Raw genomic sequence first — 72,089 nt, 5'->3', positions numbered from 1 at the left:
AACTGGCCCTGCGCGTGGAACTGGAAGCATCTCAGAGAATGCTACCATGGAGGTCCTGGACTTCAATCTCTTACCTAGCAGCCTAAATTTGGCCTCCAGGACCTCTCTCCTATCTTTCCCTATGTCATTGGTACCTACATGTACCATGACCACTGGCTCCTCCCCAGCACTACACATAAGTCTATCTAGATGTCTTGAGAGATCCGCAACCTTCGCACCAAGAAGGCAAGTCACCATGCGGTTCTCCCAGTCATTGCAAACCCAGCTATCTATGTTTCTAATGATCGAATCACCCATTACTAATACCTGTCTCTTTCTAATACCTGGAGTTCCCTCCCCCGGAGAGGTATCCTCAGTGCGAGAGGATACCACAACATCATCTGGAAGGAGGGTCCCAACAATGGGATCATTTCCTTCTGCTCCAGTTGGATGTTCTCCTTCCCTGGGACTTTCATCCTCCTCAACAGCACAGAGGCTGTCAGAAGAGGGGTGGGACCGTTCTACTGTGTTCCAGAAAGTCTCATCTATGTACCTCTCTGTCTCCCTCAGCTCCTTCAGTTCAGCCACTCTGGTCTGCAAAGCCCGTACATGGTCTCTGAGGGCCAGGAGCTCCTTGGACAGAATGCACACATACGCCACCTGCCCATTGGGTGCCATAAACTGGGTTGCCCCCACTCTGTTGCTGGACTTCTGCCTGCATTCTCTTTTTACTCCTGAAGCTGGTTCCTTTGTCGTTGTTGTTGTTTATATCAAGGGGGTGGTTTTTGGCTTATACATTGAAAGAATGTCGAGTTCTAGCCCCTGCTCACACTCCCCCTGTAAACTCCCTCGCAAAACTCCCCTGCTAGCCGCTCCTGTTCACTAATAAGAGAGGGGCAGGGAGCGTCGAATCGTGGAAGTCAACGAATGGCTACGCAGGTGGTGTCGGAGAGAAGGCTTTGGATTCTTCGACCACGGGATGGTGTTCCATGAAGGAGCAGTGCTGGGCAGAGACGGGCTCCATCTTACGAAGAGAGGGAAGAGCATCTTCGCGAGCAGGCTGGCTAACCTAGTGAGGAGGGCTTTAAACTAGGTTCACCGGGGGAAGGAGACCAGAGCCCTGAGGTAAGTGGGGAAGCGGGATACCGGGAGGAGGCACGGGCAGGCGCGTGTGAGAGGGGAGGGCTCCTGCCTCATAGTGAGAACAAGGGGCGATCAGCGGGTTATCTCAAGTGCCTATATACAAATGCACAAAGCCTGGGAAACAAGCAGGGAGAACGGGAGGTCCTCGCGAAGTCAGGGAATTATGATGTGATTGGAATAACGGAGACTTGGTGGGATAACTCGCATGACTGGAGTACTGTCATGGATGGGTATAAACTGTTCAGGAAGGAGAGGGAGGCCAGAAAAGGTGGGGGAGTTGCACTATATGTAAGGGAGCAGTATGTCTGCTCAGAGCTCAAGTATGAAACTGCAGAAAAACCTGAGAGTCTCTGGATTAAGTTTAGAAGCCTGAGCAACAAGGGCGATGTCGTGGTGGGAGTCTGCTATAGACCACCGGACCGGGGGGATGAGGTGGACGAGGCTTTCTTCCGGCAAGTCGCAGAAGCTACTAGATTGCATGCCCTGGTTCTCATGGGCAACTTCAATCATCCTGATATCTGCTGGGAGAGCAATACAGCGGTGCACAGACAATCCAGGAAGTTTTTGGAAACTGTAGGGGACAATTTCCTGGTGCAAGTGCTGGAGGAACCAACTAGGGGTGGAGCTCTTCTTGACCTGCTGCTCACAAACCGGGAAGAATTAGTAGGGGAAGCGAAAGTGGATGGGAACCTGGGAGGTAGTGACCATGAGATGGTCGAGTTCAGGATCCTGACAGAAGGAAGGAAGAAAAGCAGCAGAATACGGACCCTGGACTTCAGAAAAGCAGACTTTGACTCCCTCAGGGAACTGATGGGCAAGATCCCCTGGGAGAATAACATGAGGGGGAAAGGAGTCCAGGAGAGCTGGCTATACTTTAAAGAATCCTGATTGAGATTACAGGGACAAACCATCCCGATGTGCAGAAAGAACAGTAAATATGGCAGGCGACCAGCTTGGCTTAACAGTGAAATCCTAAACACAAAAAAGAGGCTTACAAGAAGTGGAAGATTGGACAAGTGACCAGGGATGAGTATATAAATATTGCTCGGGCATGTAGGAATGGAATCAAGAAGGCTAAATCACACCTGGAGTTGCAGCTAACGAGGGATGTTAACAGTAACAAGAAGGGTTTCTTCAAGTATGTTGGCAATAAGAAGAAAGCCAAGGAAAGTGTGGGCCCCTTACTAAATGGGGGAGGCAACCTAGTGACAGAGAATGTGGAAAAAGCTAACGTACTCAATGCTTTTTTTGCCTCTGTCTTCACGAACAAGGTCAGCTCCCAGACTACTGCACTGGGCAGCACAGCATGGGGAGGAGGTGGCCAGCCCTCTGTGAAGGAAGAAGTGGTTCGGGACTATTTAGAAAAACTGGACATGCACAAGTCCATGGGGCCGGATGCGTTGCATCCGAGAGTGCTAAAGGAATTGGCGGATGTGATTGCAGAGCCATTGGCCATTATCTCTAAAACTCATGTCGATCGTGTGAAGTTCCGGAAGATTGGAAAAAGGCTAATGTAGTGCCCATCTTTAAAAAAGGGAAGAAGGAGGATCCTGGGAACTACAGGCCGGTCAGCCTCACCTCAGTCCCCAGAAAAATCATGGAGCATGTCCTCAAGGAATCAATTCTGAAGCACTTAGACTAGAGAAAAGTGATCAGGAACAGTCAGCATGGATTCACCAAGGGAATGTCATGCCTGACTAATCTAATTGCCTTCTATGATGAGATAACTGGTTCTGTGGATGAAGGGAAAGCAGTGGACGTGTTATTCCTTGACTTTAGCAAAGCTTTTGACATGGTCTCTCACAGTATTCTTGTCAGCAAGTTAAAGAAGTATGGGCTGGATGGATGCACTACAAGGTGGGTAGAAAGTTGGCTTGATTGTCGGGCTCAATGGGTAGTGATCAATGGCTCCATGTCTAGTTAGCAGCCGGTATCTAGCAGAGTGCCCCAAGTTTCGGTCCTGGGGCCGGTTTTGTTCAATATCTTCATTAATGATCTGGAAGATGGCGTGGATTGCACCCTCAGCAAGTTTGCGGATGACACTAAAGTGGGAGGACAGGTAGATACGCTGGAGGGTAGGGATAGGATACAGAGCGACCTAGACAAATTGGAGGATTGGGCCAAAAGAAATCCTGAGGTTCAGAGGTTCAAAGATGAGGTTCAACAAGGACAGTGCAGAGTTCTGCACTTAGGACGGAAGACTCCAATGCACCACTACAGAGTAGGGACTGAATGGCTAGTCAGCAGTTCTGCAGAGAAGGACCTAGGGGTGACAGTGGACGAGAAGCTGGATATGAGTCAACAGTGTGCCCTTGTTGCCAAGAAGGCTAACAGCATTTTTGGCTGTATAAGTAGGGGCATTGCCAGCAGATCGAGGGACGTGATCGTTCCCCTCTATTCGACATTGGTGAGGCCTCATCTGGAGTACTGTGTCCAGTTTTGGGCCCCACACTACAAGAAGGATGTGGAGAAATTGGAGAGAGTCCAGCGAAGGGCAACAAAAATGATTAGGGGACTGGAACACATGAGTTATGAGGAGAGGGTGAGGGAACTGGGGATGTTTAGTCTTCAGAAGAGAAGGGGATTTGATAGCTCCTTTTAACTACCTGAAAGGTAGATCCAAAGAAGATGGATCTAGACTATTCTCAGTGATAGCAGATGACAGGACAAGGAGTAATGGTCTCAAGTTGCAGTGGGGGAGGTTTAGGTTGGATATTAGGAAAAAAATTTTCACTAGCAGGGTGGTGAAACACTGGAATGCATTACCTAGGGAGGAGGTGGAATCCCCTTCCTTAGAAGTTTTTAAGGTCAGGCTTTACAACGCCCTGGCTGGGATGATTTAGTTGGGATTGGTCCTGCTCTGGGCGGGGGTTGGACTAGATGGCCTCCAGAGGTCCCTTCCAACTCTGTTATTCTATGATTCTTTGATTACAATTCAGTGCAGTTATCAGACATAGAAAGTCATGTCTTCTTATCTTGGAGGGGGCACAGGAATAAATACAGGCATGGACATGGGTCACTGCAGAGAAGTAGTGGAGGTGGGAAGAGATCCTAGATCTATCCCAAGTATAGCAATAGCTTTAGGTAAGGTGGCATGTAGCTCCATTAAATCTGCCAACCTTTCCTTCCCACTTCTTTGGAAATCCTTAATGCAGGTGATCACAGGAGCGGCTCACTTGTACAGGGCAAAGGGTTTAGGGTAGTTTGCTGAGTTTCGTACCTTCTCAGCCCAGTCGTGAAAGCTATCACATGATGCACCCAGTAGCAACCTGGATGGAACCCGGTGGGAACACGCTGGCTCTTTGGAGAGAGCACTTTGATACTGGTCTGTGTGCAGAGGTATGGGGATGTTAATGGGCAGTAACTACAGTCTGCAAATAATTGATTTAACAAAAAGCCAGTTTAGTTTAATGAGAATGGAGTCCTCTTGGGTTATTATGACCCAGCATCCAGCACATGAAATGCACTCGATTCAGCTACTTCTGGGATAGGAGGCCTTGCAAACCCCAAGAAATGTAGCAATAATGAATTTAAAAGAGGAAACAAAAAATACAAGGAAAAGAAAAGCAAGGTAAGGAAATAACAGAGAGACAGAGAAAGAAAGGGACAGGGAAAACCAATGGGAAAAAATGTTGTGAAGGTAGCAGCTGTGCTGGGGCACAGCGCAAGGAGACCCTGAATTGGGGTTGGGATGTGAACAGAGTTTGCAAGATTGAGGCCTAGCATGGAGAGGCATTACTAACCCATCAAAAAAGGGTCTCTCGCAGTGAAGGTTTGGGAACCATTGTCTTCGTTAAAATTCAGTAAAAGTCTGTTTATATTCACTAATGGTATTGCACAAAAATTGGATTTAACCAACGGGTCTATTCAAAAACCATCCTAGATCAAACCATCCACAGTCCTGACCCTGAAACTTCAGGGAAAGATGAAACCAGCTCCGTAATGTATTTAGTTGGTTGAGCAATGCTCAGTCTGGTGGAAAGGGGACATAAATCCTTTCCTTCCTAACCCTGCAGGAGACCAGCTGCTTCAGCTGCTCAGCTTTTTACTGTATACTTCGCTCTGGGGTACTGAAAGTTCTTTTACCTCATTAATTATTTTTAAAACCAGGTATTCATTTAAAGAAAATTTTATCACATTCCTAGACAGTTTTAAACCTTTAACAAGTAATTTTAAGGGGGAGCCTTCAAGCCATTGCTATTACAAAATGCTGTGCACTGTACTGTCTATGTCTAAGAGCAACAGTGAAATTATATCCCACAAAGTCAGTAAGGTTCAGCCCATGCAATACAGGAAGCTCAGCTGCTCCGTATGGGCCTGATCCTGCTGCTTTAAAGTAGAAAAACTCTGATTTACCTCACTGGGAGTTTTGTCGATGCACAGACTGCAATTCATGCCCTACATACTTTACTGTATAGGAGAAAAAACACTCACAGCAATAGATATCGATAATTAGCCCGTTTTTCCTATTCACAAAGGCGAATAGTGCTCTGGAAAGCTGCAGTGCTGGACTATGGGAGTTTAGAATCTTTTTGTGACAGGACCAGTGCTTAATTTATACCAGGGCTTACCAGGGCTGAGTCCCGGCACCTCTAGGCTTGGCAGTTCATAGCCACAGCACCTCTGGGCTTGCCGCATCAGTTATGAAAGTAAAAAAATTGCTTGAGCCCCAGCACCTCTTTCACTACAAAGAAAGCACTGGACAGGACCACTTTTTTTGTGAAATCTGTGCTAGTTTTAGCTCTCCCCACTCCCGCAATTTGTGTCATCCTGCAAGTGCTTCCTCTGAGCTGTTGTAGTGAGTTTTAAATGCGAAGTAGCTGTTCAAAGACAGGTTTAGCACAGCTACTGCTTACTGACTTTGCCAGAGAGGCTTCCTTTCACCAGGTAGAGCTGCTGACGATAGACCACAAATGTCCCACCTCTTGTCTCCAATAAGTTAAAGTACAAGACAAATACATAAGACTCAGTTCTGCAAACTTTACATTGATCAGCTGATACTCGTGTAGCTCGTCCCATTGAGACTGTTTCCATGAGCTGGTGCTACTCGATGCTAGCAAAGATTGCAGAATCAGCCCACAGTGAGTCCAGTCAATGGAGAAGTGACCCCACTAATACTCCAAGCCTGCTCTAATGTCTGGCCAGCAGCTGACCTACCCAGCAATACCAGTGCTGGAAATGCTGACTCAGAGGTGGTATCTCTGCACATGACAGTTCAGGACAAGCAAATCAGCATTGCTAGTGCTGAAAATTCATTGTTGGAACTGAGAACATAAGACATTTTATAAACAAGAAATGTTCTTCCTAACCCACTATGTCTGGCCCCTTGGTTTTTATCTCAAAATTCCCTGATTTTTCTCCATAACCTACAATTCTCCCCTTCTCTAGACACAAATCTAGATGGCTCTGGAACTCATTTGACCTATTTGCTTCATTAGCCTTTCCTAGTAACTTACTCCATATGTTTACTACTCTCCGCATGAAATAGTTCTGCCTGAGTTTCCTAATTTCTGTGTTATGTCCCCTAACTTCCCCTTGCCATTACAAAAAATATTTCTCTACCAGCATTATTAGTCCTTTTCGTACTTGTGAAACCCTCCCCTTAAGAACTTCAAAGTATCATCATTGCCAAAGAGAATAAGGCCAGCTCTCTTAACCTTTGTTCAGAATTTAAATTCTTCTGCCCTGGTATGTCTTATACTATACGGCTCCAAGGGAATCATATCCTTCCTGTGGCATAAACCCCACTATTTTTCACAGTGTTCTGGACAGGGTCTAAGAAGTGCCATAGATCCAGTCACAGAATCACTGCTTTTTACTTTTTTCCCTAACACAACCTACCATCCTGTTTGTGGCGCTTAGCGGCTGCTGGGCACAAGGTGGGTTGTTTCTATGATAATTTCATGCGAATCCCAACAATAACCCAAGTGCTGTTTGGTGGGCTAGAGAATTGTTCCACTTAGCAGAAATACTCCCCGCATTTTCAAACTCATTCTTATATATTTGCCTCCATTGACCTACGGCTGTCATTTTCTTGCACAGCCATCTAAACAAAGTGGTTTGTGGAAAATTCATCAGTACAGTAAGGGACATCATGTCACCCTCCAGATGTCTGTATTTGGTTGAGTAGTGGAATTCTATTTCTGGGCTAATATTTCAGGCTGGGATGTATACCAGCTTCTGCCACAGACCCATGGCATTACAAGGGGGAGTTCTGTGGTGAAAAGTGGAGGCAAATGGCGGTCATAGCGGCAGTGGGATATGGTGATTAAGCAATCTGATAGGGTGGGGCTCCCTCTGAATTCTTATACTTCACCCATTACTGTGCTATTTGAGCATCTAAAAAAATGAACTACATCCAGCATGGGGTGCAAATCCACTACCTTGAGACTCAGTTTTATGGTCTCCTGGATGGGCTATAGAAGAACTGGGAAGACTGGTGGGAATGATGCTGCCTGCCATTCTTCAGGATGAGTTTCTCCCTCTAGCCTCTTGTCTGCAAATTACAAGGTAGCACTATGAGGGGTTGGAAGAATCAAAAATCTTAGTGAGGAGCCTTCAGAAGTTTTTGTAACATGAAACAGGTACCATCTCTAGTGTATTTCTCACATCTGCAATCTAAGCAATGGGGCAGAAAACAAACAAAAAAGGGGGTGGGGAGTCACCTTGTGTTATATCAACATTTAAGAGTGAATTATTATTAATATCTAGTCTGGATGAATTTAGAGAGAGATGGTTGTTCTGATGTTTTACAGGCTTAGGAGAGAGTTGTCTCTTTCAGGAATAGATGCTGACCATTGGGCATGAGTGAACTGGTTGGAATAGAAATTATTACATTTATCAGCTCTAACTTTTTTAGACTTCATAAGCTACACTGTCATTCTATATTTATATATATGATTGCCATGTAATAATTGTTGCAATGGGGGATTTACTTTTTCCTTTCTTATTTTTTAAAAAAAATTGTATTATTTCTATAATGTTATAATATATTCCTAATATAATAAATGATGTATTTGAAGTGACTTATCTAGAAGTTTCTTTTCTTATATTTGCTCTGTACCAGATCTAAAATATAGGCTCGTCCACTAAATAAGCAAATGACAAGCTACACTTCTGCCTGTAATTGAAAAATGATTTTAAAAATCCAGCTACAGTGGTGAATGGCAGCTTCATAGACTGATGGACTGAAAAATCTGACCAATTTTAAGAGCCTCTTTACTATTAATATTGGAAATTGCCTCTTAGTGGTTTTATGCTGAGTTATCAAATTAGATCTATTGATTTTGGAGGGGAGGGGCAAGAGAGATCTTGCTTTTATGAAGTAGTAATGAACTGAGCAGAAAGGCTTAACTATGATTATGTCAACAGTTTAGAACTAATCTGTATCCAAACTCAATAGAGGATTTCATTCACCTAGAAAATATACAAGTGGAAAACAGCTTGGTGAAGGCATTAGTGCATGGCCAAATCTATGGGAGATTTGCATATACTTGAGACAATTAAAAAAGAGGGCCCCTATCATTTTTATGAAATCAAACTAAATTGCTGGAGTACCTAAAATACACACACTGGCACAGGGCATTCTCTTCCCTAGTCATTTGCAAAGTCTTGAGTAGTTTTCCATTTCATGTTGCTTATATTTCATCAGGCAACTTAGAAAAATCAGAGAGAACTAAACCATAATGCCACAGTCATGGAGGATATTTTGCTGCCTTTTTATTATTATTATTATTTTTTTTTTCTAAAAGAGAGTCTCCTGAGCCAGGCATTTGAATCATAAGGACTTCTGGGATGGGATTTTCACTCAGAGATCTCCATTCTTACGTGGATTAAGAGGATTAAAAACCATTAAATGACCATCCTCCAACTCCCTAAAGCAGATTTCCCCTTTTCTGTCCTTCTGCAACTGGGCCAGACTTGGGGGGTTACAAAGTACTACACAAAAGGACTCTGTTAGCATGACAAAAGGTGAAACAATCCACTGAACTGCCAATGTACCATACAATGAAGTCTATGCAGTCTACTCAGCTCATTTTCATCAGAACAAATGGTATCAAACTTGGCAATAGCATTGTTCTTAAACTTGAACATGGGGCTGTTTTTTTTCCCCCCATCCGAAGCTCAAGGTGTCATATTAATTATTTAAATCTTCAGAAGATTTCTGCTGTATCCTCCAAGGCTCTGCTCAGTGCCAGAAGGTCTCCAATCTGCATTAGCTTTTGTTAATTAGAGCTGAAACAAGGGCTTTGATCTCAATGAATATAATAACAACAAAAAAAGCAAAACTTCCTGTGTGATTTATCTTTTACCTATTTTCTGCCTTTGCTGTTTTTCCACTCTATTAGACTTTGATTTATCTTGTCTGAGTAACATTAAACAACTCGGGTACAAAAGAACTTAAACAGCTTCAAAAGCCTGATTGAAATGATAGTTAAATGCTACATAAAGTAATTCTGCGTCTTTAAACTTTGAAAGAAAATGATACTGTTATTTTACTTTTTTTTTAGTGTGTGGGGGGGTGGGGGTGGGCATTGATTTGTGCAGCAAGGATGCATGTCTACTGATGTCAGATATCACAGGTTTTCCTGTTGGGATTGATCTTTCCTCATTAACAGTCTTGTTTCTAGAACTATAGCGCTGATAGAACAGAAGGCCAGCAAAATTCTGCAAGATGTTCTTCGTGCATTCTGACTTAGCCTGAGTTTGTATCAGTGCTTAGATCCGAGGGGGTCACCGCCAGGGCTTGCCTTGTTAAAATTTTTCTCATTAACATTTCTCTTATTGAATAGCTCTGAAAGGCAAATTTTTTAAGCCCAAAAAAGAAAAACTCACATTTTATGTCGCACAAGGTCTAGTTGTATATCCACTTCAACAGTGGCTTGTTGCCAGGGCCCCTTAATAAAAAAAAAAAAATCAAATAGCTCAAAATAAAATGCTGTGAGTGAAATCTACATCTGAGGTTTACAAGATATGTGAGGGTAAATTTTCATTGTGATGGACAACGCGTGCACACGTGGCCCTCATTAATAATAACACACAGCACTGAAAATGTATCCTGTATCTTTTACATAAGGCTCCCAACAGAATGGTGAAGCCCCAGGAGACTGGTCACTCTTGGCTTATCATTTTAGAGAGAATAAATTAAAGAACATTTTGTGAATTCTGGACAGAAAATATCAGAGCTGAGGAGAGTAGTCATAAAATAATGGCCAGGAATGATAATAACCTACTGGATGGGTTGCTTGAGACAAAGAAGGTTTGAATATAAAAGAACAGGTTTTGTTAATGGACGGGGGGAGTGTTAAAATGAATTTAGCACTTGTGACAGTGCTACACTGATGAAGACTGGGATCCTACGTTCACCCACATGACAGAGCACGAGCAGCAGTAGTGCAAGCTTCCCCAATTCACCCCACTAACGTCCCTCAACACTAGGCTGCAGGGCCCACCTCTGGGAATGAGAGAAGAGTTCTGGCCCATGCTCTGTTTTGGCCTGATCCACAGCCCACTGAAGTCAATGGGAGTCTTTTCACTGGCTCCAATGGGATTTGGATCAGACACTTAATCAATATAGCTGGTTGCATTGACTGCCAGAAGTGTTATGTTGCATGCTCACTAAGAATAGACCAAGACTCCCAAACTCATTTCACATAGCCCACCAAACAGCCATGAGAAGGTGACAGCTTTTGGTCACACTCACTATCAATCTGGGCTGAATTAAAAGAGCATTTCTTAAAGGAACAGCTGCAATCCTTTTGGTAGTGAGTGGTGCCAACAGTCTTCTCCAAATGTATGAAAAAGGAAAATAAGACTGTAATACTGTATTGAATAACAGTATAATTTAAATATGGTAAACCATACGCCTCAGATTTTTTCACTTCGGCTTCTTACATAATGCAGTCACATTTGACAAAGCTAAAGAATGTCACCCATAAAGCAGAGCTATAATTTTACATAGGGGCAAAACTACCTTATTGAAGAAAATTCATTCTTTTCTGTTTGTAACTCACCATTTTTGTAGGGATGGAGGAGAGAGTCTCTTAGCCAGGAATTCACAATTTGGTATTTAACTTGCCATTCTTTTTCTTCATAAAATTCAAAACAAATTGTTAGGCAAATCTAAAGGAAAGAATAATTAGTGTCCTCCTTCATTTGATCCTTGGTGGCAGACTAACATGTTCCTAACAAGTGTCACCCAAATACCTGGAATCATGGGAGAAGTTTTACTTGTGAAACGTTCTGTTAGATCAGAAATTTGAATTTAAGTAAACTAACTTAAACTACTGCCTAACCCAGGCTCTAGTTGCCCTTGTCATCGGTCAGCAAGAAAGAATTAAAAATAAAATAAAATCCCACCACACCTCACATGCTCTGCCCCCTCAACATCTCACCCATCTCAGCCCTCCCCGGATGCCTGCTCTGACCGATGGGCTTTGCAGGATGCCTAAAAGTCCATACATTCAAGCCATTTCAACTCAAGGGGGAAGGGATGGGCAGAAGTTTCAAAGTCAAGGAGACTTCTCAGGGAATGACCTGCTGACAGCCGCCTCTTTTATAGAATGAGAGACCTCCAGCTGCCGTGCCTCAGCTTGCAGCTGCAGCACTGTGGTTCAGGGCCACTGATGCTGCTGCTCTCCGTACCTAAGCTGCCGTAATCAAATAGTCAGGTTTTATATGCAGAGTCACTTGAGTTTATCCTCCCTTTTACGCAGTGTCTGCTTAAAGCACAGTTGCACCGTTTAAACAAAAGATATTTAAAATGCATATCTGCAGTGCCAGTGCCCCCATATGTCAGGAGCTGACTGAATCAGGAGCCATGCTCAGTACAGTCAGCTGTCAGCTCTCCCCCTATTATCTACCCCAGGACAATAAGATTAGTTTTGATTTTGAAACACTTAATCTATAATCACATGATAATTTACTTCATACCAAGTAGTGTCATAACAGGTTAGTTCTGAATATTTTGAATATCCAAAGTTCATTCACAAGATTGTCCCTTCCATTACTACCCCACTGTGGTGCAGTTCCTGCCCTGTGCTATGTGAGTCAGAGAAAGGAGAGTAGTAAGTCTCTTCCTACTTACGCACATTATTCAAGAGAGCACTAGTGAGTGTCAGGGAACTTGCTGGTGCACTGTGGCCTCAAGGCTGTATTGTCTTCTGGCTGCAGGGTGGTCAGATACCCAGCCACGAAATGTGCATGCTGCCTAATGCAGCACGTTAGCAAGGAGTGCATGTAACACTTGCCCCTCACAAAATACAGGTGACCACCTTGAGCTATCTGACCTGTGAAGGCAGGATAGCTATTTTAACAACTTTGACTCAGCCTACAAGTGCAGCTACTACCAGTAAGGGCAGAATTTCTCTCCATGTTTTGGGCGCTCATAATAAAGAAGTACCTAGACTTCATGCAGACTTTCATCTTGAGAGCAAATGGTTGCACCCGCTAAGTTTTGCTTTGAGATTTTAATTTCAGGCCAATATCTTCGCTGCGTTACACCCCAGACAACCCTATTGACTGTAATAGCATTGAATAGGCAGTGCGAGGATCTGATCTGATTTCCAGGGGACTCACAGGAAAAACTTCCATTGACTTTAAGTGGAATAGAATCCATTCCTAAATCAGAGCAGGATTTTTTCCCATTGATATTATAGGATTCCATTGCTTTACACAGTCTGCTTCCTTTTCATAAAGAATATGTATGTACCTAACAGATCTGCTGTTTTAATCTGTTTATTTTGTACTGTGTTTTAAATTCTTGTGCACCAGAAGTTCTCTTTTTAAAAAAAGTCATTTTACTTGGTTTATTCCTTTAACAGATATTCATTTTAAAGCACTTCATTCTTTGTGTTTATTTACATAGTTTGATACAAAGATGACATATTATTTTACCATGACTATTCTTTTTACAGCTATTATTTTCAATGGGCTCTATTACATTTCCAATGTAATCAGCATACCTCTATGCAAAACATTTGCTTTTGTATCACTTCAGCGTGTGGTACGTGCATTGCTTTATTTAAAAATGACGTGCACAATAATGTGTTTCTGTCTGCAGATTGTGACTGATTTAGCTGACACAAGATTGCAGCAGACTCAGTGTGGCCAGAAGCTATTGGAAAGCAGCCAGCATTAATAGCAAAATTAATTTTTTTGAAGCAGAAGCAAGAGATGCTGTAAAGCACAAGGACAGCAAGTTCTACCTCTCCGTGCTAAATGGCGTCACACAATGCACACATGTATTCACCAAGAAGGCAAACAGCAGCTTCCGGTTTTGACATTTTCACATCACTACAATGGCTAAAACTTAAAGGGTCCTTGGAAAGCAAACTGTGACAGGGAAGCTGCCCCTCACTGACTGGCAAAGAGTTAATAGCAGTCCTTGGAGCAGCTGCACAGAACCCAGCCAACCAGAGGAAGGCTTAGAAGCAGCCAATCAGGGCCAGGCTGGGTCCTATAAGAAGGGCTGCTAGGCAGAGAGCAGCTGAGTCTTTCCCTGGAGCTTGGGGGAGAAGAATTGGCTGCTTGTAGAGAGAAGAGGGCAGGGCAGGGCAGGGCAGGGCAGGGCAGGGCAGGGCAGGGCAGGGCAGGGCAGGGCAGGGCAGGGCAGGGCAGGGCTGGGCTCCAGCCTGGCTGGCTGGCTGGCTTCCAGACTATGGCCTTGATACAGGGGCCAAATAGGTGCTGGGGCTACAGGGTAGTGGCCCAGGGAAAGCAGGTAGCAGCAGAGGGGAAGGAGAGGCAGTGAGTGGCTGCCAGCTGTAGGGTCCCTGGGTTGGGGCCAGAGTAGTGGGTGAGCCTAGGCCCCACCCCACACATTTGCCCCACTGGCTCCCGAAGGAAGTGGCCAGCCAAAGGACTGCAGTTTGCCCCTGAGCTAATAGTAACTGATGAACCTATCCTCCATGAACTTATCTGACTTTTTTTTAAACCTGTTATAGTTTTGGCCTTCACAACATCCCTTGGCAATCAGTTCCACAGGTTGGCTGGGCATCATGTAAAGAAGTATTTCCTTTTGTTTGTTTTAAACCTGCTGCTTATTAATTTCATTGGGTGATCTCCTTGTGTTATGTGAAGGGATAAATAACACTTCCTTATTCACTTTCTCCATACCATTTGTGATTTTATAGCCCTCTATCATATATCCCCTTGGTCATCTATTTTCTGAGCTGATCAGTCCCAGTCTTTTTAATCTCTCCTCATATGGAAGCTGTTCTATATCCTTAATCACTTTTGTTGTCCTTCTCTGTGTCTTTTCCATTTCTAATATATCTTTTTTGAGATTAGGTGACCAGATCTGCACCCGGTATTAAAGGTGTGGGTATATATGATTTATACGGTCTTATTATCTATCCCTTTCCTAATGGTTCCTAACATTCTGTTAGCTGCTGCACACTGAGCAGATGTTTTCAAAGAATTATCCACAATGACTCCAAGATCTTTCTTGAGTGGGATCAGCTAATATAGACCCCATCATTTTATATGTATAGTTGGGATTATGTTTTTGGATGTGTATTACTTTGCATTTATCAACACTGAATTTCATCAGCCATTTTCTGGACCTGTCACCCAGTTTTGTGAGATCCCTTTGTAACTCTTCACAGGAAGCTTTGGATTTAAACCTCTTGAGTAATTTTGCCTCATCTGCAAACTTTGCCACCTCACTATTTACCCCTTTTTCCAGATCATTTATGAATATGTTGAATAGCACTGGTCCCAGTACAGATCCTTGGAATACATGGCTATTTATCTCTCTCCATTCTGAAAATTCGCCATTTATTCCTCTCCTGTTTCCTATCTTTTAACTGGTACTGATCCATGAGAGGACCTTCCCTATTATCCCATGGCTGCTTACTTTGCTTAAGAGCCTTTGTGGAAGGTCCTTGTCAAAGGCTTTCTGAAAGTCCAAGTACACTATATGCACTGGATCACACTTGTCCACATGCTTATTGACCCCCTCAACGAATTCTAATAGATTGGTGAGGCATGGTTTTTCTTTATAAAAGCTGTATTGACTCTTCCCCAACAAATCATTTTCATCTATGTATGTGTCAGATAATTCTGTTCTTTACTATAATTTCAACCAATTTTCCTGGCACTAAAGTTAGTTTTACTGGCCTCTGGATCCTTTTTTAAAAATTGGTGGAACATTAACTATCCTCCAGTTATCTGGCACAGAAGCCGATTTATGTGACAGGTTACATACCACATTTAGCAGTTCTGCAATTTCATATTTGAATTCCTTCAGAAGTCTTGGATGAATACCATCTGGTCCTGGTGACTTACTACTATTTAATTTAACAGCTTCATCTTTTACATTTGCCAGTCAATGTAATGCTTTATGTGCTTTACAACAAACAAACAAAGCCTGATAGCTCAGGCCCTGATTCAGCAAAGCTCTTAAGCCCATGCTTAACTTTCAGCTCATGAGTAGTTCTATGTCATGAGAATTCCTAGCTGCCCTGTTAGGCCACCCCGGCAGTGCAAATGAGACAGAGCTGGGGGATGGGATCAGGCTCCTTTCCCCCCTTGTCATTGATTTCCTCTTGGGTACATGTTAAACAGAATGCTGCAGGGGTGATGCAGATGCAGAAAGAGAGGTAGTTCTCAAGGTAGCCAGGCCCTAGCCCTCTGGGGACTTTGAGGGTAAAAGTGAATTGTGACCCAGTGTAAGCGATCTACTATGTTTTCAATCAGCTATAGCTTCTGTGTGTCTCCCGCTGCCAGACAATTAGAAAGCACTGCAGTAGTCCAGTCTCAAAATAATAAAGGCATAGAGGGCTGTGGCCAGGTCTGCATCAAGGAAAGAAAGAAAGTGTTTCTGGTCATTACTGACATTAGGGAGTTCAGGCAAAGTGCTGAACTCTAATGTCAAGTGTGCCAAGTGTGCCCGCCAGACGCAGCACCTCCATGACAATCACTAGATGAATTCTATTGGTAGAATCTACTTTGAAATGCTTCCCAATACTCAACATCACCTCCATCTGACTTGGCATCACCTCCACCTTTCTTGTCTTTGACCCAGAGGTTTATTTCTTCCTGATTCTGGAGTAACTGTTTCCTTCAGATAAGAATGATAGGCATCCTCAGCTTATTGTTGTCATTTGTCTAAAGCATCTCATGATGTCACCTAGTGTTTTAACATAGATGTGGAACAGATGTTGGTTTCAGTGGAGTTGCACAGGTGTAACTGATGACCTAATTTGACCCTATGCCTTTATTTTGAGCTATACTATTTAATACTAATTTATTATATTATTGTTGTTATTTATTTTATTATTTAGCTTCATTTGTATTGCAACAGCCACTAGAATTAGGACTCCTTTGTGCTAGCTCCCCTACACACATATACTAAAAGGACAGTCACTGCCCCGAAGAGTTTACCGTCTGAGCGTGTGATGAGAGACGGCGGACAAACCGCGAAGAGGGAAAGGAGAGAAGTTACAAGTGAAACCACTATGGTAGGTATAATAAAAAGCAGCAGCAGCACACCAGCTGTCTAGCTGTTTTGCAGACCTCATGTCAAAGGAGAGTTTTAAGGAAGAATCTGCGGAAGGACAATGTATGGATTTTTACTGAGAGCTCCTATGCATAAGGGGCAGCATGAGAATTAGTGAGAAGATGTCTGAGGGAAAATTGGACCAATGGGTGATTAAAACTGGCATTGCTGGTACAGCACAGGCAGGGGTCAACAGCTCAATAGCACATTTGATTTGCTTGGTAGGGTAAAGCTAAATTATGAACATCTTTAAAGTGAAGACAAGTAGCTTTTGTTTGATGCAGTGATTTGATACTAGTTGCATCCCCTCTCAAATGTACTCACCTTATGTTACGAAATTTAGTCAAATTTGTCCTTCCTACTGAAGCCAGATTAGGTAGCCCCAGTCCCACTGTCTGAATTGTCTCACCTTCATATGCCTGTTTTTCCTCACAGGTCTCCTAAAAGTAGAGGAGGTGCTCAGCTCCACCACTTTTTGCCTCACAAAGACTGCTTCCCTCCTCTCCCTGCTTGCTTCTGTTTCCATCTAGCTGCCCCTGGACATTCATTACGGCATGTGTAAGTGATCAACCAACTAGCTGCATTGGAACATTTCTGGAGTGTCAGATCACCCCGCCACAATTTCAAGTGTCATCACAGAAAAAAGTAAGATGTTTCTGTGCTCATTCATGTTTGGTGTGCTGAACTGTTCCATTGCCAGTGGCAGTTGATTCCCTGAGCCCCCTAAACCTAACTGTCTGGATTCCTCTAGACACGCTGGGCCAAAAAGACAGATAGGGACCAAACTATTCAACTATTTCCTCTACCATTGTCCCTGAACACTCTCTAGCTGTCTCTAATGAGATACCTTCTGACTGCTGCAACTACGAATTCTTTACGTCAAAGATGCAGTAGACTTTGCCTTTCTTCCTCAGTGAGTCATTTCTCCCAGTCTCTTCCTGTTTTTGTAAAAGCTAGTGTTTCTTAAATTTTGTCCTATACATTAAAGCACTTGATATTTTTGGAGGCTGAATGGGTGAATGAATAGACAAATAGATCAATGGAAGTTATATAGACAGATCTGTCACGCTGTCCATTTATCTGTCTTTCTGTCCATCAATTTATTTAGCGGCTCTTGAAAGTGCCAGCAGTCTAAGAGTTGAGGTGGGATGCAGAACCCTGAAGCATCAGAGCTTCCAGCCTCCTTATTAGAGTTGAGTACATAATTTATACAGAACAGTGTACTGAGTGAATTTCACCTTTCTTTTCTATTTGCAAATTGTCTGCAAAGAGATTGCAATTTTCTGGAATTTATTTGTTTTTTGAAATTATTCATCCAATAATTCTTGTGAATAACTCTTAGTCTGAAGCTTGTTTGCAAGCCGTTCACTGTTAATGCTTGGAGTCCAAAATGCCAACTATGTGATTGGACACACACATCACATGGTATGCTTCTGTGGTCTGACTGAAAAACTGTAACTCTTAGAATCATGCCTCTGTTCTGAATCCTAGGGATTACATATCTGAAATTTATTTTTGTTAGTTAATATGGGTATTCTGGTATTACCCAGAGGTCTCAATCACAGACCAGCAAAAGAACTTACAATTTCAGTATAAAATGAGAGATTACAGATGGATACAACAAACAAATGCGGGGTGCACAAAATAACACTGCATCATTCTGCTGTATTTTATACAGGTTCTTATGCTGCCCTCATTACTATAGAATCTGAACACCTGCAATAGTGGATTAAGTGATATAACTAAAATTGTCATGTGTATTTTATATACACTGCACTCGGTGTATACATTAGTGAAGGCAAAGTTGAAGAAGTATGCCTGGCACTTGGAACAAAAGGTGAAGTTTGTGGTGGTTGGGAGTTTGGCCGGAGGAGTAGAGTGGTCAAAGGACATCCCAGAGTTTCAGTGATCTTTTCGGTATCCTGAGTACAGGCCTTTGAGTGCCTTGAAGATAAAAGACCAAGACAGTGTAGAGAGCAGAGGACAAGTCTGATGTGCTGTCAACAATATACTATTGTATCATCAGCTGGGTTCATAGCATAACAGCTGCCTATCCACATTTTTCAGTAATTACTTGGGGATTTTCATTATTTTGGTGATTATTCCTTCAGGTAAACTCATTCATTCAGATTCCCAGAAAGTGAATACAAATGTGGGGAGTGCAGTTGGCATGAATTTGTTTAAAAATGAATGTAAATATTCATGGACACTTCTTAAAAAAAATTCTGTTTTGTTCTCCCAACATGCTCTGTGCCATGGTGTTTCCCACCCCTTCTTCTATATTTTTGAGCTCACTAGACAACCAACAAAAATACAGAAGCCAGGTGTTGCCATGTTAAGTAGCTTTCTCCCCTTCCTACCCTAGCCCTTTGGGAAAAGGTCCAGACAGAGAAAGGAGTGGATTCATTTGGTCTCCTTATAGCTGTTTGTGCTTCTAAGTGTAGGAAGATCAAGTCTCCTCTGACATGAAAGGGGAATGTCAATCTCCATCACTTTACAAGACAGAATTACATGGAATAAAAGGCAGAGATGTCAGAAACTCTGATGATAAAACCCTGTGCTGAAGGCAAAGGAGAGCTCCTTAACAGAAGTAAATATAGTAGGTTCACATCCTACAATCATACTTTTTTTCCTGCTTTTATTAAACAAAATGTGTCCTACCTTTTTCAGTAACTATTTCAGAAGAGTATCTTCCCCTTCCCTCATAATGTAGCCTTTACCCTTTTTAAAAGGGGTGATGAGGTGGGATGGAAAGATCAAATTATTCCTTTAGTCAAAGTTCTTTTTCAAGAGTTCGAGTAACTTGATTTGAAAGTTTTGCTGACTCAGAGGAATTAAGCTGGAGAATAGCCAAGAACTGAAAAGAAAGTTAAGATACAATGGATTTCATGGACTCCCATTGGCTACTATTGTTAGAGCCATTCTTAGAAACAAAATCAAACGCACACACAAAGCTGGCTTTCTATCTGGCACTTGTGAGTACTTTGCAGTGACTTTTGTTACATCCGATGAAGTGAGCTGTAGCTCACGAAAGCTTACGCTCAAATAAATTGGTTAGTCTCTAAGGTGCCACAAGTCCTCCTGTTCTTTTTGCAGACACAGACTAACACGGCTGCTACTCTGAAACCTTTTGTTACATTATGATTCATTATTTCCTCCTCTAAGTCGAAACGGATCCCGGAAGCAGAATTAGCAGCAATAGAATTAAAACGGGTGTCTTAAAAGGAATCATGTGAAGATATTGCATGAAGCAATGTCTTTAATGGGCGGGGCTCTAATTTTAGTATTATTCCCTTGTTCTTTATTTATAGACTGCTGCACCTGAACACAAGGCTATACAAACATGTCCCGTATGCAAAAGTCTGAGCGTTTAATAGGGATGAAGCCAATAGAGTTCTACAGTAATTAAATAGAGTTCTATTGACATGACACTAAAAACCTACAGAGTTTAATAGTTTAAAAAAATCTGTAGAAAATTATATTCTTTCTATCATATAGCACTTAATAGAGAATTATATCACCGCTTTAAAACTATAGGTTATTTTAAAAATTCAATAGAAATGTTATCATTCTCAATAAAATTTTGTAAGACTTTTCCATAAGGAATAAAATACATGGTCCCTGCATCAGGGGACTTATAATCTACTTGTAATGATATTTAGCCTTTACTTTGCTAGTAAAAGCACACATACTATATACAAGGTACAAAAGTCCCTGTTAACAATACAGACCGTCTGTCCCCCCCAATTCTGCGTCCATTTAAGTCAAAGGGAGCAGTATCAGGCCCTTCATGGGTGATCCGATCTGATCAACAGGATTTTCAATTTCTCTCTGTTTGAAAATGTATCAGTTGCATGTGGAGCACAGCATAAGGCTGTGATTGAAATCAACAGGATATGCTGCTTTCACAGTAGAAATGTCTCCTGGATTCCACTTAACAACCAGTTGATGACAGTTTTGCTGAAGCACATATTCTGCATGCAGCACAAGCCTGAATATTGTATTCCTCAATGAACTGGTTACCATTTTTTCTAAATTAATACTAAATTCATTTTTCTGAGTGGCCATGGAATATAGTGTTCCCATCTCAAAAAGATCAGCTCTGTATATTATTTATCTTGTGATACAGAAGTTTCATTATACACTGAAAGAACATTGAAACCTTCTTTTTCAATTTAGTGTTAAGAATGTGTGTTGCTTTTTAATCACACAGCATTTTCCATTGTTGTAAACCTTTAATCAAGCCCTGCCTACAATGTAGTGGAGAACTGCTGGTTAGATATGGTAACAAAGCCAAGATTGGTTGCTTTTGTCTTATTAATCATCTACCCACCTTTCAGTACCACTCAAGCAGTTGTGAATGAACTAAAGGCTACAGAAGGTTAGTTTGCAAGACATTTGGCCAACACTGCTTTCTTTTGGAAAATTAATTTTGCTTGTTGCGTGTGCCAGTCTCCTGCTCCAGGACCCATCTCCATAAGGAAATATTTTAATTACCTCTTCTCCTCCCCACCCTCCCCGAATGACAGCTTTCACCACTGGAGTTGTGTTCTTGGACATTAGCAATTGAATAGGAAGCCTTCATACTGTATATCATTTTAATCTTTCATGTTTAAGTAAGCCAGATGGCTTATTATTGCAAGCTCTGTTTCAAAAAAGCACAAACTTTCTATCAGAGGATTTGTAAGATGATGGTAAAAAAGGGAGATTTTGCATCACACAAAATAGCCTGAATTTTAATTGCACATCATACTTCGGCAGTAATTTTCCCGTAATTACCATTCCTGCTAAATGAATAGGTGGATTAAACGGATAACTAAAATGGCATTGAAACTTCCTCGAATGGAGATTTGTCTTTAATATATGGAATAGCTAAGCAAAGTTGTCAGTTGCTTGTGTGTAATTCACACAGCTTTAACATGCTTTACTAGCTTGGGTGGGTTTTTTAGCTATTAATGTTTTACTCCAGCATTTTAGACATGCCAAATGTTATTTAGTGTGTTGCATATGGAAGCTTTTGATTGATGACATTAAAAAATGAAGGCTGTTTTATGTAAGCCTTGGCTAGACTCTTTCCTGCTATTTACAGAATACCAGTCCCAGTTCTCTGCACTCTGGGTCTAATCATGCAAACATTTATGCTTGTAGCATTACTTATGTGTATAGTCATGTATATAGTCACATTAAAGTCAATGTGACTACTCAGATGTGTTACATTTCTCATGTGCATAAGTATCAGCAGTATCAGACCCTATGATTCTTTAGCAGATACAGACACACTAATGTTGCCACCTCATATTAGGAACAATTAAAGGATTATTGAAGTCCTAGAGACTACGGGCTCTATTCTTGCTTAAGTGCATGTGGATATTTGTAACCCTTTGTGCTTTGAAATGACAAAGGACACTAAAAATCTTGAATTCATGGAACCGTATTATCTCTATTAGAACTGATCAGATATTATTTGTTGAATAATAAATGTTGCCATTATTCAACCAGGTCTAATCCCTACATAACAATATCTATGACCAGTCCTGCCCCATTGAAATCAAGGCCAAAATTATCAGGGCCTGGTTCTTATTTACAAAAAAACCGCTTTACACCACTTTGGCAGCATATAGGGGCTTTAAATATAATTTGCACCCATTGTAAGGCTCCTTTACCCCTTACCAGAGGGGTGTAAAGGCGACTTGTATAATTAGAATCACACTCTCACTAATTTCAATGGCAGCAGGATCAGGCTGTTTGTCTGGGCCATAAATTCTTTAAAATAGGGGACAAGGTGGCAATCCTAACACATATACCTACATGAAGCTCACATCTTAATCCTGGCATCCTACATTCAATTAATATCAGGCGTGCTGTTTTAGTTTTCAGATGGAATGAAGTCCTGTGCTCTGTCAAGGTCTATCTAGATATAGTCAACAGTCAAATACACAGCCTCCTCTGGGCCTAAAATTAATGACCAATCTACAAATGAGGCTAACTGATCAGCCATCCTTTTGCACTGGTTAACAACCTTTTACACCACAATGTTTGAAAGTTAAAAAAGGACCCCAAAACATTTTGCAATTATTGAAACATCTATTGTACTATCTTTTACTAAATATATTAAAAATATTCATCAGTATGCTTCATTTTGCATTCATTTAAAGATAGGATGACCATATTTCCCTATGCTGAATACGGGACACCTGGTAAAATTACTTGTATTCAAGTGAGTTCAATGGCAATCAATCAGAACTATGCAGTACAAAGTTCAAATTAACATCAAGTTGACGGAGTCCCTGTTAAAAAGAAACACTGTAGTTGGAGTCTTTTTATTTACCTTCTTATTTGTTAGGCTTTAGGGTTCACAGGAGGAGCGGTGACACACATCCCCGTACCCCCCCACACACACACATGTACCCCTCTCTTACACAGGGGGGTGACCAACCAACCTGACCCTCCCTGCCCAGCACTCTGCACCCTCCATGCCTGGCTGGGTCCCCGGGACGGACCTGCGTCTCCCGGTAACTGGTGCTGCATCTTCTCGAGGCAACACATGGGGGGGACACAGGATCACATGTCCCCTCAGATTTCTGCCAGGGTTCACACCAGAATGGGGCCAGCAGCAGCCTTTCAGCCCTGTGCAGGAGGGAAGGAATGAGAGCTGCTTCCAGCTCCATGGGAACAGGAGGGTGAGGGAAAGGGATGACTGGCCCACGTCTTTGCAGAGCTCATCCCCACCTCTCTGCCTCCCCATGGCTGGAACCAGCTTATCCTTTCCTGTCTGCAAAGGCAGCTAACACAGCCACTGACATAACCCAGCCGTCTCCTGTCCCCTGGCTACAGCTTGGGCAGGAAGAGGTTAAGCCCTAAGGACATATTGTGCACCAGGGCCCAGGGATCTGACTGCTGGGGCTTCAGCAGTCCGGGGCTCAGCAGGGGAGGGTGCCTACGGGATGGAGCAGCCCCACGCTCCCTGGAGGCAGGACTCAGGGTGGGGTGGGGAGGCGCTCCCAGGGGGCTGCTGTGGAGCCTGTAGGATCAGGGTGGGAACAGGCTGGAAATCGCTTCCCCCCTCCCTCTCCAGAGCTTAGCTACGGGTGGAGAGGCTTCCCCATGCAGGGCTTTGGCACACAGAGGGCTTGGCTCCTCCTCGCCTTGGGCTTTCCCAGGGCTCTGGCCCAGCCAGCGGCAGTGGGGGAAGGAAGGAGCCAGCCAGCCAAGCTGTTGGTGAGCTGAGCACTCTGACCGGGGGTGGTTCTCCGCACAGCACTGGGAGCAGGACGCGCTCGGCTGAGGGAGATATGAAGGAGCAGTGGGGCTGGAGGGGGGGCAAAGAGAGAAGCAGGGAGAGGACAGTGAGAGGGGGAGCATGTAAAGGCCACCGCCTGGAGCCTGCCTGCACTCACCGGCAGCTGCAGCTCACAGCCAGCGCTGGCTGGAAACGGAACAAGGGGCGGGGCCCTGCTGGCAGACAGCTGGCAGACAGCGGGAGCTGTGCTGACGGACCAGCAGGGGGCGTGGCCTGGCCCTGTGTGCTGCAGCTTCTCCCCACCACCAGCTTTGCACATCGTCAGCCACTGGACAACCCCACCTACCACTGGTGGGAGGGCAGCTGGCGAGCAGGGATCCGGCCAGCAGCAGGACCTGCCAGTACCAATAGAAGGAGGCAGAAAATATGGGACAATTTGCCTATTTTTAAGAAAAAGTTGGGACACCTACAGGAGGATTAAATACAGGACTGTCCCTTTAAAAACAGGACATCTGGTCACCATATTTAAAGAGTAATAATGGTTGTAAATAGATTTTGCTTTCAGTTAAAAAAACAATTATAGACTCTAAATCATGACTGCAGGCCAGATATTTCAGGTCATTTTTTTAACATAGGTATTTAGGACTGTTTAATTAAGAAGTCATCACTGAACTTTGAGATAAAGGATGTTCTTAACTGAGAAGTGGGATGATACAGCCTTTAGAGCAATAGTCTAGAACTTTAGAGACCTGGGTTTGAGACCCTGCTTTGCCACAGGCTTCCTGTGAGACCTACGCCAAGTCATTTAGCCTCTCTGGGTCTCAGCTCCCGATCTGTAAAATGTGAATAATAGTACCTTCCTTACACGGACGATAAATGCATTGAAGCTTGTGAGGTGCTCAGACTATGGTAAAGGGGACCATTTAAGTACATAAAATAGATGCTATTATGGTCCATTTTCTGACCCACTGCAAATGTTTTCTGACTAAAAAGTAGCCCCTGATCCTGCAAGCTGCTCTGGGTGGACCAGCCCTTTTGACGTCAGGGCTTGGGTCCACCTGTGTAAAGCAGCCTGCAGAACTGGACCCATAGTCAATGTCCTGTAGGTCAAAGTGCAAAGTGTTTTGCATTGCAACATTTACTGTGGCTTTTTTTTTTTAATCAATGGGTTATGCTTGTCATTCCAGGTGTGTGCCTACAAACCTTGAGGCCACACCACACACTATCATGTATTCTCCCCTTCTGTACTTAAATAATCTTCGTTTGGGGTTACGTAAGTATGACTGGCTGAGAATATCATTTGAAGAGAATGCAGTTGCAGATATAACTCTGCACTTGGAACTGAGCAAAACACTGTGATGTTCCTAATGCTCCAAAGTAGAAGTCTTTATTTTGTGTTCTGTAAAACACTGAGCACGTAGTTGGTGCTACATCAATAATAATAATGAGTGGTACTGATGTTCAAAGCCCAGTTTTGCCTGTGGGACTGAAGGAGGGAATTCGTAAAACATGACCAGGTGTGGCTGACATGCTTTAGCAGATCCATGAACTAATGACTGGTTTTTATTTCAAGAAGCTGGCAGTGATGCCACAGGGACTGTGAACTATATGGCTGAGGTCCATATAAGTACCTGGATGGACAGTTGTTGCAAGTCAGTCTGTACGCAGCTGCAAAGAATCCAGCATGCGGAGGCTGGTGTTGAGATTAGCAAGCAATAGAAAAATCAAAAGAAAATTGGCTGTGTTCCTTTACCTTGTGCAAGACACTTCCATCTAAGCACTAATATTACTGGGCCACCAGTGCCAGTTTTTCCAATTACAAACAGCTAGGAGCGCAGCATGTCATATCTGATGTCAGTAAATTGCCTGAGCTGCTGATTTCAGGAGACCGTTGTAATTTATCAATTTTCAGTTGTCGCCTCCCAGGGATGCATTCTGGTTGGAAAATAGTTGATCACAGAAATGGCTAAACAGTCAAAAGCTTTGTTAAAAGTAAATGTTAGCCTGTTGTCCTAATATTAAAACAAAAAACTTCGGTGAATGTGTTTGAAATTGTTACTGTTAATGCTTTCAGCTGCCTCCAGCCTTATTGTCTTCAAGGTTTAAGTGGATGGAATCACTAGCCCCGCAGTCTATTATCCTTATTAACAAAGAGTTTATATCACTCCTAGAGACAGTGCTTACTGAGAGAGATATGGCACTATAAAGTGAAGCCTATTTCTGTACCTTAGGGAACAATGACACTATCACAGATTTCAGTTCCAGCTCTCTGTTATTTCAAGACAGGAGCACAAGGGTTTTACACAATCATCTTATTGAAGAGGCAAAGCTCTCTTAAGCTAACAAATCTGGGATGAGCAGCTTTCTACTGCTATCTAGCTCTGTCATGCTGCAATAAGAAGTAGAGTAGATTAACCACTCACTCCATCAGAGGAGTGCCTTCTCTGTTGTGTTGTCTATTGTCAGTGCCACTGAGATGTTGCACCCACCCTGAGCTGTTATTCACATGAACAGTTTGGATAAATTCTATTTTTGTTACTTTAATTTCAGGTACTATCAAAAGGACTCTGACTAGTTAAATATGCTCTAAAATTTTGACCAGATCCTGTTCATCTTACAAGTCCATTTGGGACCCAGTCTGCAAGCTGATCTGTGTCTGTGTGGAACCCCATTTGAAGTCAGTGGGACTTTGTACTGATACAGTGGTCCCCTGTGTGCATTAGCTTTCGGGGTCAGGGCCTAAGGACTATTCTACACACAGTTTTTGTACTGTTCAGAAAATGATATGCTTAAATCAGTGCAACACCCCCTAGTATGGACTCAGTTATACCAACATAAAGGTGCTGGGGTAGCTTATTTCTTTGAAGTTAGTAATAATGAGGTGTTGTATTAAAAAGGCTACTTGAAAGAGAAGATAAGTAGATTTTGCCAGTTTTGGCTTTATAAATATAAGCTCTGACAATCTTAATGCTAATAGAATTGTTTCCATGATTTTTTAAAATATCAATTAAAACAATGTAGTTAAATAAGTATTCCCTTGCACTGTTTACAACCCACACATCTACCTATTTGTCTACCTAAGGGTTTATACTACCTAAGGGTTTATACCATCGTGACAGTATCTGAGTGTCTTCTGCTTAAAATCAATAGCAGTTTGAGCACTATGTCAGTGTATGGGAACCAGGAAGAGAATTTAACTCGCAGTGACCATAAACAAAATGAATTTGACCAGTCTGTAATGTTTTCATTTTTTCAACTGGAGAGAAATTAAACTGCACTCAGACAGCAGAAATAGGGAGAAGTGAATCTGATTTTTAAAATTCTTTCACTTCTAATAGTCAAAGTTGTTAGTATTAGCAACATAGGTGATGGAATGTATTCTTAAAAAGTTCTTAATTATCTATTTCCTCAATAATTATAGATCCCCCCCTTCCTATAAGTGCTGAGAGAATAAAAATTGGTATAAAAGCAAGAACTCTCTTAATTGTAGTTATTATCAGTCCATATTACTGTACTCTGTATAACATACTAGTAGGCCAAAATAAGATATTCTAACTAACTCTATAAAAATACATACATGTACGTATGTGAAGCATACACATAACCAATTATATGTTTGGAATATATTCAAAGTCATCTGTTTTTACCTAAATTTTTTCTTTGAACCACAGAAAAAATATCTTGAACAGATTCCAAATTACTCAAGATGACAAGAAATTGCTTTTACAGATAACTTTTAGAATTCTGAAGAAACCGGAAGGTAGCAATGCAAATCCTGAGTATTGACAGAGTCTGTTATTCTTACTCATTTGTCCCCAGTTGGTGGATCTGTTGGTTTTTTTTTTTTTTAAATGTGTCTCTTATGTCTCACTAGTGTATGTGGATGAGAGGATGACATAAGGCCCAGTACAGAGAGGACTTAGAAACTGCACACTCAATGTTGCCCACATGGGCTTTGTAACTACAGTACAAAAAGAGGAACAAAAACCCCAATCTTGTGGCTACAAAAGGAAGTCAGATTTGTGGAGTATTGTAAGCTACCAGCTCCTGAAACATGCCCACTGGAGAGCTTTGGGTTCAGCAGTGTGCATCTCATGCACCGAAGGCTGGATAGATTGCCATCCCAGCAAAGTAGCCCTGCTTCTTGAGGTGCAGAATTTGACAGAAAAAATGAATTCTTTCTTTGAAAATCAGTACAGCCAGGCTCACAAAGGGAAGGCTTAAATAAATCTTTAATGCACACCACTGAAGTTATTTTTTCGTCAACCCCGGTTGTGGAAATCCCACCCCAAAACCCATCTCTCGTGATAACATGGGCATCTAGAATAGAAAGCAGCTTAGTGCACAACAACTAGCTGCTGAAGGGCAAAAAAAAAAACAACCAAAAACCCCTATAATAAAAATCGAGGAGGCTTTAGGGAAAAGAAATCATTTTCAGACATTGTCATGGTTAAATCATTTTATACTACATCCATTACTTGCAAACAAATGTGACATTATGAATCAACTGCAGTTATGTTGTTAATAGACTTTATTAATACCAAGGAAAAATAATATACATAGTATCCTCAATGGGTGTATAACTATCATCTCAAATGGAGTTTCCTGATATTTTAAATGAACAGCGTGGTTTATTTTGGCAGTGGCATCACATAACTAATGTTTCATATTACACACAAAATGAATTTTGTTCCATTCTTGAAATGAAACATTTCATTTCAATAAAGGCTTGTAATTGCAACGCTTAAATACTATCATTAATGGCAAAAAGAAAGTTCTCCCGGCAACACTTAAAAAAGAGTAAACTTCCCTGTTCATTCCTGTATTACAGCCAATGTCTTTTTATTGTCTGTTTTCATCTCCATTTTACTTTATCTGCCAAACTACTTTGCATTTCAAGACATTTCCACTCACCTTGAGTTCTTGGTTCAAAAAGAAACAATAAAGTTTAATCTTTTCACTTGACAATGATGTATGGGTCTGTTGAAAAACACTTTTCAGGTATTATCATTAAAAAGTCCTCTTTTTTTGGGGGTTGGGGTTCTCCTCCATTCTTGTACACATAGAAATAGAAGATGTCATGCAAGCCAGGGCTTTTATTGAAGCTTCTAATAATACCATTTAATTAGAAATCAAAGACTGCTAAATGTTCCCTCTAAGAGCTCTTCAGCATAGTCCTTCTCTAGGTTTAGTCATTCCTCCTTAGCTAAACATTGTCTAATGACTTTATTAGTGATTTCAAAGGCCAGAGAAGGCTACCATTCTGCTTCTTTCTTTCTTTCCAGATTACATTTTGCTGGTTGGTGAATTTGCTGAGCTGTAGCATCAAGCAACTGGTTTGAATTAGGATTTCCCCCCACCCCTCCTTGCAGTTAGCTACTTATTAGCATTTGTCAAAACAAAGAGATAATGCAGCCTCCAAATGTTTAATATTGTTCAGCAATTCTCTGAGAAAATACAGTCAGACAGGGAAGATATAACAATTGTTCCCTTCTTGGGAACATACAGGGCTGCTGTGGGGTTACTTAGAGTAAATGCCTTAACTTAATTAGATGGATCACATAACTGTGTTAAAGTTATTTAACACTTGGGGGCGGGTTTTCAGCTTAAGAAATTTCTTTTTAAATGTCTGGTTTGTTATGCAGGAACCGTGCACAAACCAGCATCCAGTGCAAACAGACTGCGTCACCAAATAAATGAAAACTGCCCAACTGATAATAAAAAGTCTGGGTGGCATTTTTGTTGGAAAACTAATGTCTAAATATATAACATTCCCAATTCAATTTCCAGAAATTTACCAAACCCAGGAACATCCATTAATAAGAAGGAAAATGCTATATTAGTTGAAGGCTCTCAAACTTTTCCCCAGACTTTTCCCCAAACTTATCCAAAGTTACGTAGCTGAAGTATGAGAAATTGATTTCTGAAGTGGATTAATTTCCTTGAGTAGATAAAAACCCTTGCCCCAATTCAGCCTGCTTATGCTGTTCCCAACTCTAAAACTGTTCCCTTCATCTTCCCTTTTGGGGCGATGGTAATAGGATGTTGGAGTGGAGTAGGTGCCAGGAAAGATGATATGTTAATTACTTTAAAACACACGTTTTCTTTTCAAAGCCCTTCTAGAATGAGCTGTGAATTTATCATTTCATCTGCATGGTACATTCCATTCTAAAGTCAGAGCTAAATTCTCCCTCTTTCTCTCTCACTCACTGTTCAGAAACACTTTGGAAATTATTACCACATGTCCAGGAGTCACTCATGATGATGACCACTAATGCCATTCCTCTTGTTACAGTATTAACTCAAAATATACCACTGTTGTCTTTGATTAGCACAAGCAAAAGCTAAGAACAAAGACATACCACTGACATAATGACAGTTTTATGGCTCCCATCTGGAAAAAAAATTATGCTCATTAGCATTCAAAATATAAAACATTCTCTTCAGTAGTTCGGTGCAAAACTCTGTAATCTTCTTTTTGCTTCAAAACCACAAAATCACTGACAAGTTACCTATTTCCTGCAATGCACATCTGGGGTACTTGCTACACAGAGAAATAAAAACATCAGGTGAACCGGGCCAAACAGAAAATTATCCCAGATCTTTCCTTGTGATCTCAGAATTAACCCCTCCTGATGGATTGGTGTCCTCTAGCAGAAGGCAATTGCACAAATATATTAATGCTGCCAGTTACATACATACTCTTTGTGAAGGCAAACACACTTTGTCCACAATGAGGCAATGACATATTCTGGTTTGTTTTTAAGTCTCATTACATGATCATGCCCTTCAGACCAACTTTTGAAAAGAAATCCACTCCCTTCCCCAAATCTTTGGAAGCAGCCTTATAGATTTCAAACCTAGGAGTTATCCACTCAAAACAATAACCATTGTGTAATCCTTTTGCCTTTCCTTGTGGTTTCATTAGTTATTAATTTGTTCTTCAGTTTATAAACTGCAGTTATCCAACAAACTGCAAGCACATGTGCACCAATTAAAAATAGCACACACCTCATTAATATTAATTAACTAAATGGACTTCCACCCAAAGATAGCTAGTTCCATTTTCTTCTTATGCTTAATGAAAAGATGGACCAGCAAGGTGATCAAATCACAGAGCCAAAGGCCCTCCACCAAGAAACATTTCATATCTGGTCCCCAGATGATGAAATCCAGGGCACCTTCTCCTCTCACTGCTCCATGCAGACATCTCCCATTGAAGTCAAATGGAGTAATGTGCATACTGTAGGAGAGCTGGTTAGGGTCCAGGGACTGCTGGTGAAAGTACTTTCACAGATCTCAACTGGAACAATGGCTTATAAGCTCCAAACCATTTAGGGCTTTAAAAATCAAAATGAACACCTTGAGTAGCATGTAGAAACAAACAGGAAGCCATGCACTCTCTAGAGAGGAGATGTTATATGTTCCCTATGATTAACATCACTAAGCAAATTAACCACATTTTGCATTCATTGAAGCTTTCAAGTGATCTTCAAGTATAGCTTCCATATACAGAATATTGCTGTAATGCATTCGAGAAGAGCATGGACGACTGTGGTAAGGTCCACATGGTAGAGAAATAGCCATAATGGTATAGCTAAGCACAGATGCAAAAAGATACTTCTCCACACTGTTGCCAGAAGTATTCCCAGTTTGTGAACATCCTTGCCATCAGTTTCATCTCAGCACAATTTTTGCCAGGTGCTGGGAAAACTAAGAACCTGCATTTTCTAGTTTTGGGAAAGCAAGATTATGAAAAGCTATGTCATATCCTCATGCTGTAGCCCAAGCTCTCCCATAATCTCCCTTAGTAGCTTCACATACACATTGAGGAAGAGAGAGGGGTGACAGAACAGAACCCCACATGAGAGACAGCCCTCTGAGAAGATGAGCAATTGCTCAGCACCACCCATCTGGGATCTCCATTAGATGAAAGAACAGAACAAGCATCTCTCCCCCTAACCTTTAGAGAAGGCGCAGGGCATGCAAAGCGCTATGTGGTGGGGAGATATTAATAGTCCAGCTGGATATTGTTAGTCTGGAGAGGATATGAGACTAATTGAAATGCTAAGTCTAATTTTGTTAATGATTTATTTTCCGTTTTTAATATTTGTGCCTTGTTGTACATACATTCAAAGACTTGATACATATGTTAAAGAAAATCTAAATACATTAAAAATAAACAGTTACACTCTCATTTCCAGCCAGGGTCCACAGTTTGGTGAACCACACTTCATGATCAGCCACATCAAACAGTGATGACAGATCTAAAAGAATCAAGCTGGACACAAGCTTTTTGCCAGACATAGGCCTTAAGTCAGACTGAAAGCGGCCAAAGAAATCCGAGGACTCCTGCTGATATCAGAGTTGTCTCACCACAACCATCCCAATGACCTCATCCTAAAAAGGAAAGTTAGAGACAGGACAATAGTTGGACAGACTATCACTGTCAAGAGATAGATTCTTCAAAGCAGGCTAACAACTAGCCACTCAAAGAAAGCTGTCTCCCTGCCCTCCCCTGGAGAAAGCCTTGATAATATCCATCAGAAACAGACACAATACTTCTGTACTATGAGGGGCATAGGTCCAGCTGATAAACTGCAGGATGAAGACGCAATCCTTACCACATCCAGAATCTCTGCAAGTGAAACTGCCTGATGCTTAAACAGAGAAGACATTGCGCTTGACTTCTCCTGCGAGTTCCCTTACCACAGATAGCTAGTCTCCTCTGGATCAGTTGCTTTTATCAACTAAATAAGCAACACCTCGCAAGTGTATTCTATCCTGCCTTCAGGGGAAAGATGTCCGGATTCAACAGTCTGTTTACTACCCCAATCAGGATATTAATGGACTATAAACTAAGAAATATCATTGCGGGGGGAGGGGAGAGAATTAAGGACTAGTCTAGGAATGCGGTGGCAGTGGTACACTGGGCTGTCACATAGAACGCTTGGGATGAGAAGAAACACTGGAACTTCTGCTCCCTGAGCTTTTGAGGAATACGAATACTGTGGAGCTGATTTCTTCTGCCCTTCTCAAAAAAACAAATGTAATTCCATATAAATGCTGAAATCTGTTGAAGCATTGTCTACAGAGGAGGGCACATTTCACCTTGTCATTTAGAGAATGAGTACAGCAAAGATGGCAGCATCTAAAGAGAGAGACTGCGGTGAACATGAGTGTGTGAAGGGGAAACCTGATAGAGCTGACTGGGTTCCAAGGGGACTTCCACTTAACCAGGAAAAGAAAGAAACCAGACAGACATGCAAACATAAAGCACTAGGGAAAAGAAGTACTGAATGTGTCTAACTGATCTATTTTAGGGCTTTCTATAGCACCCATCACCATAAAGTATAAATTCTTCCTTCACTAGTAAACTAGGTCCTTTCCCTGGTTATAGGAAGTGATGCTCGGGGTATGTATTTATAATCATTTTAAAAATTAATATTCGGGTTATGAATAAAAACAGAGATTAGTCCACAGTCAGAGGAATCAATAATCAAATCAGTAATTAGTGCTAATTAATGAATTATTAGTTCAAGATACCCATAAATGTTCAAATTATGTAATGCCACTCATGAGACTACCAAGGCAGCACTCTGTTAAACAAAATACCATGTGTACTGTTCCCCATGACTTGAGCTTTCATTACCACAGGCTCCAATTTTTCTTCCAAATAGAAAAGGCTCTAATGAATGGTACCCAAACTGTGTGTGAGAAAAAACATCACTTTTTATTTAGCAAGATGTGTGTGTGTGAGAGAGAGAGGGAGACTTACCTAAGATTTAAAAGAGAAATTATGTTCAGGGGACCAAATCTGTTTTGAATCTAGAGTCATTCATTGACTTTCGTTGTGTTGATTTCAGCTAGTCAACGTTTACATTAATGTAACTGAGCAGCATTTGGCCTGAATTCTAAAATTAGTGAGGGGAAAAAAAAGATTAGGGGCAAATTTTCAATAGCTGCCTATGGGCCTGCGAGTATCAATGTCTGCAATTTTGCATATACAAGTTTTCACAGGTCCAAAAGCTTAGATTTGATTGCACAAAAGGCATCTGTATGCTCAGATTCAGTATGCAGACATCTAGCAATCAAATTTACTCTGACAAAAGCTTGTGTGCCCAAAATTGCAAGTCCAAATTTAGGGACTGTGAGAAGGGCTTTTTGAAAATTAGTCCCTAAGTCTGTGTCACACACACAAAAAAGGTAAAGATGGGACAAAGAAAGGAGATGTGAATAGAAATGAGATATCTAAAAGTAAATCAACACCAAAAATTAAAAAAAAATACCCAGGAAGGTCAAAATAGTCAAGACTTAAACCAGATTAGGATGTTCAAAATGGACACTGGCACTTACATAGAAATGATACATATCTGGCCAGATTCTTAGCTAAATTCTGGCTTCCAGATTCTGGGGCTGATTCTATCTGGACCCAGCACTGATAGGATAGGATACTGTGGTGCTTAGATAACACAATGATAGGCACTTTAAAATGATTAGATTGGTTTGGATTAGATTAGATATCTTCTTTTGAATCGCTTCTCCATTTTAACACAATTAAGCATTTTGTTAAGGCAATCCAGGTGTCAACATCATATGTCAAAATATATAAAGTAAATATCCTTAAATCAAACTCTAAGAAGTTCTCAAACAACATTTTTCTTACCTTGCCTATCTGTACATTTTTATTATGGATGGAAATATTTTTTCCTCAGCTTGTGTGTGTAAAGCAAAATCACCTTTTACCAACATTTACTGATAAAAATCTAATCCTTCCAAGCCTAGTTAAGGGTCATTTTGCTTCTGCCGTAATCACAGTGAAGTTAAGAAGATGAAGAAATAGATTTTTTTTTCATTTTGGCTCTAAATCTCTCTATAAATAGGGCACTTATCAAAATCATTTTAATGTAAGTTAGTGTGGTTTAGGGGAAAATCCTGGATCCAGACTACAGCTTCAGTGAGCAGGCTGTGCACTGGGGAGCTCTGCAAAGGCTGGAGGGACCAATTATTTAGTTATTTAGTTACAGTAGACCCCTCTATGTTCCAAGGGATTTCCAAACACTTGAAAAGGATGGTCCCTGCTCCAAGGAAGTACAATGTAAGGAATCCCTTTCTCCAGGCCATAGAATACCAGCAGAACTATTCTCCTTCCCCTCTGCAGGAGAATGTCCAGTGGATGTAACTAGTTACAGCTGCACCAACCTTGCCACCCTACAGCCTCTTACCCCCCCACCCATCCCTCTCCACACTAGAGCTCTGCAGAGAGCCTCAAAGCAGAGCAGCTCTGCTGTATGCAGGGTCTGCACTCCCTGCACAGACGACCTCCAAATCCTGCCTCCAGATCTTCACAGTGAAACCACATTGGTACCACACTGCCTTCAGGGTCCTCTGAGCCAGCAGATGGGGAGCAGGATTTGCCTCTAAAGGCATCTCTGAGTAGAAAAGTAATGCTGCTTCACAGCTTGTTTATCTATCTATCTACCTATGTAGTCCCCATACTCATGGTATCTGAGCCTCTGTACTCAGGGGATTATGCCAGATCCCCATCAGCCCTAGCTCTGTATATATAGGCCTGGTAGTGCTCCTTTTCTAATTTGGCTTCCCGTAACTAGCACAACACAAGTTTGTTGACAACCACGGTGGCATTTTAAATGCTGATTATTTGACTCAACCTCCTTTTTCCTTTACAATACAATTTTTAGACCCAAGCATAGATATAATGCACAGGCACATAAAAAAGGAATACTTAAACCGGTCAGTGGTATACATAACAAAACACTTCAATGTACTTAGTGTGCAACCTCAGTTCCTATCTTTTTCCATGAAATTACTAAATCATTTGACTCCTTTTTTCTCTCCCACCCCCCCGCCCTTTCAAAATACCAAAAGGTATTTGAGCACATTATGGACTAATCACTTGCTATATTTCAGTAAGTCAAAGCCAGTTTTGCATTATTGGGAGCAAAAAAAGTATCTTAATTGCTGTAAAGCTTAGGGAAATTATCTGGTCCTAGCTGCCAGATTTCAGGGAGATTATTACTATTATAAAGCAGAGCAGCAATATAGTAAGGCAAGGCTCCTATAACTTCCCAAGTGGGATGTGAAAAAAATGGATTTTTCCAACAGTTGAAATAGAGAATATGATGCTATACTACATTTATAATGATTGGTAAATCAAACTATGCATTTAACTCTCTGAGTAGTTTTCAGGTGGGCACAGAAATTCACTTCAGGATATTTTCCTCTTCCTTCCAAATGAATTAACAGCCTGAGGGGAAATCCTCTACCTGTCTGACACTAATGCACACTTTCCTAACTAATACTTTTCACCTATGACAGTCACAGGTCAATCCCAGGGCCTGGCATTTGGTGTGGATTTGGAGAAACCAACATTTTCAGGCTGAGAGAATAAATAAGTCTGTTGCCATGATCACCCAGTAGCTTTTGCATGAGAGAAGAATTTTCTCTACCCAGACCTTAGCTAAAGGCCCTGCTAGGTAAACAAAAAATGTAGCCTTCTTTATGCAGTACTAAGTGACGGTGGTGACTTTTGGTACTATATCTAAAGCCAAGTCTCAGGTGAATTATAATCCTTCATTATTCAGGACATACTGTTTTTTCCCTTTCCCTCTAAAATGACAGTCATGCTGTTAAGCATAATAATTGTTCATGAGTGAGCACTGCGTATTGTCCCTCTTGATTTTGCCTCTAAGGCAGGCTTCTTACTCAGCAGAGGTCAAGGGTCACCTGCTAAATCATGCATACCCACAATCCCTTGTGAATTAGGCAGTTGACAAACTGCCGTTAATGATTAGTACAACCTGCATTAAAACCCTGGCACTAAATTGATATTACTTGAGTGATGGATTACACCTCTAATGAGCGGATTATTGCCACAAGTGACCTTGTCAACTGAAAGAGCGTTTCAATATAACTAACATCTCTCACATTCTCATGTCACAGCAGTGCTAAAAAATATTCTTTTTCCTTTTTGATTTTTATTCCTGTGTTGCTTTCTCTTCTTTCAGACAACCAGTTAATGGGTAAACAGCATGTCTAATGGGATTAGTCATCAGAACTGCACCCCAATTAGTATATCATAATATCTCTGAAATATAAAGTGCTCAGAGACTCATTTTTTCTGATGAAAAGTGTCATTTTTATTTTGCTCCCTATTCTTTGGAGCGTTGAAGTTCTCCTATCAGCAGCTGGCTTGTCTGCAGAAGTGGTCACGTGAAAATGGATTTGCTGCCATTTTCTGATGAAAAGATTAACTGATGACTGTGAACTTCAGTGCTCTTTTAAGGGAAGCCATCATTGCTTAATTATATAGATGGGACAGAATACGTTCAGAAAGACTTCTTCCTCAAAACACTGAACTGGAGTTTATCATGTGCACTGCTATGTTTTACTAAGTGAAGTGTAAACTCATTGGAATAGGAATTGTGTTTTCACATGTGTTTGTTAAGCACCATATAAAGGTATTGCCCTGTATAAATGTTTTGCAACAGTGAAATTCAGAGAGCAATGCTGTGGTTTACCCATATCCTAAGTGCAGTTAATTTAGAGGGAGGGAAGTGGCATTTACTAATCATTTCACCAAACAAGAAAATCTCCTGCAAGGGTCTTGTCTCAGCTGTAGCTGCACTCTGTCTTTAAAGTTAATAGATCCCTCTTGGAGCCCACTCAGGTCTTTGTCTATACACGGTTAGTGATATATTCACGACTGCCTGTCATGCTACACTAGTACAGATGGGGGAGACTATATTAATTGAGTATAAGCCATGCTGACTGGCAAGGGAAAATCACATGAGAGAAACAAAATACGTGCCTCACCAGTAATTTGCCCTAACAAAGAATAATCAACTACAAATAAAGGGGAAAAAATCATAAGCAGAGGATATTGATATGAGCTCTTTATTATCAATGATGTTTCATTCTCTGAGGGCCTGTGACATCGGTGTGAATTAGGAATAAGTCCACTGAGGTCAAGAGTTACACCAGAGCAAAACTGGTTGAAAGAAAGATTAGGATGAGACCCAATAATATCTCATGGAGTAATCTCTGATAGGTTCAGATTTAATCTTGTGATCCTTCCTGCTCCATGCCAGTTGTAGGGTTTGCCCCTCTACAAATGCTATTTAATGTATTTGATATTCTCCCCAAGGAGGAAAACTAGCATGCTGGGTATAATGAGACTGTCTTCTGAGGATGCCTATTAATTAATTCTTAAGTACCTCCTTGTCCCAGTACCCTGATGCAACACTTACAATCAGCTGGAATTCTCTTCCTGTCCATTCCCAGGGCGGAGTTCCAGGAAGAAATGATAAGTTGCAGGGCATTGTGGGCAGATGGCTCCCAGCTCTGGGCTTCCTTCCTCTCACAGTGCACCAGACCCCTAGTCTGGTTGCATTCCAGGTGCATTTCTTTAACAAGGCATTTGATCTGAATAAGTATGGTAGCTAGGGATATTTATTCTTTTCCTGCTGGCAGGTGCGGGCAGAGAAAGGTATGATCAGTTTGTATTGAGATGTTACAATTAGCATCAAGGCAAGCAGAACACCCTGTAGACATGACATCAAGCCCAGAAAGAGTGAAAAACAGCTCAGGCAGCAAGAATTTATGAGGTATATAACGAACCTCCTCTACTCTCAGTTCCATGGGAGCTGATGTCGTAGATAGGATCAGCATTCTTATAAGGAAACCTTTGCTTTTTAATATTTCCAACTTACTTGTAGTGTTTTGGGACAGCTCTATGGAGCATTATAATTTGAAGATGACAAATTCATCCTGGGTTTACAAGCAAGAACTTTGTGAAAAAAATCATGAAAAGCAACTAAAGCAAAGAAAATACTATGTTATTTCTTTTCAGCCTGGAAGGGGTTAACCAAAAAAACCCACTCCCCTTCCCCCGCCCCCCAGCTATTATGGCAAATACAAAAGTTAGGGAAAATATTAAAGAATAGCAATAGCCAGAAAGTGGCTCACATGCTTCAAAAACCTAATGGCATGATCAGCCTTTTGACACTCACAGGAAGTACTGTGCTACAGCGTCTTGAACAATTCAAACAATACATTGGCTCGTGCACTTTTTGAAAAGGCATTAGGAAAGCCTGCCTTTGACTGGCCAATACCTGTGGTGATATCCTGGAGAAATATAGAAGTTCAGAGCTACTTTAGTTTACTGAGCTACATCCCCAAACATATCCATTTACCTCTTGTAATTTTGGCCCTAAAAATAGCCCATTTCCAGGATCTGGAGACAGGGAGGGACAGTGCTGAGGAGACAGCTAGTCTTCTTCTGTGTAGACACTATATCAGTGTGAGGATCTCTCTCAGGTTCTTGTATGATCCCCATTGCTATCAAGACAAAACACCTCCCCAAAATTATAAAGTGAACATATAAAGATATTTTTTCTCCCTTTCTTTCTCTCTGTTTCCTTTCCACTCAGGGTCTGGATTTTGTTTATTTACTTATCTCTGTGGTGTATTGTAGGATGCCTCACTCAAAGAAATGTGTTTTACATTTTGCTCTAAAGGTGCTACTGTCCTAGTCATCTTGATCTTTTCCAGTATAAGCTCCAGACTCATGGACCAGTCGTTTAGAAAGGTCTGGCTCTGGCACACATGAGCTTCATTCTTGAGATTGACAATCCAGTCCATTTTTCTGGTAGAATGTAGCTATCATGGAGGATCATGGTTATGCATGATGGGGCAGTCCCTCCACTTATCTGGGCCACTCCCATCGTGGGATTTGTTGGGAGATGAGGACAAAAACCTTGAACATGGAGAAACTGTTTGACAGAAAATTAGGTTTTTGACTAAATTAAATTTTAAAGCCCCAGCTCCTAGAGTCATGTGAATACATTAGATTCTCTGCTTTCATTTTAAAAAAATGAAGTTTCTAGCCATGATGGAGAAAAGCTTGTAAACATGGCCTGCGTGCACAGCAAGACAAGTAAAAAGGGAGACCAGGCTGGCAGAACAGGCGAACTCAATGGTGTCCCAGCACATCAGGTGGCATCTTGAAGGGGGGCAACCTGTTACACAATAAATTCTGGGCTCTATTTATTTGCTTTCTGGCTTGTTGCCAGCGATTTGCCTTTGCAGGCAGCGGGGGAGGGAGGAGAGATGAGCGCTCCTAAGCCCTCTGTGCTCCCTCTGTGCTCTTAAACCTCCTCCAGCACACACACAGGCAGGGCCACACCCAACTGCAGATTGTGGTGGCGAAGAGAGAGGGGAGCTTTGCAGAAATAATGCAAATGTTTGAGGATCATTGTGTGCCTAGACAAAAAATGTTACTCTTAAAAGATATATGTTCAGGATGAGAACACAGAATGAAGGAGAAACAATAGAGGAGTTTGCCAGACTTAAAACTAAAAAGTCATTCCTGTGAATAAGGAACATTAAAGTGCTCCTTCATCAAAGATCAGATTGTCCTGCGGTGTTGACAGTAAAAAAGCCAATGAACAGTTACTAAAGGATTGGATCTGACACTAGTAAGGGCAATGTGCATGTGCCAAGCAGCCAAGCAAACAAACACAAAAAGTCGAGAGAAAGGCACAGAGCATATGACTGAGTATCATAGCTAAATCAGTGAGAGAGTATCTGCAGATTTTGCCACCTCACTGTTTACCCCTTTTTCCATGTTGAATAGGACTGGGCCCAGCACAGACCCCTGGGGGACCATGCTATTTACCTCTCTCCACTGTGAACTCTGAGGTTACGTAGAACGCCCCTTTGTTTCCTCTCTGTTAACCCGATTTATCCTTTACCTGCCTGCACTGCCAGGCCTGTGCCAGCTTGCGGGGGGGTGGGGGGGAAGCTCTTGTGTCATGCACACGCAAGGGAACCTCCCCCAACAGCCCCCTGCCCCAAGGGAGCTGGGGAGGGGGGGACACCACAGCCACCCCAGAGAGAAGGGAGTGTGACAGCCTGGCCCACACTGCCAGGGGGCACTCCATGGGCCCAGGACAGAGCTCCATGGGCCTTCAGGAGTGGAGAGACCCCAGGCCTAGTGTCTATCCCTGGGCCTGCCCTACATCCTCCCCTTCCCCGTGAACAGTTCTGCCCCAGCCAGCCCTGCCCTTACCCTGGTAAGCCAGGCCTCCCCCATACTGGTGAGCCAGCCCCACCCTTGCAAGCCAGCCCTGCCCCAATACCAGTGAGCCCCACCCTGTTGAGCCCGCACTACATCCCACCTGGCAAGCCCATCCTGTCCCCCACTCCGCCCTGGGAAGCAAGCCCAGCCCATACCAACGAGCCAGCCACGCCCCCTGCAAGCCAGCCCCACCCCCAACCCACAAGAAAGAGGCTAGAAGAGGAGCTGCAAAACATGTGAATAGGTGGTATCATTTGGGGACTAGAAGAACCAAGCAATTGAGTTCACTCGTAGCAGTTGCAGAGAATAAAGGAAGGGGACTAAAGTGTGGATGGACCCTAAGGAGCTGAATACAATCATCAAAAGAGAACACGCCCACGCCCAAGAAGTGAACTATTGTCTGCTATGGCAGAAGCCAAATTCTTTAGCAAATTAGAGGCATCAGCTGAATTTTGGCAAATCCCTTTGGACACTGAAAGCTCGAAGATCTGCACTTTCAACACACCATTTGCTTCCTAACACTGCCTTTCAGAATATCTTTGGCTCCAAAAGTATTTCCCCATACAGTAGCCAGATGCTAGTGGGTCTAGCAGGCGTGAAAATATACTTTGATGACATACTAATTTGGGGCAGCACTACCATTAAGCATCAGGAACAACTGAAGAGTGTACTGGAAAATGTGAGAGCTAATAACTGTAAACTGAATAAGGCCAAATGTCAGTTTCAAACAATGGACATAACGTACCTGGGAAAGACATGGACTCCAAACAAAATCTTGCCTGATGAATGAAAGATTCAGGCAATACTGAACATCCTGAGACCTGAAGATAAAAAGGGAATTCAAAGGCTGTTGGGCATGTTGAATTATGTCAGCAAATTCATATCTAACAATACAAGTCACACACATCTCCTCCACAAGGTCACTGAATGGGCATAGGTAGCAGAGCATGAAAGACAGTTCTGTGATTTAAAGCACATTCTGACATTAGCTCCAGTGCTGCAATATTTTGACCCATGGAAAGACCTCAGGATCTCCACAGATGCCTTGAAAGGAGGGCTGGGAGCAGAACTATTGCAGAGTCATGACACTGATTGGTTGCTGGTCTCACTTGCACCTAGTGCTATGACAGCTGCAGAGAAGATGTAAGCATAAATTGAAGAAAAGACAGTAGATCTGGCGTATAGCTGTACAAGATTTCATGACTTTCTCTATGGTCACAGTTTCAAAGCAGAATCTGATCATAAACCTCTAAAGGCAATACATTAAAAGAGACTAGGAGAAGCACCACCTAGGATACAGGGACTATTTTAAAACTACACTAGTATTTGTGACCCTGGAGTTCCATCCTGGATGCCTTAGGAATGGCAGACACACGCTCAAGAGTGTACGCTCCATCTGACAATACACAGCCTTGACAAGCCGTAAACATACATGTGACATGAAAAAAGCCTCACATGCCGTATCTCCAGGGGTGTGGGATGAGTTAGAGACAAATGACTAAAGATTCAATGCTGCAAGCAGTGATATAAGGTATAAGTAAAGAGGGCGGTGGGAATCAACACTTCCTACCTGCATATTCCCACTACAAAAATGAGCTGTCAGTGATCTCAGGGGTGCTCTTGAAGGGGACTCAGATTGTGGTTCCCACCATGGTGAGAAGGAACATATTGGAATGAATACATGAAGGGCACCTGGGAAAGAGCAAATCAAAAAGGAGAGCTAGAGAAATTATATAAAATTACGGATTGTATGACAGACAAATAGTGACACTGAAGAAATGATGGGCAGGTGCAGAATGTGTCAGAGGTACAGAGATTGCCAGCAGAAAAGCCAATGATAATGCACAAACTACTTGCAATTCCATGGGACAAAGTTGGACATGAACCTCTAGTTATAATGGGCTACTTTACCAATTTCCCAATAGTAGTCACACTTGATGATACCAGAGCAGAAACAGTTGTCAGGCATATTAAGTCTGTATGTGTATGTCATGGAATTCCAAGAACAGTAATAACTGACAACAGTTTAAGCATAGGGAATTCCTGAACCTTGCTAAAATTTTTGACTTTCATCATGAAACATCTAGTCTCAGAAATCCCCAAGCCAATGGATCAGCTAAACATGAGGTACATATAGCGAAGAACTTGCCCAGAAAAGCAATGGATGTAAAAGAAGATCTATATTTAGCACTACTCAACTAGAGAGCTTTGCTGAACTCCTCTACAACAGAAGGTATAAACACTTGATTACCAGATAGGGGACAAAAACAAAGGGATGACTAAGGAGTCTGTGACAGTGCAGAAAAGACTGGGAAAGTACAATCAGACAAAATATTACTATAGAGGATCAAGACTTCATTCACAGTCAAAAAATAAAGACTTGATGAGATTTAGCAAGATAGGCACTTGCCAGTCAAAACTATTGTGATCAAAAAGGAAGCACCTCACTGATGACCACAGATGAAGGCAAAATCTTATGAAGGAATCATAAGCATCTGCTCAAGATACCTAACCACTTGGCCAAGACAAGTGAAGTGAGAGCAGATGTACAAGTTGAAAACAATTCACAAACTGAGCCTGTTATGAGACTGACTGACAAGGACTCACCTAAAGATCATTTGATATATAGTAGACCAGGAAAATTACTGAAACACAATAAGGAACTGATAGAGTGATGATAAGATTGCGTTAAAGCAAACGGAAGGGTTGTTAAGTCAATTATTGTATTGGTTATAGCTTGTTAGTTAACTTAATATGTTTTAGTTCAGTCAATAACTGAGAAAGGGGTCTAGAAAAGGGAAGATGTGTTCTAGAGTAAATCCTCCATGAAGTGCAGAGATCTCACACTTCCTGGGCACTCTTCATGCAGTCTTTGGGTTTCCTGGGACACTTCCTGTGGGGGCAGGAACAAGGCAGTCCAGGACGGAGCAGTAGAAGGCTTCAGCTACACGGAGTAGTTGCACAGTTCATGGAATCCCGTGACAGATGTCCTTTCTGAGGCAAGAGGGAGACCCTGGCACACATCTATCTAAGGTGTGTCCAGTCGCAGCCCCTCTTCCAGCTGCTCTAGAATCTCTTATTGGGGCTCTGTCTGTACTTTTCTCCCCCACACTTCCTCATTCATGCACACCCTATCTGTGGACCCACAAAGTCACATGACCTCCTCGTCAACCTCCTCTTGGTGCTGGCCAAGATGGCCATCCATCACACAAGAAGGAGGAAGCTGGATGGGGGCGGGATGCTCTGTGACTGTCAGGTTATTGCCGGTCCCTCATCCGATCAAGCCTCTGAGCTGAGTTCCTAGGGGAGTGTCCATGGACTCCTTAAACACCTTTGGGTAGTGGTGGGTACTTTTGGGGGTCCTCTAGTTGGTGTCCCCTTCTAGATCCCTTGTTATATCTCTTTGACCTTCACTCCCATCCCTTTTTTTTCATTTGTTGTCCCCTCTGTTCACTTGCCAGTTGGTTTCAGTGGCTCCTCTCCTTTGGTTGAGTGGATGGGCTTTTAAATTTAGGCAGGGCTAGGTCCACTCATCCCAGTACCTGCAATAGGTACACAGAGTAGTAAGAAGTTTGTTATCTCATTGCTGTACACAGTTCTCTTCATAATAAAAGGTTTATCTTGACATGGGTCAGCACATCAGTAAGATAGTACAGAGGCAAGAGGTGTTACTTTGCTGCATGCAGAATTTAAGCCCAGGCCTTCAAATTCTTACATCTAGGAATAGCTCTGTCTTACATGAGAAGCTTCATTGTCTTTAGTAGGACTATTCACATGAGTAAGAATTTGTAGGAGCAAGCCGCTGTATAATGTTCAAGTTAACATCAACAGTCACAGGCAAAAAGCAAGAAGACGTCAAATGAATTCACAGAACTAAAACATGAGCGAGTCCCTATATACAGCCTTAGGAAAGAGTTCTAGGACATTGCTATAGTATACTGGTATAGTATATGAAAGTATTCGTAAGTCAATAATATATTGCAAGTGAAATATGCATTATACTCCAAATTTTGAAGTGCCGTGCTCTGTGTTAATGAGTCTCACAAAAGCAAACCCCACTTCTCCAGTTTTAGAAAGTTAGCCAGAGACATGGAACTGCATCCCTGCCAGTAACAGTGCAGCCAGGCAGTACCCTTCCTTTTTCAAAACACTTCCATTTCTTTTCTTTTCTTTTTTTTAAAGTTTCTTTATGCTGTGCAGCTCAGAACATAATTACTTTTCACTGTAGGCTCAGAAAGTCACTAAGCAGCTGATAAAAGGCAAAGGAATCAGTGCTATTTTCTAGCTGAAAAAAGGGCTTTTCTTATTGGAACTGATAACTCTCACCAAGGGCTCCAGGCTTTTGTTACATCAATTTGAGGAACTCATAATCTCTGCATTATGAATGTTCAACCAGGATATTTCGTGCTGTAGTGCATCGTGCACCTTCAATATCACGGCTCCTGTTGTCATCATTGGGTAAACAACTTTTGACATGTTTTCAATTTGATTACATTAGAACAAGTGGGTCATGATTGATAAGCTAATATTCAGCCCATGCAAATCATCAATCACTGGAAGTATATTAATTATTCAATGTAACCGTCTAATGCAAGAATCAATGTTGGAAATGAAGAAAAGAAACTCACAGCTCCCAGTAGAGTCTACAGTAGATAATAAAAAAAGGAATACTAAATAATCTGAGCCCATAATCATCTGTTTAATAAAATCCATTTATTTAGCTGTCAAGTACATGGTACAATTATTTAAAAAAACAGGATAATGAAAAATATTATATTTCCTGCAGAAAAGAGACTTTCATGCTTCTAAGCAGAGATTAAATTTGAGATTTTTTTAAAAATAAAAACTGTAAATGATGAGAATAGCTGAAACATTGTAAAGAAATTCACTCACCACTGGCACCGCCTAGCGATCAAGTGGGGTAATGGCAGGCCCTCTCCTTTCCAGGAACCCCATGGTGACAGTCGCTTCAGTCCTGCAGTGGTCTGTCCCTTCTGTGATTCAGTCCTTCAGCCAGGTCATTTGTTTGTCTACCCCTCTTGGGGTACATAAAGAGTCCTTCAATGGGTTAACCCTCTGGGTTAGGTGAGGGGTTCCAGACTTCCCCTGGGTCAGGGTCCTGTCGTCCATTCCTTCATTCTATGGGCAATATGTCCCCTTTCTATTTTATTGCATAAACCATACTTTTAATCCCATTATGTGATGCCCCTGAAACAACTACCCGGCACTTAGCTGCTTTTAACCCTTTTTCATCTAAATTGCAATCCCTTTTCCGTACCGTGGCCTTTTATAATGCTATGATTTGGCCCTTAGATTTGCAGATTTTTTCCAGCGTCTGGTTTTCTATCACATGAAAATCACTCCTGATTGATTCCAGCATCTGAAGAAGCTGCGAGATTCCTCAAAACCACATAACACCGTGGCTATTTCTATAGTAGGAGGAAGAAAAAAAAGCTATTTAACTTTCTTTGAAATTATAGAGCAACCCCACACTTGACTTGAAGTCAATCTCCTTGTGATGGGGCGGACTGGCCCCGCACTGGGACTGAGAGGGTTAACCCTTCCCTCTGGCAGAGGAAGCCACACCCCTGAGGCTCTGCTGGGCATGCTCCAACAGGGGGTCAAGTATAAAGGCCTGCAGAGCTGCTCAGTTAGGGCTGGTGGCTGAGGAAGGAGGATGCCCAGTTGAGGCTGTAGCCCAGGAGCAGTGGCAACTCATACAGGAGGGAGCCGAGGGGCCAGGAAGTGGGACCAGAGACTGGCAGCTGTGGGAACCCCCAGGAGTGCTGGGGGCTGAAGACCTTGATGCCACAGGGACTGCTACATTTGGAGAACTGGTAGGAAGTGACCCAGGAAAGGGAAGAAAGTAGTATCTCCCACCACTCTGAGGGCAGCGTGTTGTGGTAGGATTCCCCGCTGACCCGGGATGGATCATGCCGTCAATGGCAGGGCCCTGGGTTGGAGCTCGGTGAAGGCGGGTGGGCCTGGGCTCCCCTACTGGGGGTCTCAAACCCAACCCCTGTTTTTTTTGATAGTTCACTGACCCCTCTCTTCTCTCAAAGGAGATAGATGAACTCCAGCTGCTGGGCCACACTATCCTATGACGGGAAGAGGACTTAGAGGGACTCTGGCCCTTGGGCCACACTGCTTTAGGAGTGCACTATAGAGACTCTGGCCACTAGGCTGCACTATCCTACAAGAGGATTTAGAGGGACTCTGGCCATTGGGCCATTCAGCCCTGACTACCGGGGAGGTGGTAGAACCAGCGTAGAAGCCGGGAGGTGGGTTAACCTCTCCCTCCCCACCCTCCCTGGAATCAAAGGGATTGACGAGGTACAAAACCCACCACACTCCTACACTATTTGAATGTGCATTGCACAGCAAAATGCCAAACAATGCACCTCAGACAGAAGGTGCAGAATTTTGTAAACATAAGCTAAAGTAGTTCACTAAAAGGAATGTTGAGCACCACGTTTTCATATTATATTGGCAACACCATACTAGTTCATCAAAGGAAGAAAGTAACCTGATTACACCATTCAGCCCTCATCTTTATTCAGTGACATATGTCAAAGGCACTTCAATCACTCCCCAAAGGAATGGACTTTCTGTAACCAGAAATACATCACTTTTCCATGTGCTTAGAGGTCAGATGCAGTCTCCTCTCTCTCCACAAGAAACTCCAGAACTGTAACACCAATGATTCCTATGAAGGTGTACCCCAGAAGGGATAACAGTAGACATCTACAACATTTCATAGAATATCAGGGTTGGAAGGGACCTCAGGAGGTCATCTAGTCCAACCCCCTGCTCAAAGCAGGACCAATCCCCAATTAAATCATCCCAGCCAGGGCTTTGTCAAGCCTGACCTTAAAAACTTCTAAGGAAGGAGATTCTACCACCTCCCTAGGTAACGCATTCCAGTGTTTCACCACCCTCCTAGTGAAAAAGGTTTTCCTAATATCCAACCTAAACCTCCCCTAATGCAACTTGAGACCATTACTCCTTGTCCTGTCCTCTTCTACCACTGAGAATAGTCTAGAACCATCCTCTCTGGAACCACCTCTCAGGTAGTTGAAAGCAGCTATCAAATCCCCCCTCATTCTTCTCTTCTGCAGACTAAACAATCCCAGTTCCCTCAGCCTCTCCTCATAAGTCATGTGTTCCAGTCCCCTAATCATTTTTGTTGCCCTTCACTGGACTCTCTCCTATTTATCCACATCCTTCTTGTAGTGTGGGGCCCAAAACTGGACACAGTACTCCAGATGAGGCCTCACCAATGTCGAATAGAGGGGAACGATCACGTCCCTCGATCTGCTCGCTATGCCCCTACTTATACATCCCAAAATGCCATTGGCCTTCTTGGCAACAAGGGCACACTGATGACTCATATCCAGCTTCTCGTCCACTGCCACCCCTAGGTCCTTTTCCGCAGAACTGCTGCCTAGCCATTCGGTCCCTAGTCTGTAGCGGTGCATTGGGTTCTTCCGTCCCAAGTGCAGGACCCTGCATTTATCCTTATTGAACCCCATCAGATTTCTTTTGGCCCAATCCTCCAATTTGTCTAGGTCCCTCTGTATCCTATCCCTGCCCTCCAGTGTATCTACCACTCCTCCTAATTTAGTATCATCCACAAATTTGCTGAGAGTGCAATCCACACCATCCTCCAGATCATTTATGAAGATATTGAACAAAACAGGCCCAAGGACCGACCCCTGGGGCACTCCACTTGACACCAGCTGCCAACTAGACATGGAGCCATTGATCACTACCCGTTGAGCCCAACAATCTAGCCAACTTTCTACCCACCTTATAGTGCATTCATCCAGCCCATACTTCTTTAACTTGCTGACAAGAATACTGTGGGAGACTGTGTCAAAAGCTTTGCTAAAGTCAAGAAACAATACATCCACTGCTTTCTCTTCATCCACAGAACCAGTAATCTCATCATAGAAGGCGATTAGATTAGTCAGGCATGACCTTCCCTTGGTGAATCCATGCTGACTGTTCCTGATCACTTTCCTCTCATGTAAGTGCTTCAGGATTGATTCTTTGAGGACCTGCTCCATGATTTTTCCGGGGACTGAGGTGAGGCTGACTGGCCTGTAGTTCCCAGGATCCTCCTTCTTCCCTTTTTTAAAGATTGGCACTACATTAGCCTTTTTCCAGTCATCTGGGACTTCCCGCATTCGCCACGAGTTTTCAAAGATAATGGCCAATGGCTCTGCAATCACAGCCGCCAATTCCTTTATCACTCTTGGATGCAACGCGTCCGGCCCCATGGACTTGTGCACGTCCAGCTTTTCTAAATAGTCCCTAACCATCTCTTTCTCCACAGAGGGCTGGCCATCTACTGGCCATCTACATTGATCTATTTGATCAATGAGATTCCACAAAGACACTGATATGGACCTTCTGGCTTATCCTACTGCTAGAAAATAATTAAATAGTTAGAATGTTCATTGCTTGACTTAGTTTAAACAGGGGGGTGGAGAGTAGTTAGCAACTCATTTTGTGATTGCTTAACCCAGGCTACGGCTCAGGAATGAGATCTGCCCCTGAGTGAAAGAGACCAAGGGAGGGTGAGGTGGGTGTCCCTGGAAAGATTCATGTATTGGGGTGGGGGTATATGCCAAGAGAGATACAATAGGAGCGGCTCAGGTGTGCACGAAGGAAGTATGGTCTCTTGGGGGATGAGTGCATGGGGAAGGCTGTGTGTCTTGGTATCCTGAGAGGAAATCCATGTCAGCGATGAGTGCCTCGGGACATGAAGTTTGGGTAAAATTAACTCAGTCTAGTGACTGATGGGGAAGGATAGTCCAGGGGTTAGGGCATCCGCTTGGGATTTGGGAGACAGGTTCCTGTCATTGCCCAATGACAGATTTCCTGTGACCTTAGGCAAATGATTTAGTCTCTCAGTTTGTCCTTTCTCAGATAAGGATAATAGCACTTCCTTCCTCACAGGGGTGGTGGGAAGATGAATAAATTAAAGATTACTGAGGGGCACAGTACTGTTGTAATGGTGGGCATACAAGACCCTTTAGTAGAAGGAGAAGAGTGGGTGTCTCCTCTGTGGGGAAGCACATGAGAGGCATCACATAGGGAAGAAATGCAAAACTGCCTTGGGGGAGAAAGTGGGAGACCTACTTGTTCCTCATGCAGAAGATGGAGGAAGGAAGATACCCACCAATAGCCGCTCCCCTAAAGCACAGCCTGGTTGCACTTGCTACCTCTTGTGCTTCCCCTGTTGAATCTTTCATCAGCCTTTCAATTATTAGTCTCATTTTGCTGTCAGCGTTTTGTTTCTGTTGCTGAACTTTGTTTATTATTACTGTTGGATTAAATATGTCTGGTTAAAGAATCTAAAATTCCAAACAAGCTTAATAATTGAAAACTTCTTTCACTTCAAAATTGCCTTTTAATTTTTGTAAATGTTAATGAAAACCTTCATGTCTAGTTTCTAAGAGGGCAGAACAAAATTAGCAAATTAAATATTGAGTTAAAGCTTTGAATATTTAATTAGTTCCCAAATGAAGGTAAGAAAAGCTCAGACAGCTACCTTACTGGGAAACTGAAGTTGTGTGTTCAGCTCTTTCCAGTCAGTCTGTAACAGGGACCAAAAAAATCAGAGAAGTGGGTTTTAAATAAACTGTTTTACTAGGCAATGTGTCAGAAAAATGAGAGTAGCAGTGTAAAAATCAAATCAAAGGAAGAAGCAAATCAATTCACCTTTCTTATAGAGGTTAAAAAATCTTATACAGTAGGGATGTGCATGAATATAAATAATGAATATCAAATAGGACAAAGTGTGATATGTGGAACTCTGTACTCAAGTACCAACTTACTCTGCTTATCCATCCCTCTTCCGTGACCTCCAAAGTGGCTTCTTTTCCCCCCCATGTCCACACAGTGTATTGTTGCTATAGGTTGTGTAGCCGGGAGTATTGTGGTTTGTAGAGGAGTGTTGCTGGCAGAAGTTACAAAACAACTTGGAGGTGCACTTAAAGAAGCTACTAAACAATCTTCCAGATCACTTATTCAAGTGCTTGCAGTTCCCATTTCAGGGCAAGTGAAAGGATAACACTGAGCAAAGGAATTTAAACCATAGTCAGAGCATTCTGATCACTAAAAAAGATGGTTCAGGCCTTACTGATTCTTGCCACCTCTTGTTAGTACATTCAAGCTTCACCTTTTTTTTGTAGATTATCTTACATGTTTAGTCTAAACTACATTGTATTTACCCAAGAGATCAGACCAAGCTTCTGCCTCCAAAACTTTTAGACAGATTAAAATATATATTTGCACAAGAGACCAAAACTGTTCTTGATGGTCTCTCTGGCAATTACGTATTTAGGCAGGTTTTTTTAACAGTTCTTTAACTAATTGCCCAACTGGGTCCAGAAAAACACTTACTGATACATTATTTTAAACATAGATTGTATTATTTAGCCGATCAACTAGAACAATTCTGTTGGCAGCTATTTGGCCTCTCACACATAGTAGAAGAAAAATAGGTAAGTCACACATTCTACGCTGAGACAAAGTCAGTGAGGGCAGAGAATACATGTGAGAATTTAATTTGACCCATCATTTGTATACTGAAAGTACTTACTGCACAGTGTTTTACATATCCAAGCAATTAAGCATATATTAGATGCCAGGTTTCAAGCATATGTTTTGAAATCTAAAATATATAGAGGTTTTTACCTAAACACTGATTTGAACCCACAATTCCAGAGATAGAATTATCTAGTATTTATCCTTTCATGTCCCAAGCCTACATTGTGCAGAAAACCTCTTGCAGTGGGATGAAGGTACTGCAGTTAATGGGATATGAGAGCCATCAGCACCTCACAGGAAAGTCTGAGCATCTTGCAGAATTGGGTTCTCAAAGTTTTCTTTTAAGGTAGCATCCATTTTCATAGTGCCATCACATTAGCACTCACAGTGTTATTACCCATGATCCTCGTGTAACCCATATCTACTGGGTGTGGTGCACCTACACCACCTAGAGATTGATGATTCTGCTACAGCCTTGGCTAGGAGGCATGTGGCTTTTAGCTCATGTAGTAGAGGCTCATACACTAAGCTTCAAGAGGTCCCAGATTCAACCCTGATCACGGGGTCTGTGGGCATTGCACTGTGTGCTGATATCCTATCTCTATGTTAATTTTAGGACGGGTATCACGGTGCAAACAGGTGAGCCTGCCCTCTGACCACTCTAATAGTAATTCGTTCCCCCAGTGGGAAGCTGATGAGGTAATCATTCAATCAGGCTGCCCAGCTGAGCCAATTGCCCCATCAGCCCTGAGCTGATAAGAGGCCGCACAGGAAGGAAGCACAAGGGGAAGGAAGGAGAGAGAGGAACAGAGCTAACTGAGCCTAGCCAGACAGAAGCTCAGAACAGGGAGTCCTCTGTTACCCTCAGGCCCCGGTGAGAGGGCTAAAAGCTAGTTGAATATTGTAAATAGGCTGTTGCACAAGGACTGTTGTGAAATTGGTAGAGTAAACACACAATAAAAAGACATGGTGGAGGCACAACCAGGGGAGACTGTGTGGTTTTTGTGGGGAGATGGTAGGAGAGGAGCCACACCCCTGACAGAATTGCAGAACTAACAGAGCTATTGTGCCGAGGCTAGGAATTAGCATATCAGCACTTTAAATAGAAAAATATGCTGCTTGAACCCTTTCTTTTTCTTTCTTTTTGTAGGGAAATCCTGTTTTTTTATTATTTTCAGTTTTAGTTTGTTCCATTTTTCTAAAATCTACCACTGTAAAAAAACCATGCTCAGAAATAAAAAGTGCACAAGCTCAAAAGCAAAAATAAATAGGCAATGGGAAAGAGCATGTAACAAGTCACAGGAGTTGGTACCAACTTTCTCTATTTCCTTTAAAAGAAAAGTCACAATGTAGTATAAACAGTATTGTTGTAGCTGTATTGGTCTCTGAAGAAGAGCTATGTATAAGCTCGAAAATTTCTCTCTCACCAACAAAAGATGGCCCAATAAAAGATATACCTCACCTACTTTGTGTCTCCACTGTGTAGTATAATCTGTCATCCTGCTACTGAGGGAACACAAGGGCTGCAACAGACCAGAAAAGATGTGGGAATAGATGGAGTCATAGCAGAACCGGTGGTAGCCGTCAGCTATCAGAACTGGCTGACCATGTAGGGATGGGGAGGCTGGTGTAGTGGTTAGGGAGCAAGCCTGGGATTTGGGAAATTGAGCTACAGTTCCCTGCTTTTCCTCTTATTCACAATTGGAAGTGATTTAAGATCAATCAAATTAAGGCCACTTTAATTCTGACTGAGAGCATCCACACAGGGATTCAATGCAGTTTAACTAGTCCATTTTAAATTCACGCCTTTAGTTAATTCGGAGCACTTTTTCTGAGTGTCCTATGTAGACAATCCCTGAGTCTTTCTGTGTCTCAGTTCCCAATCTGTAAAATGGGGATTATAGCACTTCCCTGCCTCACAGGGGGTTGTGAGGCTAAATGCATTAAAGCTTGTAATGTGCTCAGATACTATGGTAATGGGCGCCATATAAGTACCTAAGATAGATGGTGACAGGTTTCAGAGTGGTAGCCATGTTAGTCTGTATCAGCAAAAAGAATGAGGAGGACTTGTGGCACCTTAGAGACTAACAAATTTATTTGAGCATAAGCTTTCGTGGATGATGTTCCCCATAAATAGGTGTTGCAAGTTACACCCACACACAACAGGGAGCTTTGAGAGGCGGTCTCCACCTTGGGTGGTGAGGCCCTGTACTGCCCCCAACCTGTAGGGCACAATTTAACCTTTACAGGCTGAGCTCTAACTTTACACTTTGTAATACCATGTGCACAGCTGACTGATTTTACCATGTCATGGCCCATAGATTAGAGCCATATGTATGCCATCAGTGGACATACCGTTATCATGCATTGGGCACATTGTACTTATGGAATGAGCTACTCACTGTCAGCTTAAGGCAGGCACAGAAGTAATCTGTATCGTGGAGGAAAGCCAATCTGCTACCCTCCACTCAGAGGAAAGTCTTCTGTTGCCTTGTCCATCCAGGAAATTGTACAGCGTTCCAGAGAAATGTTCAGAAATGTTAGCAGGCATTTGTTGCATGCAAATAGCTGAAGAATAAATCATTGTATATTTCAGCACAACCCCTGAGGGGGTTTGTACCTATGGAACTTGGTACTGTCACTCTACTTCCACATGTACCTTAATCATGTTATTCATTCAGTGAGAAGGAAGAACAATACAGCATGAGACTTTAATCCCTCACTGCTGGTGATCTGACTCTGAGAGAGAGAGAAAGCAGGAAACCCATGGAAAAGTCTTTAGGTAGAATTCAAATACCGTTATTTCTCTGCACTGACTATATGCAAGGACCTCATTATCAGAACAGTTTCCTAAGATATTTCAGAGAAAGATATGTGTGTAAATACAGGGGTTAAATATCACCTTTAGGACATTGCATTTCCTGACCTCTAGGGCAGCTGGAAATAACGTATCTGCTACCTACCAGGGGGTAACTCCACAAAAATTATTTCTCTACCCTTTAACCCTCTGGATCATTTCCCCTAAAGAATATAAAAAATGACAAAGGGAGAAAATACCATCATAATTAAACAGCATTCTAGCAGGGGGCTTTTTTAAAAAGTAGATTTAGTGCATATTAAAGGTACTTGCCTATTTGAGACCCCTGGGGCAGTGATCCTATTAGCAACAGAACAGGGGTTGTACATGTTGCTCCATGCTGTCATGCCAGTGGTCCTTAAACTTGACCTAGAGGGGAGCACCTCTATGCTGATTCAAGCCCTTACCTCTCTGCTGAGACTGCCAGCAAGGATGTTAATTATCACTGCCTGCAATGCAGACAAATCCACTGGAAACTAGACTGACACTACCAACTCCAATCCCAGAACAGCCATAGCATAGCACAGACATTTGTAGATATTCCTAAGTACTCCTGTCATGGAAGGGATATGAACCAGTGACTGAGAGATGTAGGGCAATTGCTAATTAATCACCCAAACCAGCCGGGCTTTCTGATTTTAAAACAAGTTCAGCTAGAAAGCCAAAGAAATAGTGACTAGCACAGCTTTGCATATTTTCAAAGTATTGTGCCCATTAAACAATTTTATACTAAAGAAAAGGCCAGACAAATAAATGGAATCCATTGTAAAGGTTACAAAAAGCATATATAACAGCACATTTCAAACAGCTTTCCAATGCCTGAGAGGAATACCTACATACATGAACAATGGAGGGGTTGTCAAAGAAGGTCCTAAACTACCTTGCAGCTGAGGCCCCTTTCTTCAAAGTCATGAGTGTGAGTAAGCCAAGGTTCCATGGGCCAGATCAGTGAAAACAAGTCAATTTACACTAATTGTGGATACTCCTCTTTGCCACATTTTTTTTTCTCCAGCTTCTGTGTCTGATAGCAATACTGCTCTGCAGATTGGAAAACAATAGTTTCCTCTCGCTTCATTCTGGAGTGAAGTGTCCCTGCGCCACTGGATTATCTTGCTTCCTGGCTCCACTCAGGGACCTCTGCCCATCACATTGGGACACAAAGAGAAGCTATGCTTGACCTGATATTAACTCAAAGCCCTATCAGTCATGTATGAAGGCTGTGGCAGTGGAAGAGTCATGAATTTTTGTTAAGGTAGATATATCGAGCGCATGCTTCAGCTCTCTGATCTAGTAGTAGTAACTATCTTAATAATAAATTATAATGATAAGCAATGCTATGGTAAACAACCATCTATTTGATCCCTACAGCTCCAGTGAGGACAAAAGACCATGACAGACAATGGGAATTGAATTAGAAACCTATTGCTATCAAACTCCCTAGATGGCTACAGAGAAGCTCTACATGAAGATTGGGCCCTTGTTGGTATATTAGCACATGCAAGGACAGACCCTGTCCGTTACGAGTTTGACTGGGGATTTATTTTTAATACTTTCATTGCCATTATTCTATTCATACTATATTTCAATATAAACAGGCTGGGACTTTTCCCAGACTTTGAAGAAATTCATACGGTAATGAACTGGCTCTTGTGTTTGGGTAGCGCTGCCCTCTACTAGATGGAGTCATGCTAGATGTGCCTCAAAGGCCTTATAGCATTTGACAATTTAGTGTGATATCTCCTTTAGCTCAAGTGATAGGAGCCTGTGCTAGTGAACGGGAGGATCTGAATTCCATCCCTGATATTGCCACAAAATTGTAAGTAGTCATGGTATGCAGCCTAATGACAACCCTCTTGTTCCTAAATTACTTTGGATATGTTGCAGTTGTTTAATAGACAAAATACAAGGATGACTAAGAGAAATGGTGATATAAAGCCCTTTCCTATTCCTCCCAGGATTGGGAGGAATAAAACTCTATGAAAGATCTTTGCTTATTCTGTCTTGCTCTGTAGTATTAATCATGCATGTCAATGAATGAAAGTACAATTATTAGAATAGGGATTAAAAATCTCTGCATTCTGATCCTTAAGTAAGGGAATAAGTATTTTTTAATCCTTGGGGTTAAGATTTTCATGCATGTGAATGGGATGGGATGAAGTATCTGGCAGGCAGACTATCAGTGGCTACCCAAAATTACACCTCTACCCCCCTGCTTTTACTATTTTGGACAGGTTTTTGAGTCCTGTGCCACATATCTTCTGTTCATATCAAACACTGGGGAATGGAGATTTAAAGGAGAAAGTGTATTGTTTAAACCATGTATAAGGCACCCTAGGGAACATATCTGAACATAAGCATGAGCCAGGGAAGGAAGAGCAATTTTTTAAAATCAATGCTCTTCATATTACTTTTATAAAATCAGATGAAACAACAGATTTTAACATTTTATCATGTAATATCATTTAATATCCCAATAAAGGAAGATAGAAAGCATTAAATTATGGGAGGCGTATATTGATTTTTATACCACTGGTATTTATTCTCAGTAATTCCCAGAGATACACACACATAACCCAGGTAATCAGGCTTTGTTTCAGGAACGCCCCAGCAGTTGTGGGGGATGGAATGCACCATGCCAAGCTGCAGAGCTGCAAAGCAGCTGGTCCATAGCCGCTGTTCTATCATATGGGCAGGAGCAGCAGCTCCACGTTCTACATGAGAGGTTTCGACCACTGAATCTCATTAAATGTAGTCTTTCCCCAATCTGTCCCCAGCCCACTTCAATCGCCCTCACAGCACCAGCCTATTTAGGATATGTGTGAAGAGCCTTTTGCAAGATGTCAGGGCTCCTCTTTGTGGCTGCTCAGCCCATACTATTCCCATCACCATGGAAGCTTTGCATATGCTATCCACACCTGTGTCACTCTCACCCTCACTGCAGATATATTGGAGGGATAAAGGGAAAACCACTAAGAATTTCTGTGCTAATTAGTTGACTGAAACCACAGTAGTATGGACATTTCAAAGCCAGTTACTAATTTCAAACACAACAGGTGCCCACTGGCTAGGGTGAATAGTTTAGAAAAATATACCCAGCCCTTCCAAAGACTGTAAGTCTATGCAATATGAATTCAATCCAAACATTCATTGCTGAGCAGTTTGGTTTGGTTTCAGGCCTGGGTTTCAATAAATGCATTCAAGAAATAGCTTTCTCATTATATTTCTTTAGCTAGGCTGTTATTCTGGAAAATACTAATTTAAAGGTGCCAGTATGTGCTGTTGCAAATTAATGACAGTTACATTCCCAAAGACAAAGATATTTTACTGGAAAAAGATTTCTTATATTATTCACCACTTTTATGAGGTTTCATTGTTTGGATTCAGTCCTAAATTTAGGACTGAAATCCAGACATAAACACATATGCAATCTTAACCCCCTAAAGTCACCCTAGGTATAAAGGCTAATAGCATTTTTCTCTTAATTATGTTTCTGCTGTGCAATGGGTATCGGTATTTTTTTCAAACACGCGCAACATTTTATGGAAGCGTGGGAGATTTTTATGGACCTTTGTAGAAAATATTGCATTGCAATTTGGGATGCACATGAAAAAAATATGCATGCAATTTGTATCATTATTTTTTCTCCTTCTACTGCGTACATTTTTCCATAGTTCTCTGGCCACCAGCAGCAGAACATCAAAAAAAACCCCTCGTATTCTGAAAGGCATTTCATTATTATATACATAAATAGATATAGATGTATAACGGTAGACAGGAGATTATAGAACAAATAAGAAAACAAAGGCCCTGCCCCAATGAACTTGCAATCTAACCCATTTTATTCATATTTTCCCTTCTCTGGGAATAAATGATATTCCTTCACACTGCCCAAATAAATCAGTCAGGCACTAGGAAACTCCACAGGGCTATGGTGGGAAGATTTCTCCCACAAGGAGAAACGCTGGTTCTTTTTGTCTCATCCATCCCCTGCAGGGCAAGTTGGGAAGCTCCCATGTATTGGGTCCCAATATGTTGGAGCTTCCACCTTATCCTGAGCTCCCCTCAAAGTACCATTCTGTATAGTAGCTGGCTCTGTGGAGCACAGAGCCACACTGCACATGAGATGCAAAACTACAGCCAATCCACATCGTTAAGAGCCTTGTGCATTGACAGGGGAGGAGTCAGGAATTGGGCCTAAAGAATGGAATACTGAAATTTGGCAAACTTAGTAATCCTACCTAGCGTACACGCACACATGCATACACGCACATGCATGCCCAAAACCAGCTCCTTATATTTATTTTTTGGCATGGTGAATAAACCGAAGTAAAACTTATGGTTCCACATTCTTCCTACAGAAAATGGTAGGCTCAATCCTCAGCCACTGTTCTGATCACTTTTGCACTGTCTGGAAACTTATCCGAAGGGAGCACCTGAGATTTCCACCAGCATAGAGGAATCGTTCAGTGGCTTAAAGACAACATAGCTAGACAACATAAGACAACGTAACAGAATGCCACTAGCCATCACCTTCAGCCCCCAACTAAAACCTCTCCAATGCATCATCAAGGATCTACAACCTATCCTGAAGGACGACCCATCACTCTCACAGATCTTCGGAGACAGGCCAGTCCTTGCTTACAGACAGCCCCCCAACCTGAAGCAAATACTCACCAGCAACCACACAACAGAACTACTAACCCAGGAACCTATCCTTGCAACAAAGCCCGTTGCCAACTGTGTCCACATATCTCTTCAGTGGACACCATCATAGGACCTAATCACATCAGTCACACCATCAGAGGCTCATTCACCTGCACATCTACCAATGTGATATGTGCCAGCAATGCCCCTCTGCCATGTACATTGGTCAAACTGGACAGTCTCTATGTAAAAGAATAAATGGACACAAATCAGACGTCAAGAATTATAACATTCAAAAACCAGTCGGAGAACACTTCAATCTCTCTGGTCACTCGATTACAGACCTAAAAGTGGCAATACTTCAACAAAAAAAACTTCAAAAACATAATCCAACGGGAGACTGCTGAATTGGAATTAATTTGCAAACTGGATACAATTAACTTAGGCTTGAATAGAGACTGGGAGTGGATGGGTCATTACACAAAGTAAAACTATCCCCCCCCATCCCCCACTGTTCCTCAGACTTTCTTGTTAACTGCTGGAAATGACCCACCTTGATTATCACTACAAAAGGTTTCCGCTGCCCCACCCCCCCACCACCCCCCCCGCCCGCTCTCCTCCTGGTAATAGCTCACCTTACCTGATCACTCTGGTTACAGTGTGTATGGTAACACCCATTGTTTCATGTTCTCTATTTATATAAATCTCCCCACTGTATTTTCCACAGTATGCATCAGATGAAGTGAGCTGTAGCTCACAAAAGCTTATGCTCAAATAAATTGGTTAGTCCCTAAGGTGCTACATGTACTCTTTTTCTTATAGCTAGAGCTGTCCACCAGTTGTTCTAATGCCCCACTTAAGGCATGGGTCAAGGGCAGAGAAAAGAGGTTGAGATCCTGTCTCTGACAGTGGGTAGTATCAGATGCTTCAGGAAAAAAAATGCTAGAATTCTTTTAATAAAAAGAAAAGGAGTACTTGTGGCACCTTAGAGACTAACCAATTTATTTGAGCATGAGCTTTCGTGAGCTACAGCTCACTTCATCGGATGCATACCGTGGAAACTGCAGAAGACATTATATACACACAGAGACCATGAAACAATACCCCCTCCCACCCCACTGTCCTGCTGGTAATAGCTTATCTAAAGTGATCATCAAGAATTCTTTTAATAGATCATTATGGCAGGATTTCACAACATGGGAAGTTTATTCTTAAACCCTGTCAATTACTGATTGGCTTATGCCTGGAAGCAGGAGGGTTTATACCCCTTATATTTTTATCGTGTGTAATATTACCATGGATGTTCCTGCCATATAAATGTAATATATGTAATAAATGCCATATAAATCCTCTTTGAATCCTGTAAATGTCTTAACCACAATGAAATCAGGTGGCAATGAGTTCCTTTAATAATTTCATTGCCTATGTCTGACCCCTTCTACTGCTGCTATATCTTGTTTTGAGATGGCATGACCTGCACTGAGCACAGTTATACCATTACTTTATATAACAGCATTAAAATATTTTCTATTCAATTCTCCTCACATTTTGCTTGCTTGTTTGACCATTTCTGCGTATTGAGCTGAGGTTTTCACTGATTTTGTCCACAATGACAGCCACCCCTTTTTCTTGAGTGGCTGCAGTTATAATGTGTATGAGTAGATCAGATTTCTTCCACTATGCATTACATTGTATTTGTCAGCAGTAAATTTCTTCTGACATCAAGCTCCCCAATCACCTAGATTTTTTAGTTCCCTCTGGAGTTCCCCACAGTCTTATCTAGTCACAACTAACCTAAAAAACTTTGTATCATTTGCAGATTTTGCTACTTCACTGTTCACATCTCCAGATCAACAGCAAATATGTTAAATACCTTGGATTGTGAGGGGACTCCATTGCTAACCTTTTGCCATGTTGAAAACTGACCATTTATTCCTGCTTTGCTTTCTTCCTCTCAGCTAATAATGACAGAACTTTGCCTCTCACCCCGTAACTCATCTGTATTAATAGGATTTTGCTAGTGGCTTTTTGAAAGTCCAAAATGCTAGATATTAGTTCTCAGAACTTAAGATAAGAAAATAACATCTGTCCTGATGACTTGTTGCTATTAAAGGTACCAGTTTGTTTGAATACCTCCTCTTTTGACACCTCTCTGCCAGTGCCTCACTTTTATTACCTGAAAAGAGCGTGTGTTCTTTCTGCGTGCTGCACTGGCTCTGGCCAGATAGCCTCTACAGCAGACCTTGACTGAACTGCCCAATAAGACCACAAGACCCGTTTTAGTAGCGAAGGAACTTGGTCAGATTTATTGCCGACAAAGCACGGTCATAGCCCCCCAGATCAATGTTTACAGTTACACTAGCAAAGAGGTATGCCCGTGACAATGGATGCAGCTCAATCAGGGTGGGACTTTCCACTGCCCGCTAAGCCGGACAAAGGGTTAAGGTGAGGTATCCTAACATTTATAGACTAAGACAAACAATTTGGGATAAACAACTTACATATCACCTTATGCATTTCGTGACATGTTTGTTTCCTCTCCTTGTACTTTCCTCCTGATGTTTCAGACAAAATATCCCTATACACCACCTGTCTTTGTACTTTTACTCATGATGTTTCAGTCAAAATAGCACTATTCATCCCTTTTGTCCAATCATTTTATCCTGTGCTAGGTTGGGGTGTTCTTGTGCTGGCCTGCTGGAATGTGTTTACATATTCAGTGTGTTTAAGCAATGCTAGCAACACCGGTGCTGAATTTTGTGTACCGCACACTGACTTGAAGCCAAGCACCTGCTTTGACAGGGCCTAACTGTCGCTCATAGCATAATTTCTGCTGATTTTGGTTCAGGCCTTAGGCCTTGCACCAGGCCCATGCTTCAGGCTCTCTCTTTCTACTACACTTGCTAATGGTCATATTCCATATCCTCTACATATTTAGTGTTTTTTTTCTTCTTTAGTAGAATTTCCACTACTTTACTAGAGATAGAAGTTAGACTGACAGAATGGTTCACTCTTCTCTCTATTTTGGAAGATCAGGAGTAGCCAATTTACTACAATTTAACATTATATTTAAATTTGATGCTATTTAAATATCTCTACAGAATTAACACCGGGATTCCCCTTGATATTTCCAATAAGTGGTACTGTAACATACATGAGATCAACCAAACTGACAGCTGAAGAAACTGGGTGAGATGCACAGTTACTTAACAACATTTGTATTAGACTGAATGGGTTTGTTCTTCATACCAAGGCAGAGAATGGAGTCTTTTGACACTAAGAAAATTATTTCAGAATGACTATTTGGGGACTAGTCCTCCTTTGGGCCCATTACTCACTGCCAATTTTTCAGAAATATGTGAGGTTTAGCATAAAGGTGCTTAAACTCTGTATTTTTGGCAAGGGGTCTGGAGTCTGGACCACCCAGGTGAAAGTCCACTGGAGTTCATGAGTAATCTTCCTCTAAATGCCTGGGAATGTCCCCCTCCAACATTTGGTTTTGGGGGGAGTAGGGGACTTGGCCTCCTTTTGAATTCCACATTTGTTTCCAAAGTCCACTTGAGTTCCAGGGGATGGGGGGGGGGGAGACCTTTGAAATAATAAAATAAAATAAACACCACAAAGGTTTAACTCATTTGTTGTTCTCAGGGGGCCAACCCTCAGACCCAAAAACTTAGCCTTCCAGGAAAGATAAAAAGAAGGGCAAGTTAAGGCCATGGCTCTGGGCTTCTTTATCATTCTGTATTAACACGTAGCCTTGAGATGCCATGTTCTACCTACAAATCACATGTTCAGCAACCTATCCACCCAGCCATAGCTATCCAGTAATTGTTTGCTGCACAAACTCTGTAACACTTCATTAGTTCGGCCACACATCTACTTCCACTGAAAGTAAGTTTCCAAAACGACAAAGTACAGGGCAACATTACAGCTTCAATCTATTTTTAGTGCAACTTTAAAAAAATACAGGAAATGCAATTGAGGAAAAGGGTGCTTGCACTACAGTTTACAATTTAAAAAAAATAAGGTCTGTTATTTTTTCTGACAATCTTACATTTCTCCAGTGAGACTTTGAGAAATGTGAAAAGTTATGTGATCATTTCTGACAGTTCCTGGCAGCTGGGCAGGCAAGCAATGGAAAGGATATCTCTCTCCCGATCCAAGATTAAATTTGGACTGAAACACAGGGCTCATTTAGGCAGCAATTAAAGGACCTTATAGACTGAGGGAGAATGAAATGATAAATGCAAAGAGGCTTGTTTAATGGGGATATTAAGTAAACTGCTGGTAAAAATGCCCATTTATCATCCACTGAATCCTAATTGGTTTCCTGTTCCTGCCTGCATGTGGCATTTTCAGAAGGAATTACCTTCCTTTAGTGCGACCGTTGCAAATGCAATAAATCAAGCCCATAGATTTTAGCTAATTTAGATGGAGGCTAAATGGGAGCCAAAGCATGCAAGAGTGCTTGCAATTAATGTTCATTACAACTTTTAGCTTCAAAAACAGGAAGGATAATATTAAAGCACCACTCCCAAACAAGGCTTTAATTCCAAGACTAGGTTACTCTTCGTATGTCCAGCAGAAGTCATCCACCTTTGTAAGAAACCCATCCTACCAGAAATCTAATGGGAACTGATCCTGATTTCTAGCTTCCCTTTAGACACCCTTATCTTAATAAGATTTGTTTCTGTGTCCCGCCTTTTGCCTCCATGTACACCACTCAGTTCTCATCATTTTCTTGTAAGGTTCAAACTTTTCTGAAAGAAAGAAAGAAAGAAAGAAAGAAAGAAAGAAAGAAAGAAAGAAAGAAAGAAAGAAAGAAAGAAAGAAAGAAAGAAAGAAAGAAAGAAAGAAAGAAAGAAAGAAAGAAAGAGACAAGCATAACCTTATAGATTTCAACTGGCATTTTAGCCATTTAAATGTTATTTTCTTCATGGAATGTTAGGAAGTAAAAAATTTCCACTTGAAAAATCAGCAAAGTATATTGCAGTTTCCTAAGCAGTGACTTCCATATGCTGCATTCAGTGGGTGTATGGGTCTTTCAGTATATCCATCCATGAAAAATTTGTCTTTGCAAAAGGAATTAAAAAGCACCTGATAAAATGAAAAGTACGTCAGTTTGTGAGGCCATGAGCATCTATGAAATAGACAGTAATTCACATAGGCTGCCGTGGGGGTGGAATTTATGTCTGAACATTGCAGTTAATGGGAGTCACGTTCAGTGGCAAAATAATTAGGGTCACTGGACGTTAATCTCAAGAAAAGTCTTCGTAAATTTGGTGAGACTTTCATAGTTTCTGCTATCCCCTGAAAGAAAGGACTTCTTTTTGCTCTCAAAAGTAAACCTGACCCAATCTAGACAGTCAAGTGAGATAGATTTAGACACACTCTTCATCTCTATCTTTCATACTTTAGACAGGAGATATCCTACAGTTTTCACTAGATTTGAACCCAGCTTTTACCAACAATGTCAGCCTTTTTGTTCTATCATCTACCATGACTCTTTCCTGTTATTCTTTGTTTTCCATTTGGGTCACTTGTCATTCACCTGATTGACCAAACACTGAGTTAATAGAGGCATACAGGACCCAAAATTAACAGTCTTCATAGCTGGAAGGTATGTTATAAGTGATCATTTGTGAACTGGATAGGTTGAAACCCAAGTGGGTAATAAAGAAATCCATTAACATACTAATACACAAATCTTCCAGCCTTCTCTTCAATGTACCCAGGAAGGGTTATAGGAGGTGCTCTTGGGAAGATGGTGGTTACGCTGACTCTGCCATCCACATAAAAATAAATATTGAATTAACAAGAATAGATTAGACCACAAAATAATCAGACACATAAAAACATATGTACCTTACTAACACCACAGCACAGTTCACTGGGGAAAGCGCAAGACTGAGAGTCAGGACACGTGGGTTCTATTTTCAGCTCTGCCCCTGACTTACTGTATGACCATTGCCAAATCACTTAACCTTCCTGTGCCACATTGTGCCCATTTGTGAAAAGGAGGTAGTGATACTTACCCACTTTTGGAAAGTGATTTAATATCCACAGATAGACACTGCTGTATAAGTGTCACATATTTCTATTTATTTTAACTTAAACTCACCTTTAAGCAATGTACCTGAAACACGAGAAAAGCTTAGGAATTAGTGCAAAGGCTCTGGAATTTTATCCTGTTACAGGAAGGAAGGCATCACCATTTCAAAACTAGCTCAGTCTGTCTGGTCACACTTCGGTGCTCACTTCAGTTCTCATCTCCGAGCAGGTTTAAAAGTAAAACTGTAGGATAATCTCTATATAGCCTTTAAAACAAAAATCCAACACACTAGACAGAGAAGATGGGGAGAAACTTAAATTTGCAACAATTCTACTCTCCCTGATGACCCCAGTTGGCGATCGTTATTGTTGATTGATGGTGGCTGCTGTGTCTGTAGGTAATGGTGAGTCCTTTTTAATTTAAACCATAGCTTAAAACTATAAAACCTAAACTTTATAAACAATTCCCTTTTTCTCACTTTCTCTTGTCCTGCTAATCTAACAGCCTCCTAGCACTGGGCCATATGTCAGGGGCCTTACACAGAGCCTGATTGTTCCTCTTCTCCTCCCTCATCCTCCCTCATTCACACAGAAGGGGAGGTCAGCTATCTCCACAGAACCAGCCTTCCCTTCATCAGGACCTAAGAGTGAGTCCAGGATCCATGTATGTGGAGGGGAAAGAACTGGGGTTGTCCTCTCTTTACTTCAGCTCGAATTGTGAGGCCACTATCTATAAGATTCCATGTGCCTGATGGAGCCCCGCTGTCTTTCAGACAACCCAGAAGGTGAAACTCCTTCCCAGTTTCTCTTCTAATTATTAAAAGACCCAGACACAGATTTTCCCAGAAGACCATATAAAACTGGTGGGGCCCGGTGCACTAGGCCATTATAATTCAAAAAGGCAGAGACTGTGGAATTGGAACTACAATCCTTCTGATTTCCAAATAATTGCCTTGATTCTGATCTCACAGGTTTACACTGCTGTAACTCCATTGACTTCAGTGGACCTACTTCTGATTTTATATCAATGTAAGTGACATCAGAATCAGCCCTAAAGGCCAGGCTAGATAGCACCTCTCACCTAATTACTTTGACAACTCTTTGAAAGCCATCTCATTTAACCATTCATAAGGCCTCACAATCTTCAGTAAGGAAGATGCTTAAACCTTAAACCAGATGCACCCTCTCTGCCAAACATTTAGTCCAATTAAGGCCCAATTTTATATTATTTTTCAGCCACATGTTACAACAAACAGACCAGAAACTCACATATGGTTCTTGATACAAGAATAATGAAACTCAAAGAAAGAAAGAATTGAATTTCCTGTGGTTCTTATAAAAATATAAAATGTGTAATATTTTAATGGGCTAATATCAGTACACATGGCTTATTACGTGGTCCCTGCTGAATACAAGGTTGCACATTAATGGAAAAGTTCTGCAGATGTAAACAAAGAGTTAGAACATTGCTCTAAACAACTGGGAATTTATTACTCAACCAAAGTCATGTAGAGTGGTGAAACAAGTCATATTCCTGGATACAAGGAGAAAATGTGTTGGTGTTAATGTGAATAGCCTTGTAATGGCCTGTTTCCAATGGAGTTACAGGGCCTGATTCTGATCTCACATGGTGTAAATGAGAAGTAATTCCATTGATGGCATTGGGCTTACATTAGTGTAAAACTTGTTTAAGTGAGATCCAAATCAGGCCACGATGTAGCTGCAGCAATCATTACCATAAAATAATGTGCAAACATATATAGTAACTGCAATTAAAGGGACACTCTCAAATGTATTTCACTATTTTTAAATGAAGTATATTTAGCATCCCTGTTCAATTTCTGTCTATACTTTTCCTTTCTTCGTTTTGCTCTGAAATGTGTTAGTTTGGTAAGTAAGCATCTGGCTCATGGTTTAAAGACCCTTATAAACAAAAGCCTGAGAATGTGTGTAACCCACTGGTGAGTGTGTATTATAGGGCCTCTCTGTGTTTGAACCACAAAGGCTCTGAGTCTGTTACAACATCTGCCTGTGATCTTTAGCTCAAGCTGTAAAGGCTCATGCTTTTAGCTACTGAGATCTCAGTTCAACCCCCCAGTGTCGGCCAAGATAGAAACCCCCATATGTGTACCTGGGGCCTGATGGAAAGACTCCCACTGACTTCAGGGGACATTAGAGCATGCTCATTGAGCATGGCTTTCAAGCCTGGGCTGCTGCAACCAAGCCATGAAGGACAAAGAAAAGTTCAGGTGTAAAGTACTTCTCTCCTGTGATGGCGGGGTGAGGGAAGAATAGCTGGACCAGAATCCTCCCCATATCCTCTACCCCATTTTCATGGGTCGGGGAATAAAGAAGTGAAAACTGATGATATACTATTGGACCTTCCATAAAAAACCTTGTGTGTGAGAAGTGTACTACTGCAATTCTCTATCCCATGCACTCTCTCCACAGCCAATGCTAGTGCAAAGAGTCCCCCAGAAAATGGTGCCAAAGTCAGTGATAGTTTTGCCTAGGTAAAAGACTAAGTTGAGCCATCAGGATATGGCCCATTGAGGGGAGAAGTCATCCACAGTGTGTGGGACGTAGACGGAAAACTACTGTGGTGGGTGTGAAACTGGATCAGGAAGGATTATAATCTGGATATCAGACAACTACAAGACACAATGTGTTACAAGGAGGAAGAGATCATTTCAAAATTAATATAAGGTTCTAAAGTCAAGAATTAACCGCATCCATATTACCAAGTCAGGTAAAATAGTAGTAGTTATACACTAATTTATATGGAATCACAAAGGAAATCCTATTTCATTAGATAGATGAAGCATTCATGTATTAGCCTTTCCATTTTATTGTTCTCTTTATAAAATGTCTTACAGGAAGTCAAATTAAGAGACCAAATGAACATTTTAAAAATTAAAATAAATGCTACACCACAGTGATTCTAACTACACTATTCTTTATCATCATGGCATCGAGGCTTGTTTTAGCTTCGGTGTTAGAAATTAACTACTGTTATTTCCACAGAGGCCCATTTTTCCTGAATGTAGATCATTCAGTAAAGTCAGGCAGAAGAAACAAAAGCATTACTCATGTCTTAAAAAGGTGTAAGCTGAACGGGAAGAAAGCAGGCAGAAAATTCAATGGGTCCATGGTGCTAAATCAGTTCCACTTTCTCCCAGAGTGAGCCATATGAAGGAAGCCTCACAAATCTCAACTTATGTTTATGACAGAAACCAACAGCGTCTTTGGCTTTCACTGACTCTCCCACTTGAAAACCAGCTATACAATTTTGGGCCTCCCTTTAATTACCAATAATTCGGAATGATGCAACATGACCGCCATCCAAGCAAAAACACACACATAGAGTTATACACGGTTAAACACATGCACACTTTACCAGAATCAGATCCAAGCCATAATATTTTGTTTTCGTGTTTTTTATACCACAGGCATTGCGTTGCTAACACAGTTTCCATTTGGTTCTTTGCGATTGGTAATTTACATTATCCTCAACTAACATTAAAGTCTAGCACTCCAGTTATTTTAGATCTATTTTCTGAGGAATTTCTATTTTATTTTTGAAATGGTGTTTACATGTCAAATACGTGTCAAGTCTGAGGGCATTAGAAGTTTAATAGGTTGGAGTAACTAGTGGAGTCACATCTTGAAAACAGCATTTGTTGGAATCAGAATATTAAATTGATATAATCATTATGCCAAACAGGAAAGATTTCTGTATGGAAATTCATAGCTTTCAAATAGTGTTTAGTGCTATAGTCTTCAGAAATAGAAGTGCCAGGATGTAGTTGAGCAGTGCTATTTCAATGGCAGTAATATTCAAAAGAAATACAAAACTGCTCTTCTCATTCTCTTTTTTCATAATGAGCTTTAATTTGAAATGCTTTGATGAACAAGTACAATAGATTTTCCACATCAGTTGGAATGGGAGGAGAACGTGAGGATAAAACACAAATTCAGATTGACCCTGCCTCCTACAAAGAGCTTAAATGTGAGCCATGTTTCTCGCATCCATTTTGCTCATTCAGGCAACTCACATGCACCATACCTTTACTCTGATGGCTACCCTTTCCTTCTCTGTCCCTTTTACAAACACCCCTTTCTACTGGTGACTGTCTCCTTCTCCAACACTTTCCCCACACATATTTCTCTTGATGAGTGATCCTTCTCTTCATCCTTCACACTGCTCCTCATCAAAAACCCCTTTCTTCTACTGGGAGATCACCCTTCCTCTTCCTCATATCCTTTTTGTTACTTGGAATCTTCCTATACTCTTAACTGATCTATTGTGAGCTCCACAAAAGGAAGAGGCACACAAATGGCCAACTTTTCAGAGGTTTCTCTTTCCTGCCCCAAATGGACACTCTTCAGTGAAAGGGATTGTTAGGCTGTTGCCTCCCTAGATAAGCTGGTCCAGTAACTGGCTGCATTAAAGTGCACAATTGGAAGGGGAATGACAGACAGATAATCAAGTTGGGAGACTGTGAAGGAGTAGTCAGCCACTCAGGTTATGTCTACATGGGGACAAAAAAAACCAACAGCTGGCCCAGGTCAACTGACTGGATCAAATTGCTGTATAGGCATTCAGGCTTGGGCTCTGATTCAGTAGCTATTATTCTTCCTTTTACATTCATATGGAATCAGTGCCTTTTACCTGAGAGGCAAAGCACATATCCTAACCATTTTAGGTCATTAGAAATCTCATGGCAACTTTTGCAAGAGTAGAAGTGTTAGCTTTGGTGTGCTGACTGAATTGTGGCTGGGTGTATCCTGCCTACTTTTTTCTATTCTGTGTTTACCCCAGAGAAGGGTGTATTTCATTAATTAATAAGCAAAGTAATCCCTATGTAGATGTTTTGATTAAATTAGTGATTGATCAGTTTATAAACTTGTCAAGATTTCGAGATCTCTGGATGCTTGGTCACAGTTATTATTTAGTGTGCAATGATTTTGTGAGGAAAGGGAAATCTTATTGAGGTAAGTGCAGTGGAGTCATTGAGCAAATATCTAGTCATGGTTCAGAGGCCATGGGTAACATAAATAGCTTTTCATGTAGAGATGTGAAGATAGTCGCATTATATTTTGTACTAGTCCAGCCGGTCCAAGCCAGAGAGTTGTAAAGGAGCAAGAAAGAGAATAAGATTTTGACTCAATAAATTTCCAGTTTTGTTTACTACACATTGTTCAGGATAGAGGAGAATACAATAGTTAGAAAACAAAGAGAAACAACATATTGGGGCCAATAAGCATAGGAGACAGACCACAGAGGACATATTCTGGTGCTGCACCATCTCATCAGCCACGTTCTAGTTTTGCATAGCACAAATACACAGACAAGTAGAAAGAAAGAAAACCAGGCATGATCTGGATCCAGATTCCATTTTATTTGAAACAGCAAAGTTAAGAGTGGGTATTTTCAATGGAAGGTACACATTTCTTTGGATGGACTGATCCTACTTCCACTGTAGTTAATGGCAAGTCTCCTATCAAGTTAAAAGGAAGATGAGATTGTATCCTCTGCAGCTTTGGATACTGGGGGCTCTGGCTAGACCAGCAGGGGAAAGAAGCTGTGGCTTCTTTCAGGATCTCCCATGTTTCCCCTTTCCCCTCCTTATGCAAGTTTAGCTTCCTCATGAGTTTGGGAAGGAGGAGGCATCATACTTGTTGATTGGCTAGTCTGAGGGGCACATTGGAAGCCTGTTGGCTCCCATGCACCCAACTGGAAGGCATATATGCCTTTTCTCTGTGGCCGGGGTGCCATCATGGGACAGGAGGGATGTGGAGGGATGTAGATCTAATGGCAGCCCTCCAACAGGTAGATTATGGAAGGGAGGATGACCTGCACTATACAAGTTATGGCTGGATAGTTCCTAGATGAGTTAATAAAGTTGCAACTTAGTTAAACCATTTCCCTTGCATCTTGTCTTTCCTCCTGTATGTCTGGGACAAAGCAACATTGTCCTATGTATAAGGAGAGCTTCTGTGGCACACCAAGCCTAAATTCTATAGCAACGACTCAGCAAGGCATCAGTGAATTCTGCAACAATTCTGTGACAGTGTTGGTTGATTACAGTTCCTAAACTGCTCTAAATTATGTCATTTGCAGCCAGTCACCACACCATCTGAGCATCTGATAGAGTGCCATGCTCTCAGCCCTCTCTCAGACACACCTACATTTTTAACAGTAATTAATCATTGGAACAATTTATCAAGGGTCATGGTAGAGTCTCCATTTTGGAATCAAGATTGAATGTTTTTCTATAAGACATGCTCTAGGAGTTACTTTGGGGAAGTTCTATGTCAGCTTTGCACCACCCAAGGATTTTCCTGCTTTCCAGCTGCTCTTCACTGCTGAGACTCTGCTACTATTCTCCAAGCACTACAACATCCCCTAGTGCACAGTCACTCAGACATACCCCATTCAAGCCACACTCTCAGAAAAACAGTAAATAGGCCTCATTTTTTTTCCACAAGACCATGTGCTACTCAGTTGTTAAGCAAATATTTGTAATGTTCTCTATTAATTGTTTTGGACAAGCCTCTTGATTCACTGGCTGACTCACTCACCGTACTCTGTGATGTCCTGTCATGCAAAAAATTCATCAAAAGCTCCAGGAACCTCAGTGGAGAATACCTTTGGGTGTTGAGGAACAAGAGAGATTACACTGATTGACTAGTCACCCAGCAACTCAGCCCTGGTCTACATTAGGAGTTGAGGTTGAATTTAGCAGCATTAAATCGATTTAACCCTGCACCCATCCACACGACAAAGCCCTTTTTTCGGACTTAAAGGGCTCTTAAAATTGATTTCTTTACTCCACCCCCGACAAGGGGTTTAGCGCTGAAATCAGCCTTGCTGGGTCGAATTTGGGGTACTGTGGACACAATTCGATGGTATTGGCCTCCTGGAGCTATCCCAGAGTGCTCCATTGTGACCGCTCTGGACAGCACTCTCAACTCAGATGCACTGGCCAGATAGACAGGAAAAGGCCTG

Source organism: Lepidochelys kempii, chromosome 1 (assembly GCF_965140265.1).
Source record: "Lepidochelys kempii isolate rLepKem1 chromosome 1, rLepKem1.hap2, whole genome shotgun sequence".
NCBI classification, from domain to species: Eukaryota; Metazoa; Chordata; order Testudines; family Cheloniidae; genus Lepidochelys; species Lepidochelys kempii.
The sequence above is the reverse complement of the archived record's forward strand: the minus strand, read 5'-3'. Positions refer to the sequence as shown.